The 71,604-nt window shown below is 45.6% G+C and overlaps 1 protein-coding gene and 1 pseudogene across 1 annotated transcript; both read right to left on the reverse strand.

Annotated features, from left to right (window-relative positions):
- Positions 1-37,265: 37,265 nt before the first annotated feature.
- Positions 37,266-37,509, reverse strand: LOC122124461 (annotated as a pseudogene).
- Positions 37,510-46,196: 8,687 nt separating this feature from the next.
- Klf4 (Kruppel like factor 4) lies at positions 46,197-50,457 on the reverse strand. The gene is made up of 5 exons (XM_042697615.1): positions 50,019-50,457; positions 49,773-49,893; positions 48,038-49,055; positions 47,745-47,909; positions 46,197-46,715 (listed from the first exon to the last, which is right to left on the reverse strand). Exons 1-5 carry the CDS (start codon positions 50,021-50,023, stop codon positions 46,540-46,542), a joined length of 1,485 nt encoding a protein of 494 aa, XP_042553549.1. The 5' UTR covers positions 50,024-50,457; the 3' UTR covers positions 46,197-46,539.
- Positions 50,458-71,604: the final 21,147 nt, after the last annotated feature.

A 71,604-nucleotide genomic window follows, 5' to 3' on the forward strand; every position in this document is an offset into this window, starting at 1 on the left:
CCAGGGCCCACATAATAATGGCTTACATCAGGGAAGGACTTTTCCCATTCCATGATGCAGTATCGTCCTAATAGCCACAATACTGCGGCAGGCTGACGTGGGCACACAGGGGGCGCCTGGCCTGGGCCCTCCCCACACTTCTGTGTCTGGCAGTGACATTTCCCCAAACACCCACCAGGCCATGCGTGACTGAGTGGCAGAGCTACCAGGACCCCGAGTGGGCTGATTCCCCAAAGGATAAAGAGATAGACCCAGCTGTTTATCATTTCTCCTTGTGGGCCAGAGAGGGCTATGTGGGTGGGCTCTCTTGTAGCGACATGATCACACTTGGCTTTCTAGAACTTTTTCTGGCTGGTGTGTGACCATGCTTTTAAAGAAAAACACCTAACTGCAGGGATGGTTTTACCTCAAGCAGTCCTAATAAAATGGTACAGGCCAAGTTACCAAGAAACATGGTAACACCCACAATGGGCTTTGACCTCCGTTCTAATGATAATGCCACTTTTACTAATAGTAGGGGTGATTCAAAGCTACAAGACCAAGTGCGAATGAATGCATATCTGGAGAGACTCCAGTGATACGGGAGGGTGTGAAGAAATCCAGTCTGGGACTAGGACAAACACAATGAGGAGGTGGATCATCAACAGGAAAGTCAGGGGCTGATAATGTGTCTTAGTAGTAGAGTGCTTGCCTAGCATACATGAAAAGCTGGAAGTAGCACTGTGGCTCAAGTGGTAGAGTGCTAGCCTTGAACAAAAGAAGCTGAGGGACAGTGCCCAGGCCCGAGACTGGAAAAAAACAAACAAAACAAAACAGGAAAGTCAAAGACAACAACCCAACCTGGCGTGGGCCTAAGAAAAGGGCAGGATTTGGGAAGAGATAGGAGAAGAGAAGAACCACCTCTCATCAAGTGCCTATGTGCCTCAAGCAGCCAAAAACCCACACTAGAAGTCCTCTCACGGCCTCGGGTGTATTTAATCCTTGCAGGAACCCTGGGAGGCAATAGAAATCCAAAGTCCCTTAATGTCACATTCCTGTATGCAAAAAAAAAAAAAAAAATTGAAACCGCTTTTTAAATTTCTTTGGTTGTAAAAGCCAATCTGAAACAACGGGAGAGTCTGTATATCTCAGTGAGGGTGAATAGTCTAACCTTTGTTGCAAAGGACAGTAGATTTGAGGTCCTTTCCCCGACTCCCCGGAGGTGTGACGGAATTCATAGTATGTGAGCTTCATCTTGCTAACCTCTGAAATGGTGTGGATTCTAAAATACATTTGGCTTGGCAAAGTTTAAGGGATGGTAGACCTGTCTGTTCCCACTTGACAGCTTCGGACACTAAAGCCTAGCAAGGGAAACAGGTACAGGTATGGCTGGCCACAGAGGGGTCAAATATCACCTTGAAGACCCTACCCAGAGTCCTGTTAACAAGAGCCTGTGATTCCATAAGGCAGAATACAGGCTGAGCTTGCCGAGGCCTGATGGAGAGAAGGTTGCATGGGCCATTGATAACACTCAGAAGCAAAGTCTGACTATCTGTGAACGAAGTCAGAAGACAAAGGGACTGCCATACCAAGAGTAGCAGGTGTCTCCAAAGCTCTGAGCCCTATCAGAGGCTTCAGCATGGAGGCTCTGAGGTCCAGTCCCGAGGTGTGTGGCTCATGAGTAAGAGATTCTATTTCTTTTAGTGTATCATTTTTTCTTTTTTTTTTTTTTATTTTGTCGGTCGTGGGGCTTGAACTCTGGGCCTGGGCGTTGTCCCTCAGCTCTTCAGCTCAAGGCTAGAGCTCTACCACTTGAGCCACAGCGCCACTTCCAGTTTTCTGAGTCATTTATTGGAAATAAGAGTCTCATGGACTTTCTTGCCCAGGCTGGCTTTGAACCGCAATTCTCAGATCTCATCCTCCTGAGTAGCTAGGATTACAGGCGTGAGTCACCAGCGCCTGGTTTGTCATTTTTCTTTCGCAATCTGGAGATAGTAATAATATCCATTTTCAAGAGGTAATGTCAGTATTAAATGAGATGTGTTTGGAAACACTTAGCTTACTACATGGGATCTAGTCGGCATTGGATAAATGTTAGCTAAAATTGTTACCACCAGTCCCTCTTCATGAATGAGGATTTGCTACAATACTCCCAGTGGATTCCTGGAGCCATCAACAGTGCTTAACTATAGATTCTCAGAGGTAGACACACATATCCCTTAGAGAGATCCAAAACTCAGAATAGATGTGATGAATATTGTTGTACTGCCAATCTTATTTGTTTTCTAGTCATTTTGATCATTATTTTTGCCCTACTAAAACTGGTACAGAGGAATTATGCTTAACATGATTGAGCTTAAAACTAGTTAAGATGGTAAACTAGGTGTTCTTGGCTCATGCCAACAGAATAACATGCAAAACAATGTGAATGCAATGTGTGAAATTTAGGGAATTTCTAGCCACTGAGAGATTGGGAAGAAAATATGAATTGAATTTGGGGAAGGAGAGAGGCAGAGTTGATGAATCAACTCTCCAAGAGGCTTTGTCTGCACACATTTCTGTCCTTGCTCTAGGGTTCTAGGATTTGATGAGCTTTGAAAACTCAAAGCTCTATAGTTCTCAGAACGGTAATATTGATGGACATTTGTCATGTTTCTGGCTCTATATTAGGTCTTGGAGCAGAGGGAGACTTAAATGTGTTAGGCTTTCAGTGGTGAGGGGAGAGAGGATCATAAAAGTAGCAACACGGGAAGTGGATGTGGCTTAGTGGAAGAATGCTTGAAGCCCTGGGTTTGATTCCTCAGGACCACATAAACAGAAAACAACTGAAGTGGCACTGTGGCTCAAATTGTAGAGTACTAGCCTTGAGCAAAAATGCTGAGGGATAGTGCTCAGGCCCTGAGTTCAAGCCCCAGAGTAGCAACAAGATCAACAGGATTTGCTGAGACCTGTGCACAGAGCCACTGTGCCAAAGCCACTGATAAGGCCCAGAGCTTTGGAGACACCTGCATCTCTTAGTATGGTAGTCCCTTTGTCTTCAGACTTCGTCGATAGAGAGTCAGCCTTTGCCTCTGAGTGTTAGAGATGCATAGAGCCCTATGAACCCAGAGGGCAGGGAGCGGCTATAAAGGGCAACAGGAAGCTGGGATGGACTAGCAGCCAAGCCCCTGAACTTGCCTGACAGTACCCTTGCCAGTCAGAGGTTCAGCAACTGAATGAAGCATGAATCAGAACCACCCAGATGGCCTAAAACAAAACACAGATGGCCCCTCCCAGTGCCCAGTGTGTCTGACTCTGGGGACTGCATTCCTAAGTACTCTGGTGATGCTGGTGCTCGGGCCTGGGGACCACACTCTGAGGACCACTGAGCCAGACGACAGAGGAAGAAGGGCATCCCAGGAGGTAGGGAAGGAGAGAATGCTCAAAGACACTGAGTAGTGGTCAGAGTAACAAGCCAATGAGTGAGGATCGAGCACATGGTCTGCCAGGGGCCAGGCAAGGATGAAGGGCTGGTGTACCACATTGAGGAGTTTGGATCTGATCCTGGAAGAGAAGGGTAGCTCAATTTGATTCTTGAGGAGGGAAGAAAGAGAAAAGACTGGCAGTTCAGCAAGAGCCTTTTGGAGGGAGGGAGTGAAGTAAGGAGGAACGTTATGTTTCACTGCCTCCATTTTATTATAACCCAGAGCTGAACAGTGGGATTGATCAGAAATTCCATCATGCAGCAGTTTCTACAAAAATTGACCTAGCTGGGGGCTGGGGGCTCATCTGAGGATCCCAGTTCAAACTCAGTCCAGGCAGAAAAGTCCATGAGACTCTTATCTCCAATAAACCACTCAGAAAAAGCCAGAAGTGGCACTGTAGCTCAAGTGGTAGATCACTAGCCTTGAGCACAAAGACTCAAAGGACAATGAGTTCAAGCCCCAGGACTGACAAATAATAATAATAATAATAACAACCTATACAAGAAGTCATCCCAGGCACCAGTGGCTCACACCTGTAAGCCTAGCTACTCAAAAGGCTGAAACCTGAGGATCACGGTTCAAAGCCAGTGTGGGCAAGAATGTCTGTGAAACTCTTATCTCCAATAAACCACTCAGAAAACTGGAAGTGGTGCTCTGGCTCAATTGGTAGAGCGCTAGCCTTGAGCTGAAGAGCTGAGGGACAGTGCCCAGGCCCAGAGTTCAGACCCCTGACCAACCCCCTCCCTCAAAAAAAAAAGAAGTCATTTACACAAAGTGCTTTATGTATTCCATCTCACTGAATACCACCAACAGCCTTGGGTCAGATGTTGACACTGAAAGTCATTAGTATTATTATTGTTATTAGTATTATTAGTATTAGTATTGGTATATAATAAATAAATAACATATAAATTATTATTTGTACTTGAACTCAGAGCCTGGATGCTGATCCTTAGCTTTTTTTTTTTTGCTAAAGGCTGGTGTTCTGCCACATGAGCCACACATCCATTTCTGGGTTTTTGTTAGTTACCTGGAAATAAGAGACTCACAAACATTTCTGCTTGGGCTGGCTTTAAACTTTGATCCTCAGATCTCAGCCTCCTGAGTAGTTAGGGTTACAGGTGTGAGACACCAATGCCTGACTGGCATTGCCACTGGCATCTCACACTCTTAACAAGCGAGGTCGGGACTGAGGCAGATCCAAGCCCACATTCTATAGCTTGGATATTCTTTTTTTGGCCAGTCTTGGGGCTTGAACTTGGGGCCTGGGCACTGTCCCTCAGCTTCTTTTGCTTACAGTGCCACTTCTGGCTTTTTCTGTTTATGCATTACTGAGGAATCCAACCCAGGGCTTCATGCATGCTAGGCAAGCACTCTACCACTCAACCACACTCCCAGCCCCATAGCTTGGATATTCTTTAGGAAGTTGTCTCCTTCTTTCAGGGACTTTGTGGCTTACACCTGTAATCTTAGCTTCTGAGGAGACTGAGTGTTCAGTGTGTGTGTACATGTGTGTACATGTTCAAGATGTGTGTGTATGGTGTGTTCACATCTGTGGTGGGTTGTGGGTGCTCATTACTCTTCTGTCCCATTATCACTGACTGTATAAGAATCTGCGTGGAAATCTTCCTGGGGACAGGAAGGAGGGAAGACTCAAGTCGGTGGGGTCCTTCCCCCACACACTCCCCCCATCCCCACCTCTGGAATAACAGATCAGCTGGAAGTGTGGTAAGGGAATATCACCCAGCCCACCTCAGCTCTCTTAGCATAAATTTGAATAATGTACAAATGTATAGTTCAGCAAGAGAGGACAAAGGCTGCCTTCCAAGAATCCCAGAGATCTGGAAGCAGTGGCAGGCTGGATCTTACTAGTGGAAGACAATGGTGGGTGGGTGAGTGTGGGCGAGTCCTTAACTTTTTCACTCAAGGATGGCACTCTATCACTCGAACCACAGCTCCACTTCCAGCTCTCTAATAATTAATTGGAGTCTCATAACTTCCCTACCTGAGCTGGCTTCTAAACTCCATCCTCAGATCTCAGCCGTCTGGGTAACTAGGATTATAGGTGTGAGCCACTGGTGTCCAACTAACACATTACTTTTTCAGTGAGCTTGATTGTCTCAGGAAGCAGTCAGAGATGTGGAGGAATAAAGGAAGGGAAGAGAAAAGGAGAGGAGGAAGGGAAGGAAGGAAGGACTCATTGACTTGAGCTCAGAATCGCTGGGTTCTGGGCTCCCAGCAGCAACCTGCTGAGGTGTGAATTTGGACAAATCCTTTTCTTTCTCTGGCTGTCAGTCTCCTCTACTGGTAAAACTGGGTAGAAAGATTATCTCCGAGCTCCCTTCCAGCCTTGCTATTCTATGCTTTTCTTTTTACATGTACCTGAGTGCCACTTTTCCAGGAAAATGTCAAACATTTCAAAGGGCTAGCTTCTATATGAGCCAGCTCTGCTTTGTCACTGTTCATCTAGTCTTGTCTGCATTCACGTTCAGGGGATTTTCTGTGACGTATGTGTTTTCTCATTTCTCCAGCTGTATTTCCTTGTTTGTATAGGTGGACTGCTACAGACACAGGGAGCTGTTGTTTGAGGCAAATATGCATCCTATGCCAACAGGAATTTTATCCTGTTGACAGGAGACTCCTTTTACAAGGTACCAGCTGTTTGACAACATTTGTGTATGGCTCCATGAGAATGGGCTCCTGATAAGCAACTGCATTTTCTAGTAACTTTATCTTCTTAAATGTAATCATACTGAGTCCTTTGACAAGTAACTAGTCACAGTCATTAACATGTGCATCTGGTTCTGCTTTCCTCCTCCTTCTTCTTCTTCCCTCCTCCTCCTCCTCCCCCCCCCCCCTCCTCCTCCTCCTCCTCCTCTTCCTCCTCCTCCTCCTCCTCCTCCTCTTCCTTCTTTTTTCTGGTTGGTTGTAGGGCTTGAATTCAGGGCCTAGGTGCTGTACCTGAGCCTTTTTTGTGCTCAAGGCTAGTTAGTGCTCTATCACTTTGAGCTACAATGCCACTTCTGGTTTTCTGGTAGTTTATTGGAAATAAGAGTCTCACAGACTTTCCTGCCAGGGCTGGCATTGAACCATAATCCCCAGATCTCAATTTTCAGAGTAGCTAGGATTACAGGTGTGAGCTACCAGTACCTGGCCCCTGGCTCTGGTTCTGCTTTCTTTTTTTCTTTCTCTTTCTTTTTTTCTCTTTCTTTTTTTCTTTCTTTCTTTTCTTCTTTCTTTCTTTCTTCCTTCCTTCCTTCCTTCCTTCCTTCTTTTTTGGTCAGTGATGGGACTTGAACCTGGGCCTGGGTGCTGTCCCTTAGCTCTTCCGCTCAAGGCTAGCACTCTACCACTTGAACCACAGTGTCACTTCTGGTTTTCTAGTGGTTAATTGAAGATAAGAGTCTCACAGACTTCCTGTCCAGGATGGCTTTGAACTGGGATCCTCAGATCTCAGCCTCCTTAGTAGCTAGGATTAAGGTGTGAGCCACTGGTACCCGGCTTGGGTTCTGCTTTCTATGTCAGTGTTGTGGGGTTGCTTTAACAAAATACTGAAAACAGCACCTTAAACAACAGAAAGATATCCTGTAGTTCTGGAGTTTACACGTCCAAGGTCCAGGGTCAAGGGTCAAGATCTATGGATTGGTTACATCTAAGGGCTGTGAGGTGATCTATCCTGTGTCTTTCTTCAGCTATAGGAGGTTTGCTGGAGATCTTGAGTCTTCCTGATTTTCCAGAAGCATTGTCCCAGAAACTCCCTTGTCTTCTCAGGGTTTTCTTCCTGTGTGTCTTACCTATTTTACCCCTTTCCCTTTTGTTCCTGGGATTTAAACTCTGGGCTTCATGCATGCCAGGTAAGTACCACTTGAACAACAACCTCAAGCCAGTTGTGTTTTGTTTTTGAGTAAGGACCTCACTAATTTTGCCCACGCTGCCTCAAACTTAAACTTATAACCTTCCTTTTAAGTGGCTGGAATTACAGGTGTACACCACTACACTTAAAGTTCTCCTTACCCTCTTTTTGGTGCCAGTACTGAGGCTTGAGCCCAGGGCCTCACTTTCTCACTTGGCTCTTTTGATCAAGGTTGGCACTCTAACAGTTGGGCCATTCTAGCTCCCCCACCATCTGCCTCCCCCGTTAATTGGGAATAAGAATTTCTTAGGGGACTGGGAAGGTGGCTCAGTGGTAGAGCGCTTGCCTTGCATGCCTGAGGCCCTGGGTTCGATTCCTCAGCATCACATAAGCAGAAAAAAAAAGCCGGAAGTGGCACTGTGGCTCAAGTGGTAGAGCGCTAGCCTTGAGCTGAAGAGCTGAGGGATAGCACCCAAGCCCAGAGTTCAGGCCCAAGACCGGACCCCCCCCCCCCCCAAAAAAAAAAAAGAATTTCTTTGATTTGTCTTCCTGGGCTGGATTTAAACTGCAGTTCCTCAGCTCTCAGCCTCCTGAGAAGTTAGGATTGTAGGCTTGAGCCACCAGTGCCTACAAGTTTCCCTTTAATAAAGATACTCTTCATTTTGGGCTGGGAATGTGGCTTAGTGGTAGAGTGCTTGCCTAGCGTGGGTTTGATTCCTCAGTACCACACAAACAGAAAAGGCCAGAAGTGGCGCTGTGGCTCAAGTGGTAGAGTACTAGCCTTGAGAAAAAGCAGCTCCGGGACAGTGCCCAGGCCCTGCATTGAAGCCCCAGAACTGACACAAAAACAAATACAAAAAAGCTAAAGCCCCTCCAAGGTAATTACTAATTAATTCGTTTCTTTTGTTGTTTTTGGAGGCTTAACCAAAAGAACTTTGTTTTCTCACAGGTTGGAAGGCAGAAGTTCAAGATTGAAGTGCTGCCTCGCGGAGTGGGCTACATGCTGAGCTGTCTCCTTGGTACGCAGGCCACCATCCTTTCCCTTTATCTTTGGTGGGCTTTTCTCTGTTTCACAGGTCTGTGTTCTAATCTTCTCTCTTTTGCGTTTTTGTGACTAAATTTAAAATTTAATGCAGAGGAGATTTCTAAACACAAATGAGGGAGAAAAAGATGATGTGACCTGGTCCTGGTAATTATTCACAGCATACCTACTCCTCAGGGAAAAGGAAGATTTCTCCTGGCTAATTTTCTCTTTTGTAAAAAGGATTTTTTGGGTGTTTGTTTGTTTGTTTGTTGTTGTTGTATGTGTGTTAGTACAGGGGCTTGAATTCAGGGCCTTGCTCTCTACCTTAATTTTTGTTTTTTGTTTTTTGTGTTTGGTTCTTTTTGCTCAAGGCTAGCACTCTACCACTTGAGCCTCTGCTCCATTTCCCACTTTCTGGTGCTTAACTGGAGGTAACAGTCTCACAGACATGCTGGGAGAGGCTGGCTTTAAACTATATCCTAAGATTTCAGATTCTTCAGTAGCTAGGATTACAGGTGCGAGCCACCTAATACCAGCTCAGTGCTGGATTTTTACTAATTAACTGGAGACAAGAGTCCCCTTGAGGGACTGGGAAGGTGGCTCACTGGTAGAGTGTTTGCCTTGCAAGCCCAAAGCCCTGGGTTTGATTCCTCAGCACCACATAAGCAGAAAAAGCTGGAAGTGGCACTGTGGCTCAAGTGGTAGAGTGCTAGCCTTGAGCTGAAGAGCTCAGGGACAGTGCCCAGGCCCAGAGTTCAGGCCCCACAACCGACAAAAAGAAGTCCCCCTGATTTGTGTGCCCCATCTGGCTTTGAATCTGGATATGCAGATCTTAGCCTCATGAGGAGCTAACATTAGGATGCAAAACATTCAGCAATTTTTAAAAATTTTTATGAACATATATTAATTGTACAAAAGTTTCATTATGATATTTCCACACATGAATATAATATACATCGACCAAATTCATCCCATCTCTTTCTCCTTCTTAAGCTACCGCAGTCCTTTTCTCCTCCCACCTCCATATTTCTGAGCAAGGTTGTTGATCAGGTAGATAGAATGTGGCTTGCTGCTAACCTGCCTTCTTCAATAATCATGTGACATGCATACCCCTTGCAGTGTATGGGAGCTATGCCAAAAACTTTTAGGAGGCACTGGGAAGCTGAAAATGCATTTGTTTGTTTCATGAATCATTTCTTTCTTTCTTTTTTGTCGGTCGTGGGGCCTGAACTCTGGGCCTGGGCACTGTCCCTCAGCTCTTCAGCTCAAGGCTAGCACTCTACCACTTGAGCCACAGCGCCACTTCTGGCTTTTTCTGCTTATGTGGTGCTGAGGAATCAAACCCAGGGCCTCATGCATGCAAGGCAAGCACTCTACCACTGAGCCACCTTCCCAGCCCCTCATGAATCATTTCTGAGCACCTACTCACTACCTGTTAAGTGTATGCTACCCCCAAAGGAATGAATACACAATACCTGAAATAGTCCAAGGACCGAGCATAGGAGAGGAAACCATAAGGACTCACATATTTCCAACTATAAGCAGAGTAAGGGACCCTAGTAAATGCAGTAGCTCTGAGACCCACCCCTGTGTTACCATGGCCACATAATCTACATGGTGAAGTACTGGTAACATAATGAGACATGAGGGAGAGAGAGAGAGATACAGAGACAGAGACAGAGACAGAGATAGAGACAGACAAACAGAGACAGACAGAGACAGAGACAGAGATGAAGAGGGAGAGGCAGAAGACGAGGGAGGGAGGGAGGAAAGGAGAAAGTGAGAGAGGTTGGGAGGGATTTCCTTACTGTTTCAGTTAAAATAGAGGACAAAGTTCTGCAGGTGGATGGTAGTGATGATTATGCAATACTGTTAATATACTTAATGTCACAGAACTTTATGTTTAAATATAATTAAGCTGGGTGCTGGTGGCTCACGCCTGTAATCTCAGGAAGGCTGAGATCTGAGGATAGCAGTTCAAAGCCAGCCTGGGCAGGAAAGTCTGTGAGACTCTTATCTCCAATGAACCACTCAGAAAACCGGAAGTGGCGCTGTGACTCAAGTGGTAGAGCACTAGCCTTGAGCTGAAGAGCTGAGGGATAGAGTTCAAGCCCCACGACCAACAACAACAACAACAAAATTAAGTTGGGGGCTGAGGCAGGAGGATTATATGGGCCACATAGTGAAAACTTATCCCAAAACAAATACACAAATAATAAAATTTCTGCCTATTGGAAAGCAGCCAACTTGGAAGTTGGGAATCAAGAGGCAATATGGCTAGTGCTGACATCCCTAATCTTGAACTGAGCACTCAACAATCTTCATTTCTGGATTATCTAGGATTATAGGTGTGAGCCACTACATTGGTTCATATTGGTTTTTGTTTTGCTTTGCTTTGCTTTGTTTAGTTTTTTAGGTAGGGTCTCACTAGCTTTGTCTGGGCTGGCCTAAATCTCTAGTAGCTACATTATAGGCATGTGCCACCATGCCCCACTATTTTAATCATTTAAATATTTCTTTTGCCACACCCTATTAAACCATGTTACATGCACAAATAGCCAAGCTTTTCCATCTGGATAATCTTCTCAGTTGCTGGGTGCCAGCCACTCACATCTGTAATCCTAGCTACTGAGGAGCTTGAGATCTGAGGACTGTGGATCAAAGCCAGCCTGAGCAGGAAAGTCTATGAAACTCTCGTCTCCAATTAACCATCAAAAAAGCCAAAAGTGGAACTATGGCTCAAGTGGTATAGTGATAGGAATACAAAAGCTTAAGGACAGTATTTAGGCCTTGAGTTCAAGGGAAAGAGAGACAGAGAGAGACAGAGACAGAGACAGACAGAGACAGAGAAAGACAGAAAAAGAGAGAGTACAGATTCAGGCACATGTCAAGGGGATTTGATCAAATATTCAATAGGTAGAAAATGAGAAAATTCTTTCTGGTTTTATGTCCTTTTGTTTTGCCTCTCATCTTCAAACTGAATAAAGAGAAATAGGCTAGAGCTTGAGCTTGCCAAGAACCTAGGTTCAAATCCCGGCTTGATCATATACCCTAGGCAAGTCACATAATTGTTCTAGGCCTTGGTTTCTTTACCTATAAATTGAAGGCAAAAGCAACAACTCTTGTATAAGGGCGTGGATATTATACCAGGTAGAAATCACATTTTCTATGGGCAGACATTGTGCTAAGGCTCTTAAAGACATTGACTCATGTAATCCTCAAGCCCAAGATGATCTCATTCCAACGCATATGATCCTAACCACATTGCGATATTGCATTTTATTAATTGAAGAATGCTTGCAAAAAGAGGTAAGCCTGGCCTTAGTAAACATCCAGTAAGTCGGAGCAATTCTCACTTTTAGAGATGTAGACCTGGAGTTTGAGAAGACAAAAATCTCTCAAATCACAATGTGGAGATGCTTGAGCTGGACTCAGCACTGGATCTTTGCTCTCTAAATCCAAACAAGAATCCTAGCCACAGGCTCACGCCTGTCACCCTAGCTAATCAGGAGGCTGAGATCTGAGGATGGCTGTTGAAAGCCAGCCCAGGCAGAAAAGTTTGTCTTGCACTTATCTCCAATTAATCACCAAAATGCCAGAATTAGAGTTATGGTTCATGTGATAAAAATGACAGCCTTGAGTGAAAACACTAGAAGATAGCTCCAAAGCCCTGAGTTCAAGCCCCAGTACTGGAACAACAACAACAAAAAATGCAGGGGTGCAGAAGAGACTGGCTGTTAGGGAAAGAAGTGGGGCTTTGAGCTTTGAAAAAAGAAGCGGAGGCTGGGAAGGTGGCCCAGTGGTAGAGCGCTTGCCTTGCATGTATGAGGCCCTGGGTTTGATTCCTCAGCACCACATAAGAAAAAAGCCAGAAGTGGCGCTGTGGCTCAAGTGGTAGAGTGCTAGACTTGAGCTGAAGAGCTGAGGGACAGTGCCCAGGCCCAGAGTTCAGGCCCCACAACCGGAACAAAAAAAAAGAAAAGAAAAGAAAAAGAAGCGGAGATAGAAACAGGGAAAGAGAAGCATTGCAAGCCAGACCAGCATGGACAAAGTTCTAGAGATGAAGTATAGCTGAGTTTGTGCTCTAGGAATAGTACATAGGGGATGGCTTGGCTTGAGACCATGAGCACAAGGCTGGAGAGAGTTTGGGACCATATCCCAGTTGATAATGGATTCAACCCAAGAATGTACTTCAGCCTGTCAACATTCACACCCCTTAACAACCTAGAAACAAGCTTCCTGATACATTCCTACATATATACACAAAACATGTCTACCACAGCATTGTAGATAATGCTGAGAAAGTGGAAATAAACTTTGTGTCTTTGATAAGTAACTAAAGGATAATTATAGCCTAGCCATACAATGGAATACTATACAGAGGTGAACAGGAATGAAAGAAAACCACATGCAATAACATAGAATTAATGGATAAAGAAAGCAAGCTGCACATAATGGCTTATTACTCAGCCTTCTTTAAAAAAAAAATGTTACCATTTGTGACATGGGTAAACCCTGAAGACATTGTTAAGTGAAATAGACACAGAAAGACAAATATGGAATGATTCTACTTCAATGAATAACAAGTCAAAGTTGGCTGGGTAGTAGCTCAGTGGGTAGAGTACTGGGTTAACATGTCCAAGGCCCTGGATTCAATCAACAGCATAGTAATTTTAATAAGAATTTGAAAATAGAAAAAAGAAATAGTCAAACTCATAAAAACAAAGAGTAGAATGGTGTTGACCAGGGGTTGGAGAGTAGGAATGTGAGATTACTAATTTTTAGTATATGACTGTATATTTAGTATATGACTGTATATTTAGTATATGACTATATATTGAGTGCCCTGGCCTTCACAATAGGATATTGTGCCCTCAGACTTCACAGGGCACCTCACAGAAAAGAAGGGCACACAGAAATATTTGGATACGTTTTGCAGCTGGGTTGTCATTAAAGGGACACGTTTTGTATAATACAGTCCAACTGCATCAAGTTTCCTGTACTAGCTGGGTGCTGGTGGCTCACGTGTGTAATCCTAGTTGCTTAGGAGGCTAAGAGCTGGGGACTGAGGCCCAAGGAAAGTCAAGGCAGACAAATCTATGAGATTCTTACCTCCACCAAACCGGCAAAAGGCTAGAACTGGAAACGTAGCTTAAGTGATAGAACACCAGCTATGTGTGTAACAGCCAAGCAAGAACTCAAGACCTTAAGTTCAAGACCCAGGACTGGCACTAAATAAACAAACACCCTCTGGGAGAAAAAGACATGATGTTTTTCTTGTGAATCGTGTTTGAAAGGAAAAAAGATGATTAGGAAAGTACTGTATATTATTTTCTCTTGAAATAGTCTAATTTCCTATGTCTTATAGTGCGCTTTTCTCAGATTTGGGATCTAGTACCCAGACTTCATTACCATCCTGAACCGCTGAGTGTTGTTCCTCAGCCCTTTGTTGGGATGACTTTCCACATTTAGTTTTCCCTAAGTGTCAGCAATACCTGTGAGCGAAGAGACACGATTGTGATTTTTATGTTCCCAGGACCTGGCCCAAGAGAGCTGCTAGAACCAGAGTTCTCAAATGTCTGAAGGCAAGCAATCCTTTCTGGCTTTGGATCCTATATCCATCTATCACTCCCCTTTGCTTAGCCATTCTCAGCTCAGGGCTCTAACACTTTTCTGAGCTGCAGTGTGTGCTGGATCTCAAAGCATCTCAAAGCCACATTGTAGAACATGGGCGCATGCGTGTGTGTGTGTGTGTGTGTGTGTGTGTGTGTGTGTGTGCCTGTGCACGTGTGTGTGGATGTACCCATGCAATCTGGTTATTCTGGTTACACAGCATCGCATTGAAAACCCCGGAGCACCAAGCTGTCCTCATTTAGGAGTTTAAAAACAACAATCCCTTCCACTCATTCAGAAGTGCTTACTGGCTAACAAAACACCGCCACAGTCATTCGCGGGGATTGGAACTCCCCATACTGTGGGAGCTGAGCACTGTTCCCCCTTTCCTGCCTTACCAATGGAGAAACAGATGCTCAGACTAGGAACACTGATCAGACCAAACTCCAACAGACTCAGGTCTGCCTAAAGGCAGAGACTTTCAGGCACCTGGAAGCAGGTTGGTGCACAGGCTGTGCGGGGCCTGCTGCCTGCTCAGGAGGCGGGTAGAGATTCAGGTGAGCTAGATCTCATGCCCTGACTTGTCTCTCCCTCACACTCTATGCTGGTCAGAAGCTTGTTCCCTAGGATGGGCTGAACTGAAAACTAGAACATCACCCCCCCAAAAGCTGTGCTTGACTTGTAGATTCAGCAACTACAGCAACTCAAAGCCTCTGCTCAGTCGAGCCCTGTGCTAAGTGCTTTCACTCCAGGGTTAGCTTAGCTCTCTGATTGGCCGCCAAGAACCCACAGAAGGAAGATACTGAGTCGAATCTGTACTACAAGTGGGTATGTGGGTGAGAAAAACAAAGAAGGACTGAGCTGGAGCTTCAAGGAGGAAAGGGCTTTGGCTGGATGAAGGGATTGGTGAAGGAAGAGACAGAAGTTAGGATTGGAGGAATAAGTTAAGCCTGAGAAAGAGTACACACGTTCTTCATGTCTACATACATCACCGCCATAATTTTTACTATGTATGACTACCATCTGCATAATATTTCCATAATCTTTTATTGGACCGTTGGTAAGATTTAAATACGTCGATTTAAAAGGGACAGTCTGTGTCACGTGTTTGCTTGCTAGTTTCTTTTTTCCCTAAACACACATGAAAATAAGTATTCAGGTGAAGAATGGCTATCCTTTTCTCTCTGTAAGACACACTGGTACATCCAGGAGCCGTGGGTTCCACACTCAGGAATCAGTGAGCAAAGATCTGATGAGGGAGAGCAGGGGGATGGGAGCATGCTGCTGGAAGAGCAGGCCTGAGGCTGCATCTGTGTGTGGATGGAGGATGGGTGAGCCTGGGCTTGAAAGGCCTTGTGTGGTGGTTCGGATGTCGGGCTGGGATCATCTGGGAGTGAGAAATGGAGAACTACAGAGAGGTTACTGGAGAAGCCAGAGGAAGGTCTTACCTTAAAATTAACCATAAAGGGACAAGAGTAAGTCTAGAGGTAGAACACTTGTCTGGCATTCTCAAGGCTCTAGGCTGTCCTGAGCATGGCAACTCCATCATCATCATCATCATCTTGAAAAATCAGAGTAACAATGGACCTTGAGTCTCAGGAAATGTTGAACAGATCTCCAACAGAGAAGGAGCCTTAGAGTCAGAAAGCCATCTACTTAATTCCTAAATGCCTTTGGACAGGTTGATAACCTCACCTCCAGCTTTGTGTTTATGACTGGATATATACCAGGGCACCCTAGTCAAGACCGGGAGGTTGATGATCACAGTATCTTTGCCCACTTCCTTATAGATCAAAGGTTCTCAGCCTTGACACAATTGTTTTTTTTTTTTAATTTTAACATTCTTTATTATTCAGCTGATTTCAAGACTTACATTTGTATTAGCTATACAATTGATTTTTTTTTTAATTTAATTTAATTTTATTTGAGAACATACTGTACAGAGGGGTTACAATTACATGGTCAGGATAATGCATACATTTCTTACCAAGCATTGCAGCCTCCTCCTTTGTTTACCCTTCACCTCCCTTCCCAGCCTCCCCCCTCCCCCCCCACCCAATCATACCCCCCCTCCCCCCCCTCCGACATTGTAAAGCTGGTTTTGACATGACATTTTGTACTTCTCATTGTTGCAACAGGTCCACCTGAATCCTTAAATGACTTGTTTGTCCCCATCTCCTCCACATGTTATACTGACATCAAATATAGTGAAAGCAGGGGTTACACTGTGGGGGAGGGACATACAAAGCAACCAAGAAATAATCTTATAAATGCATTAGAAACACATGCATGAAAGAAACAAAAACATTAAAATACATATTTGAGGGTTCGTTTTCCTAACATCACATTCTCTGACTTTTTCCACTTGACTCATACCTATACTAGATATTGCAAATAAGGGAAACCATGGGACCTATGTTTCTTTGGGCCTGGCTTACTTCACTTAATATAATTTTTTCCAAGCCTTTCCATTTCCTAACAAATGGGGCAATGTCATTCTTTCTGATGGAGGCATAGAATTCCATTGTGTATATATACCACATTTTCTTGATCCATTCATCTATTGAGGGGCATCTGGGTTGGTTCCATATCTTAGCTATGGTAAATAATGCTGCAATAAACATAGTTGTGCTGGTAGCTTTAGTGTGGTCTTTTTTGTAAACATTAGGGTAAATGCCCAAAAGTGGGATTGCTGGGTCATAGGGGAGTTCTATGTGAAGTCTTTTGAGGAACCTCCATACTGCTTTCCAAAGTGGTTGAACAAGTTTACATTCCCACCAACAATGAAGTAAGGTTCCTTTCTGATGATTTTTTTTTTTTGAGCCAGATAACTTCTTTGCTGTGGGTCACCGTGGGTCACTTTCCTGCATGATGCCGTATCCCTGGCCTCTGCCCAATAGATGCCAATAATATCCTCCCAGTTATGACACTTCAAAATGTCTCTAGACATTGCCAGATGTCCTCTGGAGGAGGAAGAGGATGTCTTTGAAGAGGTGGAATAAGACCCAGTGACCTCAACTGTTTAAGCTAAAGCTGGATAGCAGTGAGTCTGGACTCAGAACCCTAGACTAGAAAAGAAATTTGTTTTCATTGTTGCCTTGATCCCTGGTGGGCTACTCATTGTTTGCCTAATACACGTTAACTATTGGCTTTCTTACTGATGTCCCGAGAAGAATACACATAAAGATGGTCACATGCTCCAGCACTCAAGGCATGACTTCATGCCTCTCTGCTTGGACCTGTCTGCCATGAGAGGCAGCCAGCAGGAAGAGAAAAGGCCTTTGTTTTGGTCTTAGGGCAACTATGGGAACACGCAGGACGCTTGCCCAGCATGGCAGCAGATTCATACACACTTTCCAGTTCCAGATCTTAGAACCTGGCCAACCTGTTCTTTGACTCATACAAATAATTATAGGAAAGCATCACTGAGCACCTACTGTGCACCCCTGCACACACGTATCTCTCTAATCCTCACAACAATCCATTATCCACTTTATTACATGAGGAAATTATAATCCCGTGAGACCCGGCAACTTGTGTGACATTGCCTAACCATTAAGTCGAAACCAGTTTAAAAGATGGCAGCTGCTAGTGCCGGTCCACCTGACTCTAATTCCTTTGCTTTTTCCTCTTAGATCAAGTGGTATTTTCTCTTTCAGGTGGTTTTGTGAGGAGGGAAGATGGTCACAAAAATGCCAGGACTCTGAGGAACCATTGTCACTGGATCCTCAACTGCTGCTTTGGGTGCCAGAGCTTCAACCACATGCACATAAAACTGGAGAATGCTACCTCTGACATGCTTAACCTTGTAAAACTGAAGTCCGGAAACAGAAAACCTCACAAATGGATAGCCTAGTGGGTTATTATGAGGCACACAACCTTGTAACTAACCCAGTCTAGAACTTTACCGGCCATTCTAGAAGCCATCCACAGGCCCTAACTCGGTGATAGGCCCAACCCTTCCTGCAACAGCACACACAATTCTCACATAGACTACAGTACTTGATTTTTTTTTTCAATCTTTCAGTTATACAAAAGAGCTTCAATTCAGATCAGTGCTTGATTTCTTGCAATCATCATCTAACAAGGCATAGCTAAACATTATCATAGACAGGAGATTTAACTCCACCCTTTGTCTATTTAGTTGATGGGTTTTCCCACATCCCTTTGCTTCCTTTTATTTTATATCTTAATTGAATATATTTAAGGTAGATAATGTAATTTTTTATAAACACATCCCTAATGAAATGATTGTTACAACCAAAAATCATTTTATTTTCATCTTCTATAATGAGAGAGAGAGTGTGTGTGTTTGTGTGTGTGTGTGTGTGTGTGTTGGGTACCTTGGGGTTTGAACTCTTGCTTAGTTTTCTTTCTCAGGGCTGGTGCTCTACCACTTGAGCCACAATTCCATATCCAGCTTTTTGTTAGTTGGAATTAAGGGACTCTCAATCTTCTCTACCTGGGCTAGCTTCAAACCTTGATACTCAGATCTCAGCTTCTTGAGTAGCTAAAGTTACAGGCATAAGCCACCTGTACTTGGCCGTATGTACTCTTTCTATGTGTAGTAAGAGCACATAAGATATACTCTTAGAAAATTTTCAGTGTGTAATCAAATATTATTAATTATAGCCCTCATGTTCTACATCTATCAACTCTCACAATTTGTTGTTGGTTGTGGGGCTTGAACTCTAGGCCTGGGCGCTGTCCCTAAGCTCTTTAGCTCAAGGTGAGTGCTCTACCACTTTGAGCCACAGTGCCACTTACAGTTTTCTGATGGTTAATTGGACATAAGAGTCTCACAGACTTTCCTGCCTGAGCTGGCTTTGAACCACAACCCTCAGATCTCAGCCTACTGAGTAGCTAGGATGACAGGTGTGAGCCACCAGCACCCAGTCCCTGAGTTTCTTTTGCTCAAGGCTAGCATTCTACCACTTGAGCCAGAGCTCCACATCTGGCTTTTAGGGATAGTTAATTGGAGATAAGAATCCCACAGACTTCCCTGCCCAGGCTAGCTTCAAACCACAGTCCTTCGAACTTAACCTCCTGAATAATTACAAGCATTTGCCACCAATGTCTAGCTCTCACAAACTTCTTTACCCTCCATATCTTCCCATTTCTATGCTTTGGCTTGGTTTTCTACATTCCTTCCTGCCTTCTGAAACCACTGCTCTACCCTATTTCTTTTCTTTTCTTTTCTTTTTTCTTTTCTTTCTTTTCTTTTTTCTTTTTTTGTCAGTTGTGGTGCCTGAACTCTGGGCCTGGGTGCTGTCCCTCAGCTCTTCAGCTCAAGGCTAGTGCTCTACCACTAGAGACACAGCGCCACTTCTGGCTTTTTTCTGCTTATGTGGTGCTAAGGAATAGAATCCAGGGCCTCATGCGCGCGAGGCAAGCGCTCTACCACTGAGCCACCTTCCCAGCCCTCACTCTACCCTATTCCTATGCACTGACTTTCTAGATACCATACAGAAGTGAGATCATGCCATCTTGTTCTTGCAGGGCTGGGCTAAGATCATGCAACCTTCGTCTTTGTGTGGCTAGTTTATGTTGCCTGCATATCCCCCAAGTAGACCCTCTGCTGATATGTGCATAAAGGACACACAAGTAGCACCTCATGAAGGTAGCCAAGCCCCATGTTGATTGTAACAATATTCACAATAGCCACAATCTGGAAACAACCTTAGTGCCACTGGTGAAATGACTAGAGAAATGATAGATGTACAAGGAAATATCATGAAGTCTTTATTGTTTTCTTTTCTTTTCTTTTTTTTTTTTTTTTGTCTGTCGTGGGGCTTGAACTCTGGAGCCTGGGCGCTGTCCCTCAGCTTTTCAGCTCCAGGCTAGAGCTACCACTTTAGTCACAGCACCACTTCCAGCTTTTTCTGCTTATGTGGTGCTGAGGAATCGAACCCAGGGCCTCATGCACGCAAGGCAAACACTGAGCCACCTCCCCAGCACCATCAGGAAGTCTTTAAAAGGGAGATGCTGCCATTTGTCCTGCTGTGAAGGAGCCTACAGGCATTATCTACATACCTTATGCCTTCAACTTCTGCAAATTGACCTTGTAAAAACCTTATAAGGAGACATTTACCCTCATCTGTTAGGTGGCTGCCCAATGGTATAATTCACCAATCAATTCTGATCTTGAAAGGGAACAAGGTAAATTTTTATAGAAGAGATTAAAACTCTTAGTCCTCATATTTTATATGAGATGGTTTTCTCTTTGTCCTCACATTTTGTAGGAGAGATTATATTTTTAGGCCTCATATTTTCCCAGCTCTCCCACTTTCCTTCTGTTATGTCTTCAGATTCAGCTCTGTCCATTAGATCCTCTAGATCCTCATGTATTTACTTTATAGAATTTATGTTAGCTAAGAAAGAATTTATGAAGAAATTTCAAGCTCTCTGTGTTTGTTTTAACATATTTTGTTTCTAAATATTTACTTGGGGGCTGGGATGTAGTTCATTTGCAAGGCACTTGCCTACCAAGTGTAAAAAGAAAAGACAAACAAAAGCCGGGTGGTGGCTCACACCTGTACTGTAGTCCTAGCTACTCAGGAAGCTGAGATCTGAGGATCACGGTTCAAAGCCAGCCCTGCCAGAAAGTCTGTGAGACTCTTATCTCCAATAAACCACTAGAAAACCGGAAGTGGTGCTGTGGCTCAAGTAGTAGAGTGCTTGCCCAGAGTTCAAGCCCCACAACCAAAAAAAAAAAGAAAAGACAAACAAAAAAAAAAAAAAACACAACAATTTCCAACTTACAGGAAAGTTGCAAAAATAAAATTACTATGTTTTCCCATACATTTACCCAGATTTACCTGTTATTAAAGTTTTATTCTGTTTGAGGCTAGGTTATGTGCCTCATGGCCTTTTACCCCTTAACACTTGAGTGTGTATTTCCCAAAAGTGAGGACATTCAGCCAAGTATGGTGGCTCAAGCTTGTAATACCAACTGCTTGGAAGGCAAAGATTGAGGAATCACAGGTTAAGGCCAATCCAGGACCTGCCCCAACCAAAATTCACAAGCCTCCATCTCAACCAATGGCTGGACGTGGTGATGCATACTTATTATCCCGGCAATAAGGGGAAGCCCAAATAGGAGGATCAAAGGCTGGCCTTGGCACAAAGCAGGGCCCTATCTCACAAAATAATCAATATAGAAAAGGGCTGGCATAGTGGCTCACGTGGTAGGAAACTGACTGACTAGTAAGTGTGAGGTCCTGAGTTCAATCCCTAGTACCAACAACAGCAACAAAGGGAACATCTAATTTTATTCCACTTCACCAATTAATTTTGTTTGCATTGTACAGGACTTTACCAATGCATTTTTTTTTCAATCCTGGGACTTGAATTTAGAGCCTGGGCACTGTCTCTAAGTTTCTTTTGCTCAAGTCTATTACTCTACCAGTTGAGCCAACAGCACCACTTCTGGCTTTTTCTGCTTATATGGTACTGAAGAATTGAACCCAGGGCTTCATGCATACTAGGAAAGCACTCTACCATGAAACCACATTCCCAACCCTATAGTAGGTTTTGACAAAAGAAATTTGTCTCAAAAGCAAGAGATAGCCCAGGCAATTTTGAACATATAGCTATGGTGAGGAAAATTACATGTTCTGCTTTCAGGCCAACAAAGTGGAATAGAAAATAAATGAAGAATTCTACAATGAGCATGTCCTGCAAGTTATAGCAAAGAATATGCTCAGTGTTCTTAAAAACCTAGAGTGAGTCCTTTATGTGGCCAGTTGGGGGAGAAACTCAGGCCTGAAGGGGGAGAAGGGCATACCTTAGACCCTAAAATTGGGAACCTGTGAGCAGAAGAGCTAGAGTTGGAGACCATCAAACATCAGAGAGCCTAGAGGTCCATTTGTACAGTCTTTTTGTAGAAGTGCATCATCAGCATTATTTAGGAAGTGTACCCCAGCTGACACTTCTTTTACCTATAGACAGAGAGTTTGACCTAGTTATAATAATAATAGTCAAGCATGGTAGTATAGGTCTGTAATTCCAGACTTTTAGAGACAGGGCAGGAGGATCACAAGTTTGAAACCAGCCTGGGCTACATAGTGAGACTGTATCTTAGATAACAGATAAGATAAATGATTGATAGATAGATAGAGAGAGAGAGAGATAGACAGACAGACAGACAGATAGATAGATAGACAGACAGACAGATACATACATACATACATATATACATACATACATACATACATAATCTGGTTTATCCAAAGACCAGTGGCTCATACCTCTAACATTAGATACTCAGGTGGCTGAGACCTAGAAGATTACAGTTGAAAGCCAGTCTGGCTAATAAATCTCAAGGCTTCATCTTCAAATAACCTGCAAAATTCGGGACAGGAGGCATTGCTCAAGTATTAGAATGCCAACTATGAGCAAGAAAGCCAGCTAACTCAGGAGGCTGAGATCTGAGGATCGAGGTTCAAAGCCAGCCCGGGCAGGAGAGACCGTGAGACTCCTATCTCCAACAAACCACCAGAAAACCGGAAGTGGCGCTGTAGCTCAAATGGTAGAGTGCTCGCCTTGAGCTGAAGAGCTGAGGGACAGTGCCCAGGCCCAGAGTTCAAGCCCCACGACCACAAAAAAAAAAAAAAGAAAGCCAGCTAAATGAGCTCAAGGCCCTGAGTTCAAGCCCCTGTATTGGGGTGTGCGTGTACATGTGTGCACACGCACATACACATAGAGCTGGTTTATGGAATACTAGCTGTGAGGCAAACTCTGTATAAGACACTATTCCATTTAATTTACAATCTTACTTTTAACAAGCCTATTGTTCTTGCCATTTTACAGGTGATGAAACCCAGGATCTGCTGAGTTAAGTAACCTGCCTAAGTAAGGTAAGTCCCACCCTAAGAAAACAGACCTAGCAGCATAGAAGCGCCAGCCTCCAGCATGAAATCTCTCCAACCACAGCACTGTGAGGAAGACAAAGAAGGCCCTGAGCTTTGGGGATTCACACTGGGGAGGAGCTGGAGGTGGTCAAGTGGGACTTCTTAAATGTGTTTTAGAACTCATATTCATAGTAGCCAGATGTAGGCTAGGGGTGTAACGGAATGGTAGAGCTGTTACCTAACAACTGAGAGGCCCTGGGTTTAATTCACAGCACCATTCTCACACACACACACACACACACTTCACATATAATGGTTAGGTGCACAGAGACACTTCTCACCAGTTGTTTCCTTTAATCCCTCTGGCTGGCTGTCCATTATAAGGGAATAAACATAAGGTCCAAAGTACTACAGTGCTTTCCACAAGTTTTCAGGGATATTCTATGACAGAGGGGAGATTTGACCCAGTGCTACTGTTTTCTTTCTTTCTTTCTTTCTTTCTTCCTTTCTTCCTTTCTTTCTTTCGCCAGTCCTGGGGTTTGACCTCAGGGCCGGGCACTGAGCCTGAGCTTCTTTTGCTCAAGGTTAGCACTCTACCACTTGAGCCACAGTGCCACTTTTGGCTTTTTCTGTTTATGTGGTACTGAGGAATCGAACCTGGGGCTTCATGTATGCTAGGCAAGTACTCTACCACTAAGCTACAGTCCCAGCCCCAGTTCTACCATTTTCTAATTCTACTTGCCAAGCAAGCTGATTTGTTATGGAATTATATGCTTGATGTCAACTCCCTCAAGTGCTTCTAGAAAATGGAAGATTTTCCATATAAATCCTTCCCCACTCACTTCATGAAACCAGCATTATCCTGAGGTAAACACCAAAAACACTTCAAAACACACTTTTACAAACCAATTCCCTTCATGAATGTAGGTGCAAAAAACCTCACAAAATATCAGTGAACAACACTGAACAGCACATTAAAAAGATCATATAACATGACCAGATGGAATTTATCCCAGTATACAATGATGTTCAACATAAGAAAACTAATAAATGTGATATACCATATAAACAAAATAAAAGACAAAAGGCATATGACTATCTCAATAAAAGTAGAAAAACACTGGACAAAACTGGATACCCTTGTGTAATAATAAATCCTCAACACTCTGTGCTTTGGAGAAATGTACATCAAGAAAATAAAGACCATATATGAAAGCCCAAAGGCAACATCATAATAAGTGGAAAAAATAAAAGTAGCCAGATGCCAGTGGCTCACATCTCTAATCCTAGCTACTCAGGAGGCTGAGATCTGAGGATCATGATTCAAAGCAAGCCCAGGCAAAAGTCCATGAGAGTCTTATCTCTAATTAGCCACAAAAAAAAGCCAGAAGTGGGGGCTGGGAAGGTAGCTCAGTGGTAGAGCGCATGCCTTGCATGCCAGAGGCCCTGGGTTCGATTCCTCAGCACCACATAAGCAAAAAGAAAAAAGCTGGAAGTGGTGCTGTGGCTCAAGTGGTAGAGCGCTAGCCTTGAGCTGAAGAGCTGAGGGACAGTGCAGGCCCAGAGTTCAGGCCCCATGACCGGACCCAAAAAACAAACAAACAAACAAAAAAAAGCCAGAAGTGGAGCTGTGGCCATGTTGTAGACAACCAGCCTTGGTCCGAAAACTCAGAGACAGTGCCCAGGCCTGGAATTCAAGGTCTAAGACCAGAAAAGAAAGGAAAGAAGGAAGGAAGGAAGGAGAGAGAGAGAGAGAGAGAGAGAGAGAGAGAGAATATCTTGAGCCCAGTCTCCCAATATTGCAAAATAAACACACAATTGCGAAATGAAATTAAGAAAATGATCTCGGGGGCTAGGAAGATGGCTCAGTGGTAGAGTGCTTGTCTTGCATGCATGCATATTCGATTCCTCAGCACCACATAAGCAGAAAAAGGTGGAAGTGGTGCTATGGCTCAAGAGGTAGAGCTCTAGCCTTGAGCTGAAGAGCTGAGGCCCCCCCCCAAAAAAAGAAAAAAGAAGATCTCATTTAAAATAGAATCAAAATATAACAAAATACTTAGAAAATAACCTACAAAGCTCTTAATGTTTTACACAGAAAACATAAGACATTAACAAAGAAATTATAGAGGACTTGAATAAATGGAAAGGCATCCTGTTCCATTTCTTATTGTTGAAATGTCTACACTGGGACTGAAGGTGTGGCTCCAGAGTACCTGCCTGCCTAGCGAGCTGGAGGCCCTAGTTCAAACCTCAGTACTTCCTATATACTAGTAAAATGTCCACACTGCCTGAAATCATTCACAGATTCTATGCCACCCCTCTCAACCAACAAGATAGCCTAGACACAGCTCTACTCCTGTACACCAGGAAATACACACAGGCACTTTCCTAGCTGCTTTGTAAATGAGCGATGGTACTTAGACGTAAGTATACTAACAAGTTAGCCACCAAAAAGCCAGGAGTAGATTTGTGGTTAAGTGGTAGGGCTCTGGCCTTGAAGGCATAAAACCCTGAGTTCAAGCCCCAAAACTAGCACAAAAAAAATAAGATCTTTCCCTCCCAGAGCCTCAGTTTCTTCATGGAAATGTGACTAATGTCGCCCATTCCTCTGTGAGCAGCAGGTTGACCAGGCTTTCCACAGGCAGTGACGTGTTTATCTGCACTGGAACATGGCTGACTAGTAAAGCCCACATGGGTATGTTCCTCCTTCCACACTGTGGACCACTGGACAGCAGACCAGATGATAACCTGCCAGGTGCTGGTGCATCACACTTGTAATACTAGCTAGTCAGGAGGCTGAGATCTGAGAATCTCAGTTTGAAGCCAACCTGGGCAGGACAGGCCATGAGACTCTTCTCTCCGTAATCATCAAAAAAGCTCAGGGATAGCACCTAGGCCCTGAGTTCAAACCCCAAGACCTACACACAAACACACACACACACACACACACACACACACACACACACACACACACACACACACACACCTTTCCATGTTTCCAAGCACAGAAACTGGCATATGTAACTATTCATCAAATGCTTGCTGAATACATTTTTTTAAATATAGGATACACATGCAGTCACACAAAACACTTAAATTTTTTTACAGCTTGGTACTTCCCAGTTTAAAAAGTGTAGCCAACTACCCTCCACCCCAAGCTGACTGATCGACCTCCTCATTTTTAGTTCAGCTTCTAAGTATGGTCATCACTTGATAGTAACTTCTCTTTGCTTCCTGTGAGTCAGAGAGCAAAAGGCACTGTCTCCAAGCCACCAGCGCAACTTTTCAACAAACGGCCCCATAATGACTGGTTTTGGTTGAAGTAACACCTGTCCCATCCCTTGTTATAATGTGTGAAAGCTCTCTAATTTGTTCAGTTTCTGTATTAATAAAGTTCAGGTCCTGTCATTTCTAAAGAGTCTCTAAGGATGCTTGCTCAGACGGGAAGTGAAAAGTCCCATGTCAGAGCCTGAAAGAGCAGAATCTTTTCCTAACAGCATGGAGATCAGACAGGATGTTGAGTGATGTCTGCTCTGGGAGCATTAACATTGGGGTCCCAAGTCCCTCAACCATTTTGAGAGTCATCCAGAAAATGGGTTGTGCAGACAAGTGAATGGGCAAGCGTACCATGACAGACACAAAAGCCTTAGACATTATTATTTTATGGATATGTGTGTGTGTGTGTGTGTGTGTGTGTGTGTGTGTGTGTTGGTATTAGGCTTGACCTCGGGACTTGAGGACTGTCCCTTAGATTTTTCATTGAACACTGGCACTCTACCACTTGATCCACAGCTCCATTTCCAGCCTTTTGGTATTTAATTGGAGATGAGTCTCCTGGAATTTCTTTTGTTCAGTGCTCTGTTTTAATGAACTCCTCAGGTCACAGCCTCCTGAGAAGTTAGGACTACAGGAGTGAGCTATAGGCACTGGACCTATGGGCTTTTTTGTCCCCTCCCCTTACATTTGGACAATGCCAGGAATGAGAGCTAGATAAGTCACAGGGATGGAACCCCAGCCCCTCCCCACCCCCCAAGCTGCCGGAACCTATCACACATCTACAAAAGGTATCATATTTGGGTTTGAGGCAGAAAATATTGTTATACATATACTCACACACTTCAGAATTATGCATTTTGCTTGTTTTTGGTTTTTGTTAGTACCAGAGTTTGAACTCAGGGCCTCACCTACTCATATGCCTTCAACTGGGCTTTCTGCAGGCTATTTTTTTCAGTCTCATGGACTTTTCTGCCAAGGTTGACTTTGAACTACCATCCTCTGATCTCAGCCTCCTGAGCAGCTAGGATAACAGATGTGAGCCACTGCACCCAGCTATTCAAGGCATTCCTTTGGAATAACACTGTATCCCTGCCTTCTACATAGCACCCCCGACTCCCATTCAAAAGACACAGAACTTTGGGTGTGATATGGCTGCAACACCTGTCACCGCATTGATTACTGGGGTTTGTTCAGTTGGGCTGGCTGGCTGGCTGGCTGGCTGGCTGGCTGGCTGGCTGGCTGGCTGGCTGGCTGGCTGGCTGGCTGGCTGGCTGGCTGGCTAGATGGATGGATGGATGGACAGGTTCTCTCCTTTCTCTCTCACTGCTCCATGTGTCTCTCTCTCCAACTGCACTCTCCGTCCTAAAGCAAAAAACCATTCTGTCATCAAGGGTATATAAGAAGCTAGTACCTGCTAGAACCTCCAAACAAGCCCTCAGAGGGCACAGAACCAGCCAGGCACTGGTGGCTCACACCTGTACTCTGAGTTATTCAAAAGGATGAGATCTGAGGATTGAGGTTCAAAGCCAACTGGGGCAGGAAAGTCTGCGAGACTCTAATCTCCAATAAACTACTCAAAAAAGCCAGAAGTGGCACTGTGCTAGAGTGCTCCTCTTTAGCAAAAGAAGATCAAGGGGAAGTGGTGCTGTGGCTTAAAGTGGTAGAGCACTAGCCTTGAGTGGAAAAAGGTCAAGGACAGCACCCAGGCCCTGACAGGTGTGGGGGGAGGGGGGTTGGGGGGTTGGGGAAGCAAGCAAAATAGCAACAACCAAACACATTTCCATGTTGACTTATCTTGGTTAACTTTGGAAGTCTCAGCAGACAGGATTGATAAAGCCAATACTAAATGTTTAGCTCTAGGAAGAGTCATTGCGCCTTCTCTATGCAACATGCCGAGAGAGAGAGAAAGAGAGAGAGAGAGAGAGAGAGAGAGAGAGAGAGAGAGAGAAGCAGGTTATGAGATACGACATTGACAAGATCACGGACATGGTAAAAGTCTACAGGGAAGCCTTCCCAAGTGTGAAACTTAGTGAAAGTGAAGCTCCATTCAATCTAACAAACACAACTAATTGCACCTCTGTTTTGTGTAAAAAACAAAACAGTAGAGCAACAGTGGTTCATGTCTATAATCCCAGCTACTCGGGAGACTAAGATCTGAGGATCAATGTTCAAAGCCAGCTTGGGCAGACAAATCCTAAAGGCTCTTATCTCCAATTAGCCAGCAAAAACATGGAAGTGGAGGTGTGGCTCAGGTGGTAGAGCCTTGAGCAAAACAAGCTAAGCAAGAAGAGTTCAAGACCTAGTACCAGCACACACAAACCAAGTAAGTATTTCAGGATATTTGCTGTGTGTTGATTGATGCACACATCTCCATTCCTTCTCATGCTGGTCTCTGCAGGCATTACTGCCTCACATTGGAAAGACATGCTTACTGAGGTTCACAGAGGTCAGGATAAAGACAGCCATGAAAACCAGGTGCCTGTTGCAGAAGATTTTGGTGTAAGGCTAGCCTGGGCAAGAAGTTCACAATACCCCATTTCAACCAATAAAAAGCTGAGCACAGTAGTACATGTCTGTCATCCCAGCTACTTGGGAAGTACAAATAAAATGATCACTGCCCAGACTGGCCTGGGCAAAAACAGTGATCCTATTCAAAGGAAATAGAATAGCTGGAGAGCAAGCAAGTGAGAAAGAGAGAAAGAGAGAGAGAGAGGAGAGGGAGGGAGACAGAGAGGTTAGGGAAGGACAAGAAGGAGAGGAAGGATGATGAAGTGGGAGATGGAAAGAGGGAGATAAAGCGAGAGGGAGGAAGAGAAAGGAAAGAGAAGGAGAAGGGGGAAAAGAAAGGAGGGAGAGAAGGAGGCAAGGAATAGAAAGGCGCAGGAGGAAGAGGAGAGAGAGTGAAGGGCGGGGGGGAAGGCTCTGAGACCTCTGTGGGAGGTGTTGAGGATTGCTAGTTAGAAAGACCACAGCAGTTGGAGTTTCCCTCCTTGGTCAGGACAGTAAACACCATGCTCTGCCAGATCAGGTGGATGAGCCCAGGGCTTGCGCTGACCACCCCAGGGCCTAGGGCCTGCTGGCTGTTTGCAGTGCGTTTGGTGCAGCACGTGGTGCACCGTGAGAAGTGCTGCTGCTCTGGACCTGACTGCAAGAAGGTTGAGGTTTTCTTACCTGCTAGCAACTCCATGCATGCTCCGCTATTGTCCCCCAGTTCGGCAATGAGGTTCAAACAAGAGCCAAGCAGCCATCAGTAAGACGCTGGACCCCAGCGAGGCGCTCAGGGTTCCCTTTCCCACCTCAATGGGAAGCCAGGGGCGAAGGGTGTGTGGCCTTGGATTCGAACCTTAGGACCAAACACAAATCTAAAGAAAGCCAGAAATGAGTCCCCCGCTGAAATCCACCCCAAAATATCTGCTAGTGGGTGTGTGTGGTGGGAGGGGCGGGGCGGGGGGCGGGGATCTCTCATTCAAAACCTAGCCAGCTAATAATGATCATGTCTGGCACTCTCACACATGTTCTCAATGATCACAATAAACGATGTTTTTCTATTTATTCCACAATAATCTTTTTGTTTCCTATTCAAAACTAGAGAGGTGGGGGGAAGGAGAGGGAGATGGGAAGTGGGGAGAGAAAGGAGGGGGGCGGGGAGAGGGAAGGAGGGAGGAAGGACGGTCATTGGGGAAGAGGGTCAGCGGGACCAGCCAGTGGCGAGCCAGGACTACCGGCCAGGTCCACCGGAGGTTTACTTTCTCAGCACCAACAGGTCGGCCTCGGCGGGGGAGGAAGGGGAAGGGCGTGGTCTCTGCGCGAGGCGGGGGGTGGGGGGTGCGGTGGCGTTTGGGGGCGGGGGGGGGGGGGGGAACGGGAACCCACTGTCCCCGTCTTGTGCCCCGCCGTCCGGTGGGAGGCGCTGCAGACCGCGACACGGAGCCCGCCTCCGGCTCCTGCTCCGGGCGCGAGGGACGGCCGCGCCCTCCGGCCTTGCCCCGCCGGGGGGGGGGGGGGGGGGGGGAGGGGAGGGCTGGGGAACCTGGGGAACCCCCCCCCCCCCCCCCGCTCCGGGAGTACTGGATAGAGACGCGGCCCCGGCCCGCGGGGTCTGCGCGGTCAGCCCCGCGCTGCGCTCTCCGGGCGCCGGCCCCCGCTGCGCCCTGCGCGCTCCCACGTCCACCTCCATTTGGACACGAAGGGGCCCCGGGGTCCGGGCGCCTCCGGGTGGGTGGGTGCGGGTGGAGGGGGGGGGTCGGTCTGCTGGTGGGCGTTTGGACTCCGATCCAGCCGAGTGGAAACTTGGGTGCCAGAGCCTGGACTCCCCGGCGAACCCCACTTCTGAAGATTCCCCTAGTGCGTCTCCGAAGTGCGTCTGCGGTCCCCCTAGCTCTCCTCTCCGCCCAGCCCGCCCGGCTGTCGGCACACCCCACCCAGACCGCTCACCCGGTTCTCACGGGGAACCCCAAAACGGGCGGGCATGCTGGGAGGAGGGCAGCAAAGCCTGCGAGCGCGGGGCCCTGATAGCCTGGGACCTTATCCCTACCCCCGTGTCCCCCCCTCCCCCGAACCCGGACATAGATATTACAGATATGTAATATAGTGTATAATGTATATGGAAGGCAGTTCCACAGGACATAAAAGTGAAATATGCCTAGTGCCTCTTGGTTAGAAGGAGGGACTTCATGTATAGATCCCTCTGATGGAATTGTGCTTTTTTTTTTCTTTCTTTCCTTCCTTCCTTCCTTCCTTCCTTCCTCCCTTCCTCCCTTCCTCCCTTCGTCCCTTCCTCCCTCATTCCCTCCCTCACTCTTTTCCCTCATTCCTTCGTTCTCACTCTCTTTTCTTTTGTTGCTTTTGTTTTTGCTTTATTTTTGTTTAGTTTTTGCGCAAGCATTGCCTTCTTTGCCCAAGGCTGGCACTCTACCACAAGGGATTGCCATTCAACATATCCATTGAGGATGCAATGCATCTTTATCAATATTACCCCTTTCATCATTGTCACCCATCACTCCCAGCCCAGTCCATCTGTTCAAATTTCACAGTTTCATAAGCTATGTATTGAGTAGTACAACTGCATTCTCCTCACTTCTGATGTTTTGCTGGTTAATCGGAGATGGGTGTCATGGACTTTTCTGTCTGGGATGGCTTGGAACCAGGATCCTCAGATCTCAGTCTCTGAAGTGAATCACAGGCACTGGGCTAGCAGCTGACTTCTGAATGTTAATTGGTCATAATTGCCTTGTTAAAAGACTGTGGGCCATTCCAACCTCTAAAAAGACTAGAGGAAGAAAGTTTCTAAGACTCACAGCTGGGAGGGCACTGGCTTATTATTGTCTGTGTTAGATTATACGTTAGCACACTTGTTGAATTTTCCGCTTTCACTTTTCAGTATCTTTCCAATTCCCAGCTACTCTGGAAAGTTAGAGAAGGGTGGTGGGAGGGTGGGCGATGTGTGTGACACAGATGGAGATGGAAAAATTGCCTAGAACATATTGACATTTATCTAAAAAAAATAAAAAGCTAACCTCCCCACACAATTTAAAGCTATGATGTTAGAAACAGCATATAATGGCAAAAGTTACTTGTAAAACATCTGTTTCTTCCAATGGGAGGATGACTTTTCTGCCAAGAATTTATGAATTTTATATAGGAGCTTGTTTCTGTTTGGGGAAAGGAGAAGGAGGCTTGCAAAACAGACCCTTGGCTTGGAGGAATGCAGGTACTTTTGTTTGGTGTGTGTGTGGTATGTGTGTGTGTGTGTGTGTGTGTGTGTGTGTTTGTGTGTGTGTGTGTGTGTGCACGTGTTGTGTGTGTGTGCAGGTCCTGGAATTGGAACTCAGCTTTATGTTCTTGCTTGGCTTTTTAGTTCAAGGCTGGAGCTCTAACTTGAGCCACACCTCCACTTCCAACTTTTAGCTGGTTAACTGGAGATGAGTCTTCAAGACTTTTCTTCCCTAGGCTAGCTTTTATTGTTGTTGTTGTTTGTTTTTTGGTTGGTCCTGGGGCTTCAATTCTGGACCTGGACGCTGTCCCTCAGCTCTTCAGCTCAAGGCAAGTACTCTATCTACCACTTGAGCCACAGTGCCACTTCCGGTTTTGTGGTGGTTAATTAGAGATAAGAATCTCAGGGACTTTCCTTGCTGGGGCTGGCTTTGAACCTGGATCCTCAGATTGCAGCCTCCTGAGTAGCTAGGATTGTAAGTGTAAGTCACCAGCACCCAGCGCAACTTGTAATAGTTTTGCTTCTGACTTTCAGAGGCTGCTGTTGGGGTAGAAGCCACCTTTCAGAAAGACAGGAGAACTAGAAAAATCTCCAACTAGAATAGAGCAAAGCAAGATCCTAGCCATTGGTTTTGAAGTGGTTGACTTCCTTCTGAGACCTCATCTTTAGAGGTCTTGAGAGAGTACCTCTGGGCTTCAAACTCGGCTGTCTCAAGGAATGTTCCATTCATATTCCCACTGACCAGACATTCAGTCTGCTCAAAACCTTCCCTAGTTCTCTACAACTATACTTGGTCATCTAGTAAGTGTTCCTTAGAGTTTGTTGCCTGGAAGATTTATCTTTTTAAATCTATCTGGAGGCTGCTCAAAAAGGCCACCAGAGAATTAGACCCAAAGTGGACTAGCAGTGAAAACATTCATGATTACCTATTGATTCAAAGCAAGTTTGTTAGCCCAATGAGCTCTCTTCCCATAGCTTAGCAAGCTCCTTCCCCTTTACACAGCTTAGCAGGCTCCTTTCTTAGGCAACAGTAGGTCCATTTAGTAGAGACAGTACATAATCAGCCTCCGACCTTCTCTACCTTGGGATGGCACTTCTCTGGGGCAGCTACCACCATATAAGGCAACAAGATCCCCTTAGAGGGGATCCCCTTTCAGGTCTGGGCAGTTGCAGGGCCCCTTATCTACTACTTGGGCAGCAGTCATAAATCCTAGTCTGCCATGATGAAGCCCCTGGTCCATACGTCCACACCAGGGTCTCCGCCTCCTGGCCCCTTCTAGCCCTTCTTAAACCTCCTAGGTTATATAGGTCACCTCAGACAATAGCCAGCATTTCTTCTCAATCCTCTCTTGTGAGAAGGGGTCTTGTTGGTCTCTTTACCAGCAGTAAACCTTTTGTTTGTTCTTTGTACCTGGATGTTTGCATGGTTTTCTGGCAAAGTCTAATATACTCTAACAAAGTTTGTCTAAGCAGGTTTCCAATTATCTTCTCTAGCAACTGGAAGAACTTTCTGCTCTAGAGAAAGTATTATGCTAAGGAATGAGATTCCCTTTTGCAATTTTGATTTTTCATTAGCATCTGTAAATTGTATCAAAGGATTTTGTTTTTGTTTTTTTTTTTTGGGGGGTCCGGTCGTGAGGCCTGAACTCTGGGCCTGGGCGCTGTCCCTCAGCTCTTCAGCTCAAGGCTAGCAGTCTACCACTTGAGCCACAGCGTCACTTCCGGCTTTTTTCTTTTTGCTTATGTGGTACTGAGGAATCGAACCCAGGGCCTCAGGCATGCAAGGCAAGTGCTCTACCACTGAGCCACCTTCCCAGCCCCCTATCAAAGGATTTTGTATGTGTGTATATGTATATATAGATGGGATGGGGATTCACATTCTGCTTTATTTTTTAATTTAATTTAATTCTATTGTATTTTATTTTTTGTCAGTTCTGGGGCTTGAACTCAGGGTCTGGGCTCTGTCCCTGAGCTTCTTTTGCTCAAGGCTAGCGCTCTACTATTTGAGTCACAGTGCCACTTCTGGCTTTTTCTGATTATGTGGTACTGAGGAATTGAATCCAGGGCTTCATGCATGCTAAGCAAGCACTCTACCACTAAGCCACATTCCCAACAATCAGCTTTATTTTGTTATCCACTCACAGCTAGTGCTCTACCACCTGAGCCATGCCTCCAGTTCCATGTACCAAGAATGCTTTTGGATCAAATTTATACCCTCTATTGCTTTTTCTTATTCCTCTCCTCCCCTAAGACATCCTTTAGGAAGGATTTCTCCTTTATGCATTTGAAATTAGACTTTTTTTTGGGGGGGGGGGTCTGGTTGTGGGGTCTGAACTCTGGGCATGGGCACTGTCCCTCAGCTTTTCAGCTCAAGGCTACCACTCTACCACTTGAGCCACAGCGCCACTTCCGGCTTTTTTTCTTTTTGCTTATGTGGTGCTGGGGAATCGAACCCAGGGCCTCATGCATGCAAGGCAAGCGCTCTACCACTGAGCCACCTTCCCAGCCCTGAAATTAGACTTTTTAAGCTTCTTGATTCTCAATTGGAAATGCTTTCTCTCTCTCTCTCTCCTCTCTCTCTCTCTCTCTCTCTCTCTCTCTCTCTCTTAGGATTTCAGACAAAAATAAAACACATTCTAGCTAAGTATCAATATTGTAAATTGTCCAGGCATCCGTAGTTTATGCCTGTAATCCTAGCTACTCAGGAAGCTGAGATCTGAGGATCATAGTTCAAAGCTAGCCCAGGCGAATGTCCATGAAACTCCTTTCTTCAATTAAGCACCCAAAAAACCAGAAGTAGAACTATGGCTGAAATTGTAGAATGCTAGCAAAATAACTCAGGAGCAGCACTCAGGTCTTGAGTGGCATGGAAGGAAGGAAGGAAGGAATAAAGAAAAGAAAAGAAAAGAAAGGATTAAGGGCTGGGAATGTGGCTTAGTGGTAGAGTACTTATCTAGCATGCATGAAGCCCTGAGTTCGATTCTGCAGTACCACATAAACAGAAAAAAACAGAAGTGGTGTGATGGTTCAAGTGGTAGAATGCTATGCTTGAGCAAAAGAAGGTCAGAGACAGTGCTCAGGCCCTGAGTTTAAGCCCCAGGACTGGTTTAAAAAAAAAAAGAAAAAGAAAAAAAGTATTAAGGGTTAGGACTTAGTGCATTCTTTCAAGTCAACACAAATTTATTGAGTACCTATTACTTGCCACACACATTTCCTTAGGCATTGCCCTGAGCCTTGTTGTAGAAAAATACACAGATGCAGCAAGCAAGCATCTGGCTTTAAGCAGTTTAAAGACATAAATAACCACAGGGCAGGATGGGAGAGCTCTTTTAGTGTAGCCAGAGAAGGCTGCTCCAAGAACTGACATTGAGTAGTATTTCCTAATATATATATATATATATATATATATATATATGTATAGGCATTTTAAAAAATCAAATTAGAGGCCTGGGAATGTGGCTCAGTAGAAGAGTGCTTGTCTCACATGCATGAGGCCTGGGTTCAATTCTTCAGTACCACATAAGCAGAAAAAGCCAGAAGTGGTGCTGTGGCTCAAGTGGTAGAGTGCTAGCCTTGAGCTGAAGAGCTGAGGGACAGTGCCCAGGTCCAGACTTTAGGCCCCATGACACCCCCACCCCCCAAAAAAATCAAATTGAATCATACTGTATCAATTCCTCCTACTCCCCAAGTTAATTTGTGAACATTCTTCTGCATACAAAGCATATGACTCACGAGGTGGGGGCTGTAATCTTAGCTATTCAGTAGGCTGAGATCTGGGGATCTCAGTTCAAAGCCAACCCAAGCAGGAAGGTCTCTGAGACTCTAGTCTCCAGTTAACACCAAAAAGCAGGAAGTGGAACGGTGGCGCAATAGAGTTCCCAGACCCTGAGTTCAAGCCCCAGTACCAGCACATAGATAGATGATGGATAGATAGGTAGATAGCATGGCTCAAGAGTGTATGCTAGTAGTTAGATATAAACCACCCATTTACTAATTATTTTTCACTTGTTTTTATTGATATTTTATCTCAGATTATCTAAGACTTATGTCCCTTGTTGTTAAAATAAAAATATGAATGCTTACCTCATAAGGTTATCATGGAGGGTTAATGAGAAAAATGTTTAATTATAGGAAAGGTATGGAGTACATCTTAACAATTATTAGCCCTTATTTACAAGTATTACTTACTACATAATGGTAAAGGAGCACAGAAGTCCATTCCAAGATCCATCAAAAGGAATTAGATCTAAAAACCAATGAATGGTACAAGTGAGCTAAAGGAAACAAAGTTAAACAAAGCAAACAACAAAACAGAACTCAACACAACCAACAAAAACCGCTCTGAAGACAGTATCCCAAATCATCATGAGTTCCAGGATACATTCATTCTTCTGCCCTCCTGATGCTCAATACACACTCATAAACACCTATGTGTGAGTGTCTTAGTTAGGGGACCTCAGTGCTTAGCCACACTTACCCTGATATGTTCTGTGCAAGCTGAGGGTGAGAGTCAGGGAACCTCAGGCTAGAATGGAGATATGGGACCATAATAGTTGACCATGCTGGGGGATGTGGCTCATCCATCCACTCCCCCATTTGTACACAGATGGCTTTGAGTGGGAATTCTTTGGAATGTTTTCTGGCCCTGCCATTCATTTGCTCCCCTGCTCCTCAGAGCTTTCCTTGCTTCTTTGATCTGAAATGGCTCTCTGAGTCACTTGTTCATGCCTGGTGGCACATCCCCAGATCTATTTTAGGTAGAGATCCTGGTTAGGGGAAAAGGGATTATCTTTAGCTATTGGGAGCATTAGAAGAATGTTGGCAAATGGTATTGGAAGATGAGCAAGAGACAAGAGTGTTTCCTATGGGCTCAAACTGTAACCTCAAAGCAAGCAAGCTCTAGTGTATAATGTTTAACAGCTAACTACCTCTGTGGCATTCTTCATTGAAAAGAGATTGGATTTTTCCCCCTTCCTTCCTTTTTTCCTTTTTCCCTCCCACCCTCCCTCCCTTCCTCCATGAGTCCTTCCCTCCCTCCCTCCCTCCTTCCCTCCTTTCCTTCCTTGCTTCCTTCCTCCCTTCCTTGCTTGCTTGCTTCCTTGCTTGCTTGCTTCCTTGCTTCCTTGCTTCCTTCCTTCCTTCCTTCTTTCTTCCCTTCCTTCTTTTTGTTCTTCTTTACATTGTTTCTCCAGAGTATCACTGTATAGCACAGACTGTCCTGGTATTCAGAATCTTCCTGCCTCAGCCTCTCAGGCACTGGGATTACAGGTATACACCACCATGCCACATGAAGATGTTTTCTTAAGTTCATTTCCAGTGAATCTAACTACAAACAGAACTGCTAGTTCTTGTTCCACACTGTTAAATGCACATGCAAAATTCTTTTCACTCTGTGAATAAAATGCCTGGCAAGAAAGGTCATGATTTATTTTGTGATTTGGTAGTGATTATGGAGTGTCTTTTTTTTTTTTTTTTAATTTTTTTTAAGGAAACCACTCAGACTGTGTCCTCTCCCTCTCATTCCCACAAAGGAGAAGAAGAACGATCATCAATGGCAAGTGGCAGACGCCCTGAGAAAACACCAAGTGCCAGCTTCAGGCTCAGCAGAGAACACTCTACCTCTTATACTGTACCTCTTACACTGTACCTCCTCCCCGTGGTTTCCGGTACTTTACACAATCCGTGAGATTTCTCTAGTAACAAACTATAGAAATGATCCCTGAAAGTATAGCCTTTGGAGTGTCTTGATATAGGTAAGAAAGTATTGCCTTTTCTGAGGTCATTATCTAAATTCCAACCTAGAGGAATGTGGGCTGTTTTTAAGAGAATGACAGATAAGATTACTTTTCTCTATTAGAAAAAGGGATGGGTTAGGCCAATCTTACCCACGTAGTTGTGCGCTATAGCACATTACCCAGTGAGGAATAAAAAGCCAGTTCTTCTTCCAAAGGGGCGAGGAACTTGCTTTATCTCAGAGACTCTGCCTTAGGCCAACAAAGTCTAATTTACTCTAGCACCTGGGATGCAGAAGTAAGAGTTTGGGCTTCAGAGGCAGGCGTGGGTTCCTTCACAATTATGTGGCCCTGGGCAAGTACTTGTCTCCCCTTAGTGTTAGTCTTCTTCCCTACAAGAAGGCAACAACAAAACCCTAAGCAAAGTATTTTGGTATAAACCAGATGCCAGTGGCTCACAGCACTGAGCTACTCAGAAGGCTGAGATCTGAGGATCCCAATTTGAAGCCACCCAGAACAGAAAAATCCATGAGGCTCTTATCTTCAATTAACCAGCAAAAAGCTAGAAGTGGAACTGTGGCTGAAGTGGTACAACACCAGCCTTGAAAGGAATAGCTACTAGGCACCAGTGGCTCATGCCTATAATCCTAGCTACTCAGGAGGCTGAGATCTGAGAATCATGGATCAAAGCCAGCCTGGGCAGGAAAGTCCCTGAGACTCTTATCTCCAATAAAACCACCAGAAAACTGGAAGTGGAACTGTGGTTCAAGTGGTAGAGTGCTAGCCTTGAGCTGAAGAGCTCAGGGACAGCACTTAGTCCCAGAGTTCAAGCCCCACGACCGAATAATAAAAAAGAAAAAGAAAAAGGCCCAGACATCAAGCCCTAGTAACCAAGTGTGTACATGCCTCTGGGCACATACAAACACCTCTCCTCCCCCACCCCCCGCCAAAAAAAAATATCTGAGCATAATACCATAGGTGCTCAATGAATATGAATTCTCCTTATAATCCATTTACCTCCAGCTTATTCAAAGAGCAACTCCAAATCCAAGTTCAAGGGGGAAAAAAAAAACAAAAACATTTTCTTGTGGTCAGCGACAAAGATAAAAGAGAGAAACAGAAGAGTTAAAAAGAAACCAAACAAACAAATAAACCACATAGTCTAAACCCACAATCTGTGAAATTATCCCTCCTCACGAAGTTTCTATTCCAGGCTTTCTGTTGCCAATCTGGGAACACTGTCAAAGCAAATGTTAGTTAAAAATTGTTTACCAAAGGACAGGTAGTTAAACATCATGTAGAGAGTATTGATGAGAGTATTGTTAGGGGAAATCTAAAATAATTTTTCTCAAACCTTTATTTATGAAGGAAGACATTGAACCAAAGAGTTGAAATATGTCCTGAGGTGATCAGAGAATTCTTTCTTTTCACCTTTTAGTTCCTTCTTCAAATCCACTTGTTGGCCATATTTCTTCAGTGCTTTCTTTCTGTAACAAAGCACGGTATTCTCATTAAGGAAATCGATGAAGAGTACAGACCTCCCTAGGAATGGTCAGTTGCCAAATTGACTACTAGCTCCACATTGCTGGAGCCCAGAAAGACCATTCAGACAGAAAAAACAGCCTCCTACTTCCTTCACCAGAGTAAACATTTGGCCTAGAACCTTTATCCATTTTCTTTTAACATACAATATCAACTGGGTCTCAGGACAAGAAAATGAAAAGGGAAGCATCCCCAGAACAAGTCACGTGTTTCCCAATGCAAATTGAGATCTGAACATTAAACAATAGGAATCAGCTAGTCCTTTCACAAAGGCACAAATTGCAAATCAGACTTCCATCCCAGAGAGGCTTTGCCTAACAAAGTCTTCAATGCAAAGAATCCCCTAAGCAAAGCCTGCTGTCTCCTCCCTCCCCCCCCTCTCTCTCTCCTCTCTTTCTCTCTCTCTCTCTCTCTCTCTCTCTCTCTCTCTCTCTCTCTCTCTCTCTCTCTCTCGTACTCACAACAACAAAATCAGTTTGAGCCAGGTGCCCACAAAAGCTCACACCTGCAATTCCAGCTACTAAACAGGAAGAGATCTGAGGATCATGGTTCAAAGAAGGGAAGCTGCTTATCTCTAACTGACCTGCAAAAGGCCAGAAGGGTAGCTGTGGCTCAAGTGATCAAATACCAGTCCTTGAGCCAAAAAAGCTAAGGAATAATGCCTAGGTCCTAAGCTCAAGCCCCAGTACTGGCACAAAAAAAAAAGGGGGGGGGGGAGAAAAGGGAAGGAAGGAAGAAAGGAAGATGAAAGAAGGGAGGCAGGAAAGAAAGGGGGGAGTAGTTTGTTTCTATGGTGTAGATATGCAATCTCCACACTGAAATCCCAAAGTCCTTTGGGGGGGTTAAACACCCCAAAACGGTTCCATGTTGCATTAATCATTAGTTCCAAAAGGAGTTTATCATATTTTGTTGAATAAGGCCCAAACTTACATGTTGAACTTGAATAACGGGTTTTTAACATGACTTAACATGCACCTGATAAACAAGTTGGATTTATATAAAATCATAAGCAATCAAGAAAATTGTAGAAGGAAAATGATACATGGTGGTTGAGTCTCTCAAAAAGTATCTGATCACGTTCCAAAGAGGAAAACATTTGTAATGGGGCTGAGATGCTGATTTTCTTTCTTTCTTTCTTTACTTTTTGGTTGTTGTTGGTGGTTGTTTGTTGTTGAGGGACAGGCCTGGGCACTGTCCCTCAGTCTCATGGACTTTTCCTGCCGTGGCTGGCTTTGAACCACAATCTTCAGATCTCAGCCTCCTGAGCAGCTAGGATTACAGAGACCTGAGCCACCGGCTCCCAGCCAAGATGCAGATTTTCATTGCACACACACACACACACACACACACACACACACACACACACACACACACACATACATACACACACTGTGCTCTTTGTGTAGCAGTTGTAGGAAAAAGGATTTGTTGATATGTATATCTGCCTTTTTTTTTTTTCTCTCTCTCTGGTTCTCCTGCCTCAGCACAGCCACTGGTGAGGCAGGCCCTTGAGCACATTACCTAGATTGGAGTTACATGAAAAGAGAAAGCTGCACAGAGCTAGAATACTACTGTAACTCTCTGTCTCTGTCTCTGTCTCTCTCTGTCTCTATCTCTCTCTCTCCTGCTAGTCCTAGGTTTAAACTCACGGCTTGGGTACTGTCTCTAAGGTTTTTTGCTCAAGGCCAGTACTTTGCCACTTGAGCCACATCTCCCCTTCTGTTTCTTTGTGCTTAATAGGAGATAAGAGTCCCACAGACTTTTCTGCTCAGGCTGGCTTGGAACCTCGATCCTCAGATCCGAGCCTTCTGAGTAGGTAGGATTATAGGCATGAGCTACCAGTACTAGACTGCCCTTTTGTGTTTGGATTGTTTTTTGTATTGTGTGTTTTTTTTCTTTATGCCAGTTGTGGGGCTTGAACTTAGGGCCTCATGTTCTTTGCACCTGTTTGTTTTTGCCAATCCTGGGGCTTGAACTCAGGGCCTAGGCACTGTCTCTGAGCTTCTTTTGCTCAAGGCTAGTGCTCTACCACTTGAGCCACAGTGCCACTTCTGGCTTCTTCTATGTATGTGATACTGAGGAATCAAAACCAGGGCTTCATGTATGCTAGGCAAGCACTCTACTACAAAGCCACATTCCCAGCCTTTACATTTATTCTTGAGCCAGTAATAAATCCATGATCTGAGGATCATGGTTCAAAGCCAGTCCAGACAGAAAAGTCCACAAGATTATGTCCACAAAAAGGCAGAAGCTGAGTTGCAGCTCAAGTGGTAGAGCACCTGCTTTGAGCAAAAAAACTAAGGGACAGTGCCCAGACCCCGAGATCAAGCCCTAGTATCAACACAGACACGGACACCCAAATACGCACACCACATGTACACAAACAATTGCAGAAAACTGGAGCTTCTCTCAAGTCTCTGAACAAAAGAAAAGTCACAGTGATTGAGAGACTGAAAGTCTTTTAATTCTCAACTAGTTTACTGGAAAAACTTGGTTAGCAAAACTTTCTGAATTGGGTGTACCAGTTTTGTCTATCATCTTATTAACTAGCCAACTGAAGACAAAAGTATCAGAAATGCTCTAATTATGTCAGCAAGAATGAGAAAAGAGGGCTGGGAAGGTGGCTCAGTGGTAGAGTGCTTGCCTTGCATGCATGAGGCCCTGGGTTCGATTCCTCAGCACCACATAAGCAAACAGAAAAAAGCCGGAAGTGGTGCTGTGGCTCAAGTAGAGCACTAACCTTGAGCTGAAGAGCTGAGGGACAGTGCCCAGGCCCAGAGTTCAGGCCCCATGACCGGACCCAAAAAAAAAAAAAAAGAATGAGAAAAGAAAGCAAGACACTGACTTTTACAGAAAGGGCATCTCAGTTTCTTCATCTGCTTATGGGCATAGAAGGAAATTCCATCTCTGTCTTTTATTAAAAGGATTCATTGAGTAACAAATGGTGTAAATGCTTCATAAAACTCACAGACCTGTACAAAGGTGAAGAATTGTTATACACCAGCAAGAAGTGACCTGGACAGAAAGAGGTGTGCTTGTCCCTGTGCAAAGAACCCCTTCCAATTATGCCCAGGACATTCAACTGTCGTGTAGCTTACTTGAAGCTCAGAGTTTTTAGTCCACATATCCAGGCTTTCCATAATGTCTCCAAGAAGCGATTACCCCAACCCTTGAGGGCTTTTCAGTGGGTCAAGCCCCTGAGTGCATTGATTTTGTTATCCTGGGGATCTGGCCATTATGAGTAACACATGAGGTAGGACCCCCTGGCCTTGTGGACAAGGCATTAGTAAAGAGCTTGTTTTCATACAGAATTCTTGCTTTTTGGTGCAAGACTGGGACTCAAGCTCAGTATCTGAGGTTTTCACCTATTGGCTGATGCTCTACCACCTGAATCACACCTCCAACCCTCAACATTCTTATTTCTGATAGTTCTTTTGGATTTATAGACAGAATATTCTGTGGCACATTCCACAGCTTTCATTATATAGACAGATTATGGTGGCTTTATATGAAAGATTATTGAATGTCTACCTGTGAATAATGATAGTTTCCAACTATTATTACTATTGAGTAACTGCCTCTTGGCAGTTACTCAATATACAATAGCTGGTAGAATGTGCTAAGAAAATACTGAACTGAAACCAACAAAATGTAATGAACCATAATGAAATAATAGAATGACTTAAAAAGTACATACATATACACAAAGTATAGGACTTTGTATGTGAGGGAGAAAAAGAGGAGGGGAAGGGAGCAGCTGATTTACAAATCCATTAATACATGTTGTGCTGAATTCAATAAGAATTGTCAATCTCCAATGATGGCATATCATATTATTCTAAACATTCGATTTCTTTCTGTGCCAGTACTGGGGCTTAAACTTGGCCTAGGCACTTTCCCTTAGCTTTTTCTACTCAAGGCTTTTTCTACTCTAACATCTTCAGTCACACCTTCATTTCTGGCTTGTTGTTTATTCATAGATCATAGTCTCAGGGCTTTTCTGCCTGGGCTGGCTTCTAACCTTGATCCTTCGTTCTCACCCTCTCCAGTAGTTATGATTACCAACACACACCACTAGTATCAGCTTCAAACAATGTTTGAAAACAAAAATTATTCTATCTCATTGGAGATGGTGAAGGTATCTGATTGGGTTGCAAGAATCCAATATTTTGAAGTAGAAAGAATATTTTGCAAGAAGAGACGGACTGAGCTTGACTAGTAGGAAGCACTACTGTTGATCGTGTGTGTGTGTACATGCAAGTTAAAATCTAGGACATAAAATTAAGTGTCATAAGGACAGTATAATAAGCAGGCATCTCAATTATTAGGTACCCTTTATTATACAGTGTAAATGGCTCTGGAACAACATAATGACAGTATGCTCAGGAGCACAAGACCTATAGCTCTGACCGTAAATAGACTGGCTATTTGTATATGTTGAATAGTGTTTTTGTCTTGATACATTTTAGAAAAGGCTAACATTCATTTTAGATACTAAGGCCTTGTCAAGTTAAAAAATGTGAAATGTGTAGTAGTTTCCCTGTGATAACAGAAAAGTTTGAATATATTTAACATGTCTTGATTGTTTTGTGTGGGTTTTTTTTTTTCCTAATATGAGCACTTAGCAAAAAAGATGGAATCATTCAACAAACCTTTCTTTCTGTAAAACACAAGATCTCCCATAGCCCAAAGCTATCCTTGAACTTGGGAATCCTACCTCACTTTTTTGAGAGCTGGAATTACAGGCTTGTGCTGCCACCCCGAGCCCCAAATCCAGTTTTGTAAAACAGTTTTGTAAGTCTTACGTAGAGCCTTCTGGCTCTATATAAGAGGTATGAGAGCAACCAACCACTATTCAACACGAAGGAAAATAATTCTCAGCATATAGGCCTTTTCTTTACATAATCAAAAAAAAAAAATAAAACCTAAAAACTTTTACTTGCATTCTTAAAAAGTTTCTCCATGCTTATTCTTAGTTTAGAAAATTTGGAAACTCAAAAGGAAAATTTAAGCTGTGACCATTAATAATATTTTGGCATTTCCTTCCTGAGAAAATTAAGTCCTTTAATTTCCTATTGTTTCTTTCTCTCCATCACACACAAAGGCACACAGCTAGTCATCCTGTTTATAGTCGTATATCCTACTTTTTCCATTTAACATACCATGAACATTTTTCCATGTCATTAAGTATGCTTTGAATATGTTCTTGACCGCATAAAATTCCATCCTATTGATGCACCTGTTTTCTTTTAAGCAGACACATGCCATGCTTCCCAGTCATGCTGGGCTCTTAATTGAAACGGCAAAGAAAATGCTGTGTGATCCACTATGTTCCTCTGATTGTTTTTAATTCTATTTATAAAAGGTATTGCAGTACAAACACATCTATGGACACTAGATAAGATGGCTAATAAACACTCCAGAGAAAATGTCAGCTAGTTCAAGTCCCCTTGCTCTTATTGGTTATATACAGCACCATGATAAAAGTGTCAACTAGCCTCACCGTTGCTTTTTTCCATTTTGTGAGAGCTACAAATAACTTTACCATGATCTCTTTGAGGTTATGACAGTATAGTTTTAACATTAAATGCTACGTAAATAGCTACAACCTTCCAGAAATGTAAACGTCATACATATATAAAGTCACCACCTACACTTTTAAACTTGAGTATTCCCAATGCAGGTGTGGGGAGGGAGGGGTTGTTACTGCTCATGAATGCTCCCAACCCTCCCCAATCTGAGTATTTTAATTTTGTCTAATTCTCTGTCTTCAGAGGGATTGTTGAAGTTTTATCTGCTACACACAGGTTTGAACCTCGTTAAGGGAATGAAACAGCATAAATGAAGCCTTTAGTCCTCAGGAGGGCGCTGTGGAACTATGTTCCTTGGGTTGCCTTGCCTGGGGAAATTTCTTTTGTTGCTCTTAATTCCGTAGGGAATGCAAAGCCAGGCCTCTGAAAGCTGTAATTTCATTTACTTTTAAATAAAGACAAACCATTCCATCTTTTTTTAAGCTGTGAAACAGGAATTGTATGTTTACCAATGGAATACTGTCATTAAAACTGAGCAAATGAAAGAATTGAGCAGTTTTTACCTAGAAAAGGACATTCAAGGGAGGAAACTGCATAGTTTAATATTGATTTGTAAACAGAACCCAACTGTGATAGCATTTTAGAACAAGTCTTTTATAACTTGTCAAGATACCGTGGGTGCCAGGTGCCTTGGTGGCTAGCTAGACACTCAGGAGGCTGAGATCTGAGAATCAGTTTGAAGCCAGCCCAGGTAGGAAAATCCAAGTCCATAACAAACTTATTTCCAATTAAGCACCAAAAAGCCAGAAGTAGAGCCTGTAGCTCGTGATGAGTGCCAGCCTTAAGTAAAAAAGAGCACCCAGGCCCCGAGTTCCAGCCCCAGTACCAGCCTTCCCCTGTTATTACAGATGGCTTTTTAGTGGACTTCTGTGCCCTGTACTCTAGTTTCAATTGAAATTGGTTTGCATGGACTTTTAAGATAAAAATAAAACAGTGACATCATTGTTCAGATAAAATATTATAGGTTTATTTAAAACTTAATTCTCACCTTGAGTATGCAAAATACAAACTCCACAAAATGTTCAATTTTTTTACTTTGTAGTTTACAAATATACAAAATAGAAGTTTGCTTAAATTTATATTACATATTTATTAAGGCAAGGAACTATATAGAAAAAACACATTTGTTCTGCTTAAGGCATACTTGGGAATAAACCATTGTACAAATTATTGCACATCTGAAACCACAGTGCATAACAGACTGTCTGCATAAAAAAAATGTTAAAAGTAAACCAGGCATAATTTACCTGACTTAGGTCATACATGTAGATCGGAAGACAAAAATAGATTCCTTGTCAAAGTATGCAGCAGTTTGAGAACTTTGGCTTCCTCTTTTGGTACCTTTAGAACCAAGACTCACCAAGCACCATCATTTAGGCTATTAGAACACATATTCTGTACCTGAAATTTCTTCCTCTTCTTCTAACTGAATAATGGCTTTTAGAAGGCAAAGAGAATACAAGGTGATCTGTATATTTATATTGCATCTGAAAACACAATTCAAGGGAATTCTGGTCTTCCCTACTCCCCCTCCCCCCAACTGAGGGATCTAATTTATACCCTGATATCCACAGCTTCCGGTCACCCCCATTGTGGTGTTTGTAAGTCCAGGCATATTCAAGTTGATTTAGAATTGGAATGATAGAAGATCCAGTCTCAGACCCCATCTGTTCTTTGATTTTTTTTTTGTTTTATTTTTTAATTTTTTTGTCTTTTTTGGATTCCTCCTTTCTCTTGATTATCCATTTCACCAGCTGACTTGTTGTGACCATGATTGTAGTGCTTTGCCAGCTGAGCTCTCCCCACATGGGAAGACAACGTGAAAGGTTTGAAAAAAAAAAAAAAATACTGAATTCTCTTCTGGCAGTGTGGGTCGTCGGATGTATCCACTGTCTGGGATTTAAAAGTGCCTCTTCATGTGTAAGGCCAGGTGGTCCGACCTGGAAAAGGCCCTGTCGCACTTCTGGCACTGGAAGGGGCGGTGCCCCGTGTGTTTTCGATAGTGCCTGGTCAGTTCATCAGAGCGGGCAAACTTCCACCCACAGCCATCCCAGTCACAGTGGTAAGGTTTCTCACCTGTACAGAGTAAAGGGGAAAATGAACAAAAACAAAAACGTTGAAGCCACGGCAGGGATGTCAACGCCGATTCCCCACATACCTCAGTCCACTTCTGCAAAAACCCAGCAATGACTTTTGGCCACCACAAAGGATCGTATTAAATTTCACATCAACGGGAATAATAACCGATCATTGTTGTTTTAAGTAGTTGCTCATTTTTAGGAGAGCCACACACACCCCTCGTATCTACACTTCAATAGAGACATCTTTTCATTTCTTGTGTTTTCATTCTCGGGAGCCAAAACCACCACTGTGGCAAATTACTGGTAATGTAAAGGCCCCGACTGGCACAAATATCCTATCCCATTACAATTGGCTCTAAAAATCCACAGGTGGCTAACATTCCAGCACAAACATTCCACTTTTCATAAACAATACGTCAAAGACAACTATATGCATCTGCTTAAACAATACTGAAAACTCTCTATTATTGAGAAAGGGGTGGGGTCCTGCTATGTTGCTCAGACTAGTCTCTTCTAGGAGGTTCAGGTGAGTGGCTTACATCGATCATCTTAACCCAAAATTTCCCTGGCTATCATAACCAGTAAAATAGAAACCAAAGAAGGATTGGATTTTAAACAAAAGGTACATAAACAGAACCAGCAAAAACAATCCAGGAGAAAAAAACAACAACTAAGAATTGACTTTTTTAAAACGCCATCATATTCCTGCACTGCAAAGTATAATTTCTTGATTACCAAGCGAAGAGAGAGGCCCACCTGCACCGATAATCTCCCTGCCTTTTAAGGGCCTAACGAAACTGCGCATTTAAGCACAGATACCATCCATCAAGCAAAAGGCTTCTGGGCAAAAACGCAGGCGCCAGTTTGCTGTGTCCTTCCCCCCTGTGATCCAGGAGATTAAGGAGATACTCTCAGGAAACGAGAGTCCAGGGCGACTCCAGAGCCCTGGAGAGGTGAGGACACCCACCTAACCTCCCGGCCTTTCCTCGCCTCCGCCTCCCCACCACCCCTTACCCCAACCTACCGGTGTGGGTTCGGAGATGTGCCTTGAGATGAGAACTCTTTGTATAGGTTTTGCCGCAGCCCGCGTAATCGCAAGTGTGGGTGGCCGTCCTTTTCCGGGGCCACGACCTTCTTCCCCTCTTTGGCTTGGGCTCCTCTGGCAGGCAGGAACCGGGTGGCATGAGCTCTAGTAGGGGTTGAAGAGGGTGGAGGTCACAACACTGTGGGGGGGGGGGATGTGACCCCCGACCGACACGCCCGAGTTCCCTAAGCGCCCCCCCCCCCCAATCTCCCTCCTCCTCCCCGGGGACTGACCTTGGTAGTGGAGCGGCGGGACCTGCGGCTGCATCTGGTCAGGCAGGAAGGGTGGGTAGTTGGGCCCCGGGTGGGCATGGAAGCCCGGGGGCAGCGGCAGGGCGGGGTGACAGTCCCTGTTGGCCAGCAGTTCCTCGGGACTCAGGGTCGGGGTAGTCCTGCTGGGGAGCTGCCGCCCCAGGGAGAAGTCGTGCGCGCTGGGCCTGTGGCCGTTGCTGAGCGGGGGTCCCGCACCCAAGTGGGCCTCCAAGGGCCGGCCGACGGTGCACGAGGAGACCACGGCCTCCTGCTTGATCTTGGGGCACATGCGCGGCGGCCCGCCGCTGTAGGGCGCCACCACCACCGGGTGGCTGCCGTCCGGGCTGCCTTTGCTAACACTGATGACCGACGGGCCGCCGTACTCGCTGCCGGGGGCGCTCAGCGACGCCTTCAGCACGAACTTGCCCAGCAACCCGCCACCTGGCGGCGGCGGCGGCGGCGGCTGCTGCTGCTGCGGCGGGATGTACACCGGGTCCAATTCGGGCCGCAGGAGCTCGGCCACAAAGCCGCCCGAGGGGCTCACGTCGTTGATGTCCGCCAGGTTGAAAGGAGCCGTGGGAGGAGGCGCGGGTTCCCGGCCATAGAGGAGGCCGCCGCCGCCGCCGCCGCCCGAGCTGCCCGGTGCCACCCCCGGGTCCCCTCCGGCCCGGAGCGGATAGCTGAAGCTGCAGGTGGAAGGTGCGCTGGGAGGGCCGCTGCTCGACGGGGAGGACGAGGACGAGGCGGAGGCGGACGACGACACGGTGGGGACCACCGCTTCTTGATGGGACAGCGAGTTGGAAAGAATAAAGTCTAGGTCCAGGAGATCGTTGAACTCCTCGGTCTCTCTCCGGGGCAGGAGGGCCGGGTTGTTTCCGCCGCACGCCGCGCCGGCTCCGCCACTCTCCAGGTCCGTGGTCACGGTGGCCGCCAGGTCGAAGGGGCGGCCGGGAAGCACCGGGGGAAGCCGCTTCATGTGGGAGAGCTCCTCCCGCCAGCGCTGCAGAGGGGACCGGGCGCGAGACAGGCCGTTAGTCGTCATCCCCTGCTGCCACCCCGACTATGTATGTACCGACTCGGTGGCGTTGGTCCCGGGGAAAACGCCACCCCAACATCTCCCAGACGTGAGATCGGGGGGGGGGGGGGTGTGGACGGGGGGGGGGGGGGAGGAGAAGGTGACATAGGCTGAGCTAGATCCCAACCACCGCCGAGGTCCGAGGAGCGGCGGGGTGTGTGTTCGCCTTCGTGGGAACGAGCGCCACCGTCCCCCAGCCTATCTCCTCCTTCGCCGGATCCCGGGGCGCGGGGGTGTGTATAGGGGGGGAAGGACTCTCCAGGCGCCCGTGGACTTGGGGCACCCTCGCCACCCGACCGCCTACGCCCTCCTAAGGCTCACCCCAGCCCAGCCGGTGGCTCCGGACTTAGCCACCACCTCCCCCTCCCCTCGCCCGGGTGGCCCGCACGCGCCCACCCTACCGTCCTCGAGACAAGTGGGGAACCGCTGTGCGCCCCTGGCGGCGCCCAGACCACACACGGCACACGTTCAATCTACACCCCCCACACCCCAGTCATCCTGGAGCCTGTGCGTCCCTTCCCGGGGTGATCCTCACCGCCCCCCCCCCCCGCCCCAACACACACACACACCAGGGTCCGCCTAAGCCCCACTTCACCCACAGAAACACATCGGGAGTCCCGGGCCACCCCCGACGACACTCACGTTATTCGGGGCACCTGCTGGGCGCAGTGTCTTCTCCCTTCCCGCCGGGCCGGGCGCGAACGTGGAGAAGGACGGGAGTAGGGCGTCGCTGACAGCCATGTCAGACTCGCCAGGTGGCTGCCTGCGGACCAGGCGGGCGCAGGGAGGCAGGCGTCAGGGCCGCTCGGGGCCACCAAACACCCCACCGGTCCCCGGCCACTGCTCCCAAACACCCCACCGGTCCCCAACACCCGGCATCTCACCTACCTCATTAATGTGGGGGGCCAAGAAGGTCCTCCGGAGTCCGAAGAAGCGGGGGTACCCGAACCCCAGTCACCGAGTATTTAAAAAAGGAAAATCTAGAAGCGAAGCCCCAAGCCAAGAAAAAAAACACAAAAAACACAAAAACACCCAAGTTGCCCGATATTCGTCTTCTTAGGATTAAATATGAACTCGAGATGTCCTTTCTTAAAAGTTCCTTTGTATGCAAAAGTTCTCGGGAAAGTTGTAAACTCGTATCAAAATATCAACAGTCAGCAAGGCGAGCGAGTAGGTCCGGCGGGCGGGCTGCGCCGCGTTCCGCTCAGCGGCGTCCCCCGCCGCGGTCGCGGCCGCTGCGGCTGTCGTCGGCGGCACAGGGGCTGTGGCCGGGGCGGTGGGCGGGTGGCGCCGCCAGGTGAGAATGGCCGCGGTGGCGCGGAGCTGCGAGCTGGGCGGCGGCGCAGGGCGCGGAGTCCTGGGGGCTGCGCGGGGCGCGCGCGGCCATGGGCGCGGGCCACGGGCGGGTAGGTGGGTGGGGGGCCAGAGGGGCGGGGAGGGGCAATCGGCGGCTCTGGGTGCCGCCGCCGCCCGCCACCGCCTCTGCTCCCCGCGCGCCCGCAGCCGCGCTCGCTCACTGGGGCCGGGGAACTGCCGGCGGCCGCCGCGCGCTTCTTACTTTATAACTTCTCGGCTAGCGCCTACCCCCGCCTCCTTCCCGCAGCGCGCCCCGGTCCGCCGTCAGGCCCCGCCCCTCTCTTTCTTCTCCCCGCCCTCCCGCGGCCCCCCGCGCGTTGCCATGACAGCTAAATAAACAAACTCCACGCACGTGGGGGCGGGGGAAAAAGGAGGGGCGCGGGCGGGGCGGGGCCTGGCCGGGCTGGGCCGTGACGCCAGCCGGGCAGCTGGCAGGCTGGAGCCGCGCTGACGCCGGCGGTGGTGGCTGCGGCGTCTCCGGCGTGGGGCGCGGGGGTGCGGGGAGCCCGGTACAGATCTGATTGGCGGCGCCATGGGGACCCTCCGCGCCTCCATACTCGGTCCCCCGTGGGTTCGAAGCCCGCGGCCGGGACGGCTGTTGGTAGTTGAGAGAAGGCAGCGCGCCCCTCCTTGAGCTCGTGTACGCGCTGGCCGCGCCGTCCGCGCGCGCGAGGATCCGAGTGACTCACCGAGCCCGCCCGCCCCTTGCAGCCGCGCTCCGAAGCCGGGCTCCCGCCCCGCTGCGCCTCGGTCCGGGGCTGGGCCTGGTCTCCCTCTTGATCGTCGCCGGGCTCCCGTCGGGTGTGGGTGGGGTGAGGTGGGGAGGGGATAGCGAGAGGAGGCGGGTGCCCAACTCTGGGTGGTGGGGAGCAGGAGCCTCCAAAAAGCCGCGGTGTTCCGCGCCTGCCACGGGCGCAAAGCCGCCAGCCGGGGATGGGGGACGGAGTGCGGGTTTCGCTATTTACAAATAAAAAGGAGGGCGGGAGGGGGGGGGTGAAAGATTTATTTGGGAACCCGAGGCGCACTGACACCTTTCAACCCGGCCTCTCAAAGCGCTTGGCAAGCTACGCGCTCCCCCGTCCACTTTATGGATGAGAAAACTGAGTCATAGCGAGGTGAAGAGGCGAGGTGAAGGTCAAACGACAACTCGCTCGCTTCTGCCTAGGCTCCGGGGCCGGTCGGACCCACCGAAGAAGGGTGAGGGCGAGGCGGGGGGGGGGGGGGGGGGAGTGGCTCGGGGCCGGGCAGGGGAGCCGGGGTTGGGTGGTGAGCGGCCCGCCTCCCTGGCCCACCGAGCCCCGCCGCCGCCGCGGCCGCCGGCCGGGAGGAAAGGAAAAGGGATCGTTATTTCAGCCTTTAGAACGCGGCCTCCCCGCCCCCTCCCGCCTCCGGGTTTGGGATCAGTAATTTTCCAGCCGGGAAATGTGTTCGCCCTCCTCCCCCCCCCTCCTCCTTCTTTAAACGTGAGTGTGGTATTCAGTATCGTTTGCTACACGTAGGCTCGCGTGGTGTTTATGTTGGATTCGGGCGTGGAGAGCTGGGTTCCACCCGCCCTCGCGGCCGAGCCCCCTCACCAGCCAAGTCAGCCCCGGGGGAAGCCAAGGGACAAGAAGAGGTGGGGACCCGGGGAGCCGGAGCCGGCGGTGCTCCCGCCGCGCGTGCGCCCCCCCCCCCCCCCCGCAGCTCCTGCGGCGCCAGGTGCCACGTCACTGCGTTGTCGCTGTCACCTGTGTGAAGCTCGAGATCTTGGTACCTACTTCTTTCTTCTTCTTCTTCTTTCAGAATATGTGTTATCCCAGATTTTTCCTCTCCTCTCCGACCACAGAAGCATTTTTGGAATGCATGTCGACCCCAGACGCCTCACTCTGCCAAAGGCAGGAATCCCTCTAGGATCCAGAAAGCCGGTCGCTCCGAAGGTTGACTTCTGTCCTCCACCTTGGTTTTTGGCTTCCATGGGGATGAGGGCCCAGCCTTGGCCCGGGAAACATCCTCCCTTCTGCGGCCGGGCGGGCTTCAGCCCCTCCCCGTGGAACGAGGCCAGTTACTGAAAAGTGGGAGCCAAGACCACCCCCACCCCTTTCTTTCGTTGTGATGGCAAAGACCCACTGGTGGGCTACTGGGAAAAACCACTTTTTTCTCCCCCATTAAGGTCAGGGTCCCTAAACTCCAGTGAAGTTGGAGGAGCTTTTGATTGGTAGCCATCACCCTTGGGATTTAAACATGTAAATCTGGATTTGGAGCTTATGGCTTGGGTAATCCATTTTACCAGATTCATTCGACTAGGCTTTTATTTACCTAAGGCAGTAGCCCTTCCCCCTCACCAAAACCAACCCGAAACGACCACAATTGAAACACACACACACACAACAACAACTATAGTTCACAGATGAATTGGGAAAGCCACTATTATGTCATCTAATCAAGACAAAAGTCTGAAACTCAAAAAAGATGAACTTTCCAAACAGCCTTCTGAGTGATAAAAGCCAATGCCTCTTAAGTGGCAGGCAACTACCTGGTTCTTCTGATTGCATCATAAAAGGAAATCTGTGCTCACCCCAGATTTCTAAAAGAGGTAAGGACTTCTAGTTCACAAATCACCTCTTTCCAAGGCAGGTGCCTGCCGTGACAACAGGGTTATGACCCTCCCTCTTTTCAGAACAGGTAGGGCCAGAAGAGTTAAATCCCTGCCCTATATAATTTATAAACATGAGGCTGAGTAAACCTTTGATGACTAAATTGCACTCTAAAATAATAATAATAGAAGACACCCTTTAAAGAAGAATTAAATACTGGTGACTTTTATTCCAGCAAACTGATATTACAAGTTTTGTGGTATGGAAGTTAATTATTAATGTCTTTGCATTGTAAAATACTTTTTTTTTCCAGCACAAACTGCATTAATTGGCAGAGCAGAGTGATAGAAGCCATTAGTGCCGGGGGAGGGGGTTCATAGAGCCGAAGAGGGGTGAAGAGATGTTCTGAATGTTTTACAAGCAGAACTCAGGAGTGAGGGAAGGGGGAACATTACCCAAAAAATGTACACACAGCGTGATGCATGACACCGTAACCCCCTGTACATCATCATTCTAATAACAATGATATTTTAAAGGCCCAGAACCTAGTACCTGCAATTGGGCATGCATCTGGACATATTGGAAACTCCGGGGGGAGGGGGGGAGTGGAGAAGCAGGTCCTGGCCTGTGTTCTGCATAGTGGACGCAGGACAAGATACAAAAGCAAGGGATGATTTTCTGTACCAGAATGGCTTTGAAATGAAATCCTTACTGATAATAGAGGGAGGGCTTTGCAACTTTCACAAGAGGGCCAAGGTATTCTTAGCTTCCATTTCCATCTCCCTATAAAACAGCCTTCTTTTAACCTTAGTGGTCTTTATGGTGGTTTTGTTTTGAGACAAGATCTCGCTGTGTTAACCTGTTCTGGCCTTATCTTTCCTTCGCTTTCTGGGATTACAGGTAGGTGCTACCATGCTTGACTTTAACCTCAGTCTTACGGTACAGGCTTACGAAAGTGGGCTTTAGAAGCCAGGTATGGCAGTACACACACCTGTATCCTAATACTTAGCAGGCTGAGTAGGAAGATCACCAGTTTGGTCTACATAGTAAGACCTTGTCAGAGAAAAGAAAGTGGAAAGAAAAAAGGTAAGCTTTGATACCTGATTTCCTAATCTGACTCCGCTGCTTGCTAATTGGGTAAGCAACTGACCTCAGTTTCCTGGTTCCTTGTCTATAAAATGGGGATATCTATGTTTTGGAGTGACAAAGATCTAATTAGATCATCTAAAGTATTGAATACAGGCCTGGCCAATCCATACATAGTAGCTTTTAATATCACATAAATAAAGGCTAGAAGGAGAGGAGCTATTGTTTTAGACAAGTTCCAATTTAGTGCCCACCCAGTACATGGTCATGCTCTGTATTTGTTGAATGAATGAGTAATGTACTTTTCCTTCTTGAGCAGTCCCTTAGTCAGAAGCTGTTCTCCAGCTCTCCACTATAAGCTCATTAATCCAGTTTCTTACCAGAACCACAGTTGGCCCAAGAGTCTTACAATTTCACCACTTCCTCAGCTTCCTAAACAAAACATTGATTTCTCTCAATTCCTTCCTTCTTTTCTTTGACTTGGGCACATAGGCATCTACTGATTTATCCATTTCCATTGCTAAGCACCTCCATTTGCTTCCCATTTCCCAGGGCTTTTTTGTAGCTTCCTATTATGGCTGTAGCTCCCAACTCCTCTTCACTGTTTTCTTCCATCCCAGGAGAAACATGCCTGCTTACCTGGCTGCTTCACTGAAGGCTTCTTAATCTGGCCCTCCAGATTCTTTCCAGAATCCTTTCTAGAGACAAACCCCACCATCCTTAAACTTTTCACTGTATGTTCCTGCAAATCCCTGAATACTTGGTGTGCCCTTTCCATTGTTTTTCTGTCTGAAATGAATGACCCTCATCATACTCGAACTCCAAAGGTCCTTTCGAGATTTGCACTCTTGCTTAGCTCTTGCTTTGCTCAAGGTTGGCTTTATACCATTTGACACAACTTCACTTCCACTTGCAGCTTTTTGGTGATAAATTGGATCAAATAGACTTGCTTGCCTGTGGCTGCCTTTAAATCACAATCATCAGATCTCAGCCTCCTGAGTAGCTAGGATTATAGGCATGAGCCTTCGATGCTGAACCAAAGCCCTCTCAATTGTCCCTCATTCAATGAGCCCCCTTTGAGGTAGTCCTGTCTTCCAAAGTCTAATGAAGCAGTGGTGTGCCTGCTTTGACACTCATTTGGAAGAGTTGCTGCTACTCCCTATAAGCCTGTTGCAAAATGAGTGAAGTGAGTAGAACTGATGGCATGCAACTGAGGGGAGCCTGCCCTTATCCAAATGCATCCCTAAAAGTTCATAGGCATGGAACTTCATTTTTCACCCCTTTTTTTCCTTCATTAGAAAGCTTTATTAAAAAAGAGGGCATGGGCTGGGAAGGTGGCTCAGTGATAGAGCGCTTGCCTCACAGGTGTGAGGCCCTGGGTTCGATTCCTCAGCACCACATAAGCAGAAAAAGCCAGAAGTGGCACTGTGGCTCAAGTGGTAGAGCACTAGCCTTGAGCTGAAGAGCTGAAGGACAGCACCCAGGCCCAGAGTTCAGGCCCACGACTGGACCCCCCCCCCCCACCAAAAAAAAAGGGGAGGGCTGAGAATGTGGCTTAGTGGTAGAGTGCTGGCCTACCACTCATGAAGCCCTGGGTTCAATTTCTCAATACACATAAACAGAAAAAGCCAGGAGTGGTGCTGTGACCCAAGTGGTATAGTGCTAGCTTTGAGTAAAAGAAGCTCAGGGATAGGGCCCAAGCACTGAGTTCAAGCCCCAGGACTGGCAAAAAGAAAAAAGAAAAAGAATAAAATCCCTCTCAACCCTGTTCCTTAAAAAAATAAAACTATTGGATGAAGTGAAAAAACAGTCCTGGCCAAGCATTGAATTAAAAAACTTGAAAACACAAAAATAACCAAAATTCAAACCAAAACCAAATGGAGAGAGTCAACTCTTCCGCAGCCAAATTCATTTGCCTTTCAAAACCCAAACGTGGGGTATTGAAGTTTTTAGAGCAGAAAATGAATTACAGACATTTTAAAAATCAATTCTCAGAAATTTAATTAAAATCTTGTTCATGAACTCTTAGGTTGGATCACTTAAATTACATCATTTGCACAAAAACTTAGGCTCAACACATCCTTTAAGCTATTAAAAAAAATCTAAAATAAATAGGATTACCTCAATGATCCTTGAACAACTTCTCTGGACAGCAATTTGTTAAATTCAGCATTTTAGTGTTAGAAGCTTGTTTTGGAATGTTAAAAAGATATTAAGAAAACCCCCCCCCCAAAAAAAAAATAGAAAGAAATGTACTCATTCCCTGACTTACAAACCTGTAACCCTAGTGTATATCTTTATAATAACTGAAAGAGATGAGCCCTGGTGGCTCATGCCTATAATCCTAGTTATTTAGAAGACTGAAATCAGAGGATCCAGGTTCAAAGCCAACTAGGCAGGAAAGTCCATGAGACTTTTTTTTTTTTGTCAGTTGTAGGGCTTGAACTCTGGGCTTGGGCGCTATCCCTCAATTCTTCAGCTCAAGGTGAGTACTCTACCGCTTGTGCCATAGTGCCATCTCTGGTTTTCTAGTGGTTTATTGGAGATAAGAGCCTCAGGGACTTTCCTGCCTGGGCTGGCTTTGGCTTTGAAATGTGATCCTCAGATCTCAGCCTCCTGAGTAGCTAGGATTACAGATGTGAGCCACCAGCACCCAGTTTCCATGAGACTTTTACCTCCACTTAACCCCCAAAAGCCAGAAGTGGATCTGTGGCTCAAATAGTAGAGTGTCAGCCTATAATGGAAAAGCTAGGGACAGCACCCAGGCCTTGAGTTCAAGCCCTAGTACTAGCAAAAGAAAAAAAAAAAATAATGTTGCTTTTTTTTTTTGTCAGTCATGAGGCTTGAACTCTGGGTCTGTACACTATCCCTAAGCTGTTCAGCTCAAGGCAAATACTCTTATCACTTAAGCCACAGTGCCACTTCTGGTTTTCTAGAGGTTAATTGGAGATAAGTCTGACAGACTTAATTGCCAAGGCTGGCTTTGAATGGTGATCCTCAGGTCTCAGCCACCTGAGTAGCTTGGATTACAGGCGTGAGTCACCGGCCCCCAGCATAAAGTTACTTTCTTAAATGTCAAAGTATAGGATAGTTGTTTTTAATGGTAAAGTACTTGGCAACAAGTTTCTTTTGTGTAAAGAAGTTTAGGCTAGCTGGACATCCGTGGCTCACGCATGTAATCCTAGCTACTCAGGAGGCTGAGATCTGAGAATTGCTGTTGAAAGCCAAGCCTGGCCAGAAAAGTCCATGAGACTCATATCTCCAATTAACCACCAGAAAACAGGAAGTGGTGCTATGGCTGCAGTGGTAGAGCTGAAGAGCTCAGGGACAGTGCCTAGGCCCAGAGTTCAAGCTCCATGACCAACAACAACAAAAAAGAAATTTTGAGGCTAAAATTAGCTATCTTCAATCTGCCTGGTTTTATTGTTAAGATCACCAGAAGTACCCTTTGGATGGGCACTGGAAATCAGATTTTAAAGTAAATGAGAGAGCTAGGAATGTGGATTAGTGGTAGAGTACTAGCCTAACAGGAATGAAGCCCTGGGTTCAATTCCTCAGTATCACATAAGCAGAAAAGGCCAGAAGTAGCACTGTGGCTCAAGTGGTAGAGTGATAGCCTTGAGCACAGAGAGAGAGAGAGGCTCAGGAACAGTGCCCAGGCCCTAAATTCAAGCCCCAAGATCGGCAAGAAAATAAATAGAATGAGCTAGCTGCCCAGCATGGTGATAGACACCTGTATTCCCAGCACTCAGGAGACTTGGGAAAGATGGAGAGATCTAGGCCAGTCTGAGGAAACATCTGAAAACCTAATCCTAGAAAAATTGAAAGTATTAAATTTAAATATTAGAAGAATTTAAATGAATTAACAAAGAAAACAAATTGGCCAGAGAAACTCGTTGCTGGAATCATCATCTTGCTCTGGTTTACCACATTTTACTGTTGCTGCGAGGAGGAGAATTAATCCCAAAAGAGAATTGACATTGTAGTCTCAAAATTCTTCATGTAAAAGCCTTTATGCCTTGAATTCTTAGGCTAGGACAATATGTTCCTTTAGACTAAAGGTAAAACAGTTTTGCATTATGGAAAGTTGCTTATTATCTTGTACTTTGACATTTAAGAAAAAGCAACTCTTCGAAATAAATACTTCACACCCTGAGAAATGCAAACAAGAAGCAAGCCATTCTGTGTTTAATTTTCTTCTCAGTTTGTGGGCTGGACAAGAAGGTAGCTTATTTTTACCAATGTGACATTATGTACATTGAGTGAGCCAGAGAAGTGACTTTAAAAAATTAACAATGTATTCGATCCACCTGTGCTTCCTTTTCACATAATGTTTGTAAATTGATTTGAATGTTCTTCCTGATCAGGAGAGTGCCCTGCAGGTGGCCAGTAGCAATGTTCAAAAAGAGAAAAAGCCCAGGCCCTGAGTTCAAGCCCTAAGATCAGCATGAAGGAAAAAAAAAAAAAGGAAGAAGAAGAAAAAACCCACCACAAGTATCAGAGTACTTGCCTAGAAAATATGAGGCCCTAAATTCAAACCCCATTACTGCCAAAAAAAGAAAAGCCAAGGAAAAATAAAGTTCTGGTAGCAGCCAAGTATCTCATATTGTGTGCTGATAATTCAAATCTAGACACACCCTTCTCATATCGAAGGCCAATCCGAAGCCTTCTGAAGGAGGGAGAAAACCTGAGGAAATTAATCTGAGAGAAATTCCAGACTTTATAACAGATAGTCAAGAGAGTAATCTGTTCAGAATTTAAGATCTGTTGATGTAGTCAGTTACTGAAGATTTGTGGTGTGTGTATTTGTGTGTGTGTGCTGGTCCTGGGACTTGAACTCTGAGCATGGGTGCTATCTGTTTCTGAACTTTTTTGCTAGCACTCAACTACTTGAGCCATAGCTCCACTTATTTTGGTGATGAAAGTCTCATGGACTTCTTGCATGAGCTTGCTTTGACCTCACTGCTCAATCTCATCTTCCTGAGTAGCTGGGATTACAGGCTTGAGCCACTGGCCACAGGCAGATGAGTTTTTCTAGTGACTAAATTTAGCCAACCAAGCTCTTGAGGGAAAACACTGTGTTTTTCTGTGTTCTGATATTTCATTCAGTTAAGTTTTCCATTGTAATAGAAAGCCACTGGGGCTTCCTTCATGGACATAGCAATATCTTTGGCTTATCTGAATGTAGCTCCCAGGTATCATTATCTGAGTTTAACTTTTTGAGTCATCTTGCTAAAATCCTATTTAGGAGTTGTATTTCCCAGAACTTTCTGGTTTATGGGAGATGAAGAGATGAAGGAATAAAAGCATGCTTAAGACTGTGGTAGAAGCCAGGAGCAGGTAGCTCATGCCTGTAATCCTAGCTACTCAGGAGGCTGAGATCTGAGGATCATGGTTCAAAGCCAGCCCAGGCAGGAAAGTCCATGAGACTCATATCTCCAATAAACCACCAGAAAACTGGAAGTGGTACTTTGGCTCAAGTGGTAGAGTGCTTGCCTTGAGCTGAAGAGCTCAGGGACAGCGTCCAGGCCCAGAGTTCAAGCCCCAAGACCAGCCAAGACTGTGGTAGAAGGTGGGTGTTGGTGGCTCTTGTTTGTAATCCTGTCTATTTAGGAGGCTGAGATCTGAGGATCGTGGTTTGAAGCCAGCCTGGGCAGCAAAGTCCCTAAGATTCTTTAATAAGCCCCTCAGAAAAAGCCAGAAGTGGAGCAGTGGCTCAGGTGGTAGAGCACTCACCTTGAGCAAAAGCAGCTTAGGGACAGTGCCTAGGCCCTGAGTTCAAGCCCCAGGACTGGCTAAAAAAGAAAAGAAAAAAAAAGACTGTAGTGGAGATATGTGGCTGTTGACACCCAAGGATTTGGAATCCTGGCCCTGTGTTGCCTGTTTCTAGCCTCATGACCATAAGCACATTACCCATCTACCCTTGTACTTCTTAGTTACATTGGTCTATGAATGTGCGGGTCCCACGGGTAGCTGTGAGCAGTGAGACATTAGGTATGAAAGGTAGCATTGATGTTAGTTTTTCCTTTCAATAACACAATATAGGGCTGGGAAGGTGGCTCAGTGGTAGAGTGCTTGCCTTGCATGCCTGAGGCCCTGGGTTCGATTCCTCAGCACCACATAAACAAAAAGAAAAAAGCCGGAAGTGGCGCTGTGGCTCAAGTGGTAGAGTGCTAGCCTTGAGCTGAAGAGCTGAGGCACAGTGCTCAGGCCCAGAGTTCAGGCCCCACGACCGCCCCCCCCCCCCCAAAAAAAAAAAAAAGACTGAATATAACTTGAAATGGTTTCTGCAGTATCCACTGTAGGAATAGGATGCAATGCTTTGCATTTGAAGACTGAAATGACTTGTCCTAGTAGTTTTGTTTGTGTGTATGTGCCAGTTGGGGCTCTGCCCTCTTCCTTGACTTTTTCCCTCCAGGCTTACTCTCCACCAGTTGAGCCATACCTCCAATTTCCAGCCTCGCTTTTTTCTTCCTGCCTTCCTTCCTTCCTGCCTTTCTGCCTCCCTCCCTCCTTCTTTTCCTTCCTTGCTTCCTTGCTTCCTTCCTTGCTTCTTTCCTTGCTTCTTTCCTTGCTTCCTTGCTTCCTTCCTTCCTCCTTTCCTGCCTTCCTTCCTCCTTGCTTCTTTCCTTGCTTGCTTGCTTGCTTGCTTCCTTCCTTCCTTCCTTTCTCTCTCTTGCTTTCTTTCTTTCTCTTTCTCTCTTTCTTTCTTTCTCTCTCTCTTTCTCTCTCTCTTTCTTTCTTTCTTTCTTTCTTTCTTTCTTTCTTTCTTTCTTTCTTTCTTTCTTTCTTTCTTTCTTTCTTTCTTTCTTTCTTTCTTCTTTTGTCAGTTCTAGGGTTTGAACTCAGTGCCTGGTAGTTGTCCCTGAGCTCTTTTGCTCTACCACAGCTCCACTTACAGTTTTATGGTGTTTAATTGGATATGGGAGTCCCATGGACTTTCTTGCTGGGGCTGGCTTTGAGCTGTGATCCTCAGATCTCAGCCTCTTGAGTAGCTAGGATTGCAGCGTGAGTCACCAGCACTCAACTTCCACTTTCAGCTTTTTATTGGTTTCTAGGATTTGTATGCCAGGGTTGGCTTTGAATCAGGATCCTCAGATCTCAGGTTTCTGAGTAGCTAGGATTCCAGGTGTGAGCCACTAGTGTCCAGCTGTCATGGGAGTTCTTCACCCCAAATCAACCGATGTCAATAGAGATTCAATAGTCAAGAACTAGATTTCCCCTAAAACTTGGCAGACCCTCTTTTAAGTAAGCCCAAATACAAATCAGGAATCACATTTCTTGTGTTGTTTTGTGCCAGGTCTGGGGCTTGATCTCATGGCCTGGGAGCTGTCCCTGAGCTTTTGTGCTCAAGGCTATGGCTCTACCACTTGAGCCACAGCTCTACTTCCAGCTTCTGGTGGTTAATTATAGAAAAGTCTCATGGGCTTTCCTGCCTGAGCTGGCTTCGAACTATTTGATCCTCAGATCTCAGCCTCCTGACTACCTAGAATTACAGACGTGAGCCACTGGCATCTGGTAACAAAGGCTCTTTTTGGTATTGTAAAATCCAGAAAGATGGTGCCATTGTGCCATTGTGTTGAGTTTAGTAGGCCAGAAGGGAGTTTTGAAACCAAGGCCACTGTGGAAGCATTGTATCTTCCTTGACAGTGTCTTTCCTAGAAAGAATAATGGAAGGATCTGCTCTATTCTCCTTCCAGGGTTCAGAGGGTGAAGGGATTTCCAGCTTTAGAGGAGAGTTGACAAGTGCTGTGCTGAGCTCTTCATGTAACTTTGTCTGTGTACCCTGCCACCATTGAAGTGCTAGGGTCTCATCTGCAAGGTACAGAGATTCCACCCGACTTATTCATTCCAGAATGTCATATAGACATAGTAAAAAAAAAATTTTCCAGTCTTGAGGCTTGAACTCAGGGCCTGGGCACTGTCCCTGAGCTTCTTATACTCAAGGATAGCACTCTACCACTGGAGCCACAGTACCACTTCCAGCTTTTTCTGTTTAGGTGGTACTGAGGAATTGAACCCAGGGCTTGATGCATGCTAGGCAGGCACTCTACCACTAAGCTACATTCCCAACCAGACATAGTAAATTCTTAGTACATACTTGTTTAACAAATGATTCCTACTTTAGAGCTTTAAAAAACCATAGCATAGGATTTGGGCTATCAATGACTTACAACCATAATCCTAGCTACTCAGGAGACTGAGATCTGAGGATTGAGGTTTGAAGCCAGCCTGGGCAGGAAAGTCCATGAGACTCTTACCTCCAAGTAAACACCAAAAAGCCAGAAGTAGAGCTGTAGCTCAGGTGACAAAGTGCTAGCTTTGAGCACAAAAACTTAGAGACTAAGTTCAGGCCCTGAGTTCAAACCCCAAGACTGATAAAAAAACAATAACAAAATCAGAATGTTTACACACACACACACACACACACACACACACACACACACATAGAGAAATATTTTAATTTTGGCCTGGAAATATTTTAATTTTGGCCTGGAACTCATGGTCCTTTTGTCACAGCCTCCCAAGTGTGAGGATTACAGATGTATACTATCATATTGATCTTTGGTTTCCTCTTTTTTTTTTTCTTCTGTCAGCAATGCTTAGAGTTGAGCCAGGGCCTTTATTTTTTTTCCTTCTTCTGTCAGTTGTGGGGATTGAACTCTGGGCTGGGGAGCTGTCCCTGAGCTCTTCAACTTAAGACAAGTGCTCTAGCATTTGAGCCACAGTACCACTTCTGGTTTTCTGGTGGTTAATTGGAGATAAGAGTCTCATAGACTTTCCCGCCCAGGCTGGCTTTGAACCGTGATCCTCAGATCTCAGCCTCCTGAGTAGCTAGGATTATAGGTGTGAGCCACCGGGCACCCAGTGAACCAAGGTCTTATACATGCTAAACAAGCATTCTGTCACTGGATTACATCCCAGTCCAAGGTATTATACTCTTTATTTTTTTTTTCCAGTCCTAGGGCTAGGACTCAGGACCTGTGCGCTGTCCCTGAGCTTCATTTGCTCAAGGCTTGCACTCCTTGGCTTGAGCCACAGCACCACATCCAGCCTTTTCTGGTGGTTTATTGGAGATAAGAGTCTCGTAGATTTTCCTGCTTGGGCTGGCTTTGAACCTGAATCCTCAGATCTCAGCTTCCTGAGTAGCTAGTATTACAGGTGTGAGCCACTGGCACCTGGTAGTATTGTACTCTATGTGCTGCCCAGCACTGAATATTATGACCTTCTCCTCCTCCTCCTCCTCTTCTTCCCTTCTTTTTTCCTTCCCTTTCTCCCTCCTTTTACTTTTTTAAAATATCTACCCATACATATATCAGTTTTTGGACAAGTCAGACTTTTATGCCAGTAAGTTTGACTTACTCCAAATTTTGAAGATAGGACAATTGTACAATATTAGAATGTAATTAGAGACCCCACATACACACACAGAGAAACAGAGGCCTGGGGGGGAAGGGAAAGAGAGGGGGGGAAGGTAATGTCACATGTTGGCAGAGCCATATGAGAAAACAGGTGTGTTGACTCCTATCTAAGTCTAAGCCTCTTCTAAGCACGGACATGGAAGCTTATAGCCTGTACTTCTGTGGGCCCCCTTCCCTTCTATAATCCAGAAGTGCACACCTCAGCAAGGTGTATGCCTGTGGTCTCAGCACCTTCTACAGGTCTCAATAAGCCCTAAGGACTTTGCCTGCATTATACCATAATATCCTGTACAGTGGCTATTGATAACTACATTGTAGGGAAAAGAAATGGTAGAATAGGAAAGGAGACCTTCTCCTATTTGGATACTGGGGCCAGAAGAGTGATACTGGCATGATCAATCTTCCCTGTACAGATATGAGATTTTTGGGAAGATTGAAGAATGGTCCCTTCTCTCCTAACCCTAACTTGGGCATAAGACTCAGCATAAGCAACACTGTCCAGCTACATCAGGATCAGCCTAGAGACAAAGTACGACACAGTTTTTGCTGGCAGAAGCCCTGTTCTGGAATGACTGAGCTGTCCAGCATGGCCAATGTGTAAATGTCAAGTAAACACCAAATTCAAGTGCAATCTAACTATTGTGCTGAGACTGTTTGCTTTAGATATAATAGCAGGAAGGGAGAAGGAGAGGGTAGAGGGAAATGTATGTCACTCTAACAGGCAAAGTATGAACACAGTGAGACCTCCCTTAGCCACTGTTCCGAAAGACCAACGTCAACTAAATAAAAAAGTCTACACTCCAGGGCTGCAAAAATAAGTGTGCCCCTTTACTTGAAAAAAAAAAAAATTGAGATGAGAGAAAATTTTCCAGTCCATCACACTCAGCAAAGTCATCCTGTTGAATTTGTGACTCACAGGCCCTCTGTGTCAATAGAAAAAGTAAGCCCAACATTCTGACTTCACTGGGAGACGGAGAGTTGGGATGAGGCAGGGCCAATTTGAAAACAGGCTCTGAGCTCTGACAATAATAGCAAAGGAAACACCGCGGACAGGCAGGGTGATTGCATCCATTGTTCCTTTTCCTTTATTTCTTGCTTGTCTGTTAGAAAGGAACCAATTTAAACTTCTTTCTTTTGTAGCATAAACACTGATGGAGGAGGATATAGCCTTCTAGACATCTTTTTGCTTGTCCTCTGTACCTATTATTCTCTTATTCTAGAAGCTAGTGATTATTTGTATTCTTTTACTTTTTATTTTTCTTTTGCACTGGTACTAGGGCTTGAACTCAGGACTTCACACTCTCCATTGCCTTTTTCTACTCAAGGCTGGCACTCTACTACTTGAGCCATGTGTTCACTTCCACCTTTTGGTGGTTCATTGGAGTCCGTTGCCTGGGCTGGCTTTGCACTTCGATCCTCAGATCTCAGTTTTATGAGTAGCTTGGATCATAGGCATGAGCCATCAGTGTTGGTTATTTTACTCCCCACCCCCTATCCCTGCAGTGCTGGGAATGGAATCCAAGGACTTCACACATGTTAGGCCAGCATACTGCTACTGAACAACATACTCTAGCCCTTTATATTATTGTTATTTTTTTGGAGGTAGGTAGATTGGTATTTTTTCCTACAGGAAAAAGATGAATCTCTAAGCTCTGATCTGTGTAAGACTGGAATCAACTCGTGAGTAAGTTGGAATGTCTGGAAATGTCTCTGCATTAGTCCAGACTTGGATCACACCTCTTTATTTTGAATAGGTATATGAAGCTCATAGAAGTTGGATAACTTGGAGTATTCCAACCCACTTTTCTCTGGCTTCAGTTTGAAGTTCAATGTGATTTTTCAGACAGCGTTTTATTTTGCTGATCTACTATAAGCCAGATACTGGCCTTGGCACTGGGGTCTCTTAGATGAAGAGTCCATCATTCCTTTTCTCATGGAGCTCAGGGACAAAGCAAAGCACTCTTGTCTAGGCCATAGTGATGTGATCAGCTCAGATTACCTACAAACCAGTTGAGGTTGATGAGGAAAAAAACAGCACCCAGGGACTCATCACTTGTTTTCCAAGTGGGTTCTATCTGCAGGTAAGTCAGGAATGTCTCCAGAGCTAGAAAACCATGAGGAGATAATTGACCATAGATCTAGGTACAGGGAGCAAAACCAGCTGATCTGAAAACAAAGCTGGTAGCTTTGCAGGGGAGGGGGCCAGAAAGGTTCAGTGTTTGGTCTTGTCTAGCCACAAAGCAGATGCCAGGGCAGTAGCTGGGCTGTAGCATTGGAAAGCCTAGACTCTAGACTAGACTCTAGTCTGAGCTTACCACACATGAACTTGGGCCTATTTGTGCTGTCTGCTTGGGGTGGTGGGGGGTGGGGGTGGGGGAGCATCTGGAACACAGAGGCAATTCCTGAATGGATCAAAGATTTCTCTGGATAATTAGATTGGTGCTTGATTTTGTTTGGATGGTTCCAGCCTAGATACTCTTAAGGAATTTAAAATCAAGGAAGGATTGTTTGGGTTCATAGTTTTAAAGGTGTTAACCCATGGTCACTAGGCCCAATTGCTTTGGGCATGTGACAGGCAGTACATCACAGCAGGAGTATGTCCCAGCTTCAAAGAGACAGGAAAAGGAAGCACAAGGATTCTAGTATGTACTCAAAAGATACACCCCGCCCCCCATTAGGCTCCCCTCTTTTTTTTTTTTTTTGGTCGTGGGGCCTGAACTCTGTCCCTGAGCTCTTCAGCTCAAGGCTAGCGCTCTACCACTTGAGCACCACAGCATCATTTTTGGCTTTTTTCTGCTTATGTGGTGCTGAGGATTCAAACCCAGGGCCTCATGCATGCAAGGCAAGCGCTCTACCACTGAACCTCCCCAGCCTAGGCTCATCCTCTTAAAGGTTCCTCCACCTCCCAGTGGTAGCAGGGCTGGGGACCCAAGCCTTTAACAGAGGGGGGCTTTGGAAGACACCTATCCAACCACAACATCTATTTGATGCCTAAGAACTGCAGTAATAAATATTTCTCTGTGTGCTACATGAAAGTCATGAGTCAGTCCATCAGTGTTACTTGTATTCTGTTTAGATAGAAACTTTTCTACAATTTCAGGGCTATTGAGGTGTGAAAAGCCAAAAGCCTAAGATGACTTCCATCTTTCATGTGGATCATGCTTAATCCTCCACTGCACATTCAATCAAATTCCAGTTTCTATGACTACAGGTGGGGGTGTTCCATCCTTCTGCTTTGGGGCTTAGATTTATATTTGTGGTTCTGAGGAGTAAGCGTGGTCTCTCCCTGCGGCGAACGCCTTCTCGGCTAGCGAGGAAGAACGACCACCACACCAGGAGTCTTCTCAGATCACACTTTATTGGAGAGCTTTTGAGTTGATGGGAGAGCTTGAGCCAGAGACCCCGTGTACAGAAATGTGGCCGCTTATATATGGAATAGGAACACGGGTCGTTCTATCATTGGTCGTCTGCCTCTCACCGTCACCAGGTGCCACGGGATTGGCTGGGGACTCTACGTGGCTCCCGCATGCGCAAAGCCCGGGACCTACAATCCCGCCAAGCATTGCCTAATATGGAGCTGCAGGGAAGTGGGCGCCATCTTGTAATGGTGTTCGCCCCGGCTCCCCGCATCTCCCACTGGCGACCAGCTGCCTCCCTTGCATGTGCTCCAGTGGTACAGCTTCTGGTGGTCACACATTCACCCTGTCCTATGAGTTTATTCCTACCATTACCATGAGTATCCAAAAGTGGTAAAAGCTCATTTTAAGCTGGGCACTGGTGGCTCACACTTGTAATCCTAGCTATTCAGGAGCTGAGTTCGAGGATCTAGGTTTGAAGCTAACCCTGGCAGGAAACTCCTTGAGACTCTTAAGTCTCCAATAAACTACTCAGAAAAATCTGGAAACAGCACCTTAGCTCAAAGTGGTAGAGCACTAGCCTTGAGTTGAAGAGCTCAGGGGTGGTGCTCAGGCCCAGAGTTTAAGCCCCATGACCAGAAAAAAAAAAAAGGTTTAGTTGGGCACTGGTAGCTCACACTACTCAGGAGGCCAGCCTGGGCAGATAAGTCCACAAGATTCTTATCTCCAGAAAACTGGATGTGGCTCAAAGTGGTAGAGTGCTAGCCTGGATAGTGCCCAGGCCCTGAGTTCAAGCCCCATGACCAAAAATAAGTAATAAATAAATATGTAGCCTTGGATTTGATCCTCCCAGCACTGCCCTAGAATTTAACTTTTTACCATAGATATGGTAAGAGATTCAGTTCATGAAATATCTACAATGTAAAGCAAACTTTTTTTTATGCTAAATTTATTCCCGTGCCATAAGTTTTTGTTTCTTCAGTTTCTTCTGGGATACCTTTTTCTTCTGTGCAACCTCCTCCTCTGGTTTAGGAACAATCTGCTCCTTCTCAGTAAGGATCATCTCAATGTGGCAGGGGGAACTCATGTTTGGGTTAATCCTACCATGGGCTCTGTAAGTTCCACAGCGCATCTTAGGTGCTTTGTTCACCTGGATGTGCTGTGTTCAATGACCAGGGAGTTTACCTCTAAACCCTTCAGTTCTGCATTACTCTCTGCATTCTTAAGCATGTGCAGCAGAAATTCAGCACTCTTTTTGGGCTACGGACCCTGTGTCCAGCCCCACTGGCCTGGGTACACCTGCCAACTCCACCACTGTAACGCCGGAATGGCACACATAAGCAAACTGTTTTCACCTTATTTTCAAGCGCAAAAACTATTCTACTAAGGAAGCCATTGCAAATTTATTTATTTTTTGGTGCCTGTCCTGGGGTTCAAACTGAAGTCCTGGGTGCTGTCACTTAGCCTTTTTGCTCAAGGCTGGTGCTCTTCCACTTGAGCCACACCTCCACTTCCAATTTTTTTTTTGGCTGGTTAATTGCAGATAAGAATCTCACAGAATTTCCCACCAAGGCTGGGTTTGAGCCATGATCTTCAGATCTTAGCCTCTTGAGTAGCTAGGGTTACAGGTGTGAGCCACCAGTGCCTGGCTCACAGGTTTTAATAGCTCTACCACTTTAATACTCTGGCACTGTAAAAATACTTTGAAGTGACTCACAGTGAAAAACAGATTTTTTTTTCTTTCTTTATAAAAGTTAATAATAGAGAAATGGAAAACTAAGTCCATTAAACTGAAAAAAAAAAAAAAAGGAAGCTCACATGTGATATGGTTGCTATGATTGCACATCCAATCTGTCTCTTAGCTTCCTGGCAGCCAAGTCAAAATAAAGGAACAAGCAGAGTTCCACCATAGCTCTCATTATCAGAGAGGAAGAAGTCCATGGTTATTTTGGTCCTTAAACCTCAAGTTCACTTCTCACCTAGAAGCCCACATAAGGACATTGATAGACATGATAATTAATGTTTTTGGCAACAGCTTTACCACAAATGCCAATTTTTGTCTGCCATTGCTGGTGGAGGCCTTTAATTAAGGTCAAGGGCTTAACAGTGAAGCAGACATCAGTGAGGGCTTGGCTAACCTGGTTAACATCTGCCTCCAACACAAAGCAAAATGGAATAAAGGGCTACTTAGTACCACAAGTGAAGTAGAACCGAAGCCTAGAGGATCACACAGTGATCTGCATATTGGGTAAGGAGGGAAGAGCAAAGCTTTCACAGAAGAGACAGCATTCATCCTGGGCTTGGAGGAGTGAAAAGCAGCAGGCATGAGAGGGAATGGGTCAGCCAGGAGTAGGGAACAAGTTCAAGGGCATGGCATACTGGGAATCCCTAGCCTGTTGGGAGAATGTCAAACTATCTGGAGTTTTATCCAGGTAGCTCACACCTAGAATCCTAGCTACTCTAGAGGCTCAGATCTGAGGACAATGATTCCAAGCCAGCCTAAGCAGGAAAGCCCATAAGACTCTTATCTCCAATTAATCACCCAAAAGCCAGAAGTGGAGTTGTCACTCAAGTGGTAGAGAACCAGTCTTGAGCAAAAAAGCTAAGGGACAATGGTCCGGTTCTGAGTTCAAGCTCTAGTATGAATACACACACACACACTTCTTGGGTTTTGAGAAAGACATATTCATTAGTTTTCTCACTGGATTTGCTGCTTTGACATTTTCTGGTTCCTCCAAGACAACTTTTTTATTGTTGTTGTTGAGTTAAGCAAAAATGAATGAGGATCAGATGGACCTCATTTCTCTTGAATACACACGGGCCTCAAAACAAAGAGTGGGGGGAGGGGAAGAGGCTGACAGAATGTGTCTTGGCTTTTGCCAAACCCAAAGTATTTAAAAAATCACACAGGACGCATCTCGAACCCAAATATATGCCTGGCTTCGCCCACTCCTGATGGCCAGCTGTAGCTGTTTAAGAAAATGAATTGTGCACAAGAAAATAGGGTCTGAATGGAGGAAGCTCATGAAAGAGAATGACTGGTACAGGGTTTACCCTTGAGGACCTACAATCTCATTGCTTTGTGGAGAAAGAGAGGGCCAGGGGAGAGATCCTCCTTACCAAAGTATTCAATCTAGCTCTCTTGTAGAGAACAATTGAAACTTCCTATTATTTAAGTTCATTGTATCATGTCTAGAAAGAATTCAGCATCTCTTGTTTCTTTCCCTCTCTGTCTCTGCATTTTACATTCCAGGGTGTAAGAATGGAGAGAAACATGTTTCTCATCAGTCTCTATTCATATAAGGGAGACTCGGTGAAAGATGGTTAAGAAGGGAAGAACAAGATCACGAATATACTACGTATTCCAATTCCAATCTCGGCTTGAAGATTAGGGACATTTGAAACATAGATGGAATCCGACCTGAAGAGGTAAACTGATTAACTGATTTCTTACTGGATCATAATTGATCAGTTGTAGAGTAGAGACTCAAAACTGGACTCCCTGATGGTAATAGGTGTGTGTGTGTGTGTGTGTGTGTGTGTGAGAGAGAGAGAGAGAGAGAGAGAGAGAGAGAGACAGAGAGAGACAGAGACAGACAGACAGACAGAGAGACAGAGAGGGAGACAGAGAGGCAGAGAGACACACACAGAGAGATACACAGAGAGACACAGAGAGAGGGTGCTGGGGCTTGAGCTCTGGGTTTTGTGCACATGGCTTTTTTCATTCAGGATTGGTACTCTATCACTTAGGCCACACTTCCTTCACTTCTGGCTTTTTGGTTGTTAATTGGGGATATGAGTCTCTGGGGTTTGTCTAACCAGGCTGGCTATAAATGTCAGTCCTCAGATCTCAACCTCCTGAGTAGCTAGAACTACAAGTGTGGGCCACAGAGCTGACTTAGTCTTCCTTATAATCTAGCAAGTAAAGGGTTAACCTTGGACACCCTGGGAGACTCCTGGGGAAGCTGGTGCCTTACCTTATTACAGTTCCTGGCACAGGAGTGATTAAATGGCTGCACGATCACCCCATCCGTGGGAGTCATTTTGCACTTGAAACTTAGAGCCAGTGACTCAGTAAGGTCACTCGGTAGCACGTGGTTCCCCTGTCCGCAGCTCCAGGGCTCTCCCAGGACACGGCCAGCCTTCCCACTTTGCTCATCTTGTGCTGTCAAGCATCTTGGCTGACCAGAACCTGCCCCAGTTTTCACACATTCCTCTGTGCCCAGGGTGAGGCTCGGGGTAGCCAAATATCAGAACCTCAGAGAAGCCTCCTAAGCTTAAAATATACCACCAAGCAATGGAGGCTTTCTTTCCATCCTCTAGTAAAGGAGTGTGTGTGTGTGTGTGTGTGTGTGTGTGTGTGTGTGTGTGTGTGTTGTAAATGGAAGATCAGCCAAATTAAATTTAGTTTAACTTGTTCAAACAAAATTACATTCACATGGAGACATGGTGGGGTGTTCCTGGCCTCAATGCATAATTCCTTTCCTTTCCTCTCTCTCTCTCTCTCTCTCTCTCTCTCACACATATTCATTCTCACTCTCATTCATTCTCTGTCTCTGCCTCTGTCTCTAAAAAATAGAGTCCCTTTTCCAATTTGCACTTTGCTGAGAGAGCGTGGGGCTATTTCTGGATATGAGGTTTAAAATGTACACACACACACACACACACACACACACACTCA

This window comes from Dipodomys spectabilis, unplaced genomic scaffold, assembly GCF_019054845.1.
Source record: "Dipodomys spectabilis isolate Male_0828 unplaced genomic scaffold, ASM1905484v1 ptg000006l, whole genome shotgun sequence".
NCBI classification, from domain to species: Eukaryota; Metazoa; Chordata; class Mammalia; order Rodentia; family Heteromyidae; genus Dipodomys; species Dipodomys spectabilis.

Coding starts and splice junctions, on each gene's coding strand:
- Klf4 (XM_042697615.1), bottom strand. Junction 47,910..48,037: donor CCCGCCGCTCCACTACCAAG/GTCAGTCCCCGG, acceptor AACCCCTACTAG/AGCTCATGCCACCCGGTTCC. Junction 46,716..47,744: donor ACATCTCCGAACCCACACCG/GTAGGTTGGGGT, acceptor TACTCTGTACAG/GTGAGAAACCTTACCACTGT.